The 72089-nt window shown below is 37.9% G+C and overlaps 5 protein-coding genes across 6 annotated transcripts in view; 2 read left to right on the forward strand and 3 right to left on the reverse strand.

Moving 5' to 3' along the window:
- Nucleotides 1-2464: 2464 nt before the first annotated feature.
- On the reverse strand, nt 2465-4130 carry LOC135671339 (dof zinc finger protein DOF5.1-like). The gene is made up of 2 exons (XM_065179381.1): nt 3826-4130; nt 2465-3714 (listed from the first exon to the last, which is right to left on the reverse strand). Exons 1-2 carry the CDS (start codon nt 3874-3876, stop codon nt 2737-2739), a joined length of 1029 nt encoding a protein of 342 aa, XP_065035453.1. The 5' UTR covers nt 3877-4130; the 3' UTR covers nt 2465-2736.
- A 1321-nt stretch (nt 4131-5451) lies between these two features.
- LOC135671437 (geranylgeranyl transferase type-1 subunit beta-like) lies at nt 5452-10029 on the forward strand. 2 transcript variants are annotated; one of them, XM_065179550.1, is made up of 11 exons: nt 5452-5720; nt 7221-7296; nt 7386-7444; nt 7555-7694; nt 8346-8401; nt 8490-8566; nt 8647-8692; nt 8886-9010; nt 9347-9414; nt 9499-9586; nt 9664-10029. In XM_065179550.1, exons 1-11 carry the CDS (start codon nt 5556-5558, stop codon nt 9817-9819), a joined length of 1056 nt encoding a protein of 351 aa, XP_065035622.1. In that variant the 5' UTR covers nt 5452-5555; the 3' UTR covers nt 9820-10029. The 2 variants fall into 2 exon arrangements, with proteins under 2 accessions (XP_065035622.1, XP_065035623.1); XM_065179551.1 differs by having other exon boundaries at nt 5475-5720; nt 9499-9619; nt 9726-10029.
- Nucleotides 10030-42592: 32563 nt separating this feature from the next.
- LOC135671358 (beta-glucuronosyltransferase GlcAT14B-like) lies at nt 42593-45602 on the reverse strand. Its single transcript, XM_065179419.1, has 4 exons — nt 44995-45602; nt 44683-44758; nt 44486-44601; nt 42593-43362 (listed from the first exon to the last, which is right to left on the reverse strand). The coding sequence occupies exons 1-4, from the start codon at nt 45515-45517 to the stop codon at nt 42848-42850; spliced, it is 1230 nt and encodes a 409-aa protein (XP_065035491.1). The 5' UTR covers nt 45518-45602; the 3' UTR covers nt 42593-42847.
- Nucleotides 45603-46139: 537 nt separating this feature from the next.
- On the reverse strand, nt 46140-51039 carry LOC135671383 (guanosine nucleotide diphosphate dissociation inhibitor At5g09550-like). Its single transcript, XM_065179470.1, has 13 exons — nt 50912-51039; nt 49995-50057; nt 49802-49885; nt 49556-49663; nt 49279-49451; nt 48293-48404; nt 47611-47691; nt 47469-47531; nt 47255-47356; nt 47057-47181; nt 46764-46974; nt 46606-46680; nt 46140-46378 (listed from the first exon to the last, which is right to left on the reverse strand). The coding sequence occupies exons 1-13, from the start codon at nt 50996-50998 to the stop codon at nt 46322-46324; spliced, it is 1341 nt and encodes a 446-aa protein (XP_065035542.1). The 5' UTR covers nt 50999-51039; the 3' UTR covers nt 46140-46321.
- Nucleotides 51040-70657: 19618 nt separating this feature from the next.
- Nucleotides 70658-72089, forward strand: part of LOC103999808 (uncharacterized) — a 2107-nt gene continuing 675 nt past the window's right edge. The window contains exons 1-2 of the mRNA XM_009421672.3: nt 70658-70787; nt 70992-72089. The exon at nt 70992-72089 is cut by the window's right edge and continues 675 nt beyond it. Coding sequence (XP_009419947.1) covers nt 71073-72089 — 1017 coding nt within the window. The 5' untranslated portion in view covers nt 70658-70787; nt 70992-71072. The remainder of the gene's footprint in view (nt 70788-70991) is intronic.

Raw genomic sequence — 72089 nt, forward strand, 5'->3', positions numbered from 1 at the left:
AATTCAAGACACTTAGATGGTGAAGGTGCCTTTGTGTTACATTTAGGTGATGATCTAGTCTTATAATAAAATCAATTAAGATCCATATGAATGAGATCTAATATATTTTTATACTTGTTGTTAGGATATCTAATATAAAATATCAGTGACCTAATGTAACCCTCCAATTTTTTCATCCAAATCGGATATAGCAATGTTGAAAATTAAGTTATATATACTCTTTGATTTAAATAAGTAGAGGAGAATAAACTATTAGCAAAATGACAACCTAAAGAATTAATAATAAAGTATAAATCAAAATAATGAATACTTTTACCTATCAATAAACATAGAGAATAAAAGCTCCCACTTGAGTTGGGAGTTTAATGCATCTCAAGTAGAAAGTGATCGTACTTAAATATTTTCTTCTTCAATTTTCTCTCGTATAAATCTTAAATAATTTTTTTTCTTCTCGATTTTTCTAGAATAAAAACTTCAATGATAGGCAAAATGTGTTTCTTTCGTTCCTCCTTGTATTAAAACTTTGAGATGATAAATTTTGAAGAGAACATTTTATTTTTCTCATGAGTTTCTATAGAAGAAAAACTTTAGAGTTTCACTCAAAACTATGAAAGTGTCACATAATTTAACTCATAAAAATCTTGATAATTTATCACAGCTCCACCCTTATCACTTATGAAAAAATAATCTTAGGATGCTTAGAATATGTATAGTACAATAAACCTTGACTTTAAGAGTTATTTTTATAACTTCGAATCATATTAAGGAATTGAGAACACTTCCCAACCTTAACTTGTAGAGCTCAATCACAAGTAAAAGAAAGAGGCCAAAGAGTTAGATTTCAAACAGTAGACATTAGGGTTTCTTCGGTTTACTCATAACCTCTCCCCTCATCTGGTCCCACAAAGACATCACCAGCCGGACCACCCGGTCCCACCACCATGCATGGATAGAAAGAGCACGTAGAATCATCGACATGATAAAGCTAAAGCTTCAGCGTTAAGGGTGGGGGTGGCGGGGTCGACGTCCAACTCATAAAGCTAAAGCTGCCTCCTCCTCTGTTCCTCTGACAAAGCAACAGCCCCCCCTCCTCTCTCTCTCTCTCTCTCTCTCTCTCTCTCTCTCTCTGTGAATGATATCACCAGGTCTCCAACGTGGCCATCACCTCTTCCATGTGCAGCCATATATCTGAACAAAGGATCACGTACGCATCCTCTATTCCGATTCCTCTTCCATCTCTGCTGTGCTTCCCGCTCCTTTCTTCCACTTGGCATCAACCTACCATTGTTCTAAGGACTAGCCCGGAAGACGAAAGAGTTCGTCTTGGTCTTTTTGACTCAATTTTGACTGTTTACAGATGTTTTCCTTTTTCTTTTTTCCTTGTCAGTTTCAGTGCTTATATGTTTCTGTGTCTGCTTCAACGACTGGCCTCGGTCTTCGGTTTCTTGTATGGATCTCGGAGAGTGAGGTATAGCCCTCTTTTGCTTTTATCTTCTTCATTTCCTTCATGCGTAGATATATGTCCGAGTGAGGGCTCGGATCGGATGTACATATTATGGAGAAGATGAAGAGAGGATAATTCAGCTGTTGATGAGATCCAACAACAAGCTGTGCAAAGTAAAGTGGTCGGCTGCTTCTCTGTCTGCTGTTGATGACTGTGGCTGTTCATGTGTTCGATCATGAGTGCACATGGACAGATTCTGTAGCTACCTAGCAGAAAGAGGACCAGTACTATATGTTGGATCAAAGAGGATATATATATATATATATATATACCGTGTCATCATGAACTTGAAACTACTTTATGCTTTTGATTACTTTCACTGTATGATTAGGTCAGATAATAATAGAAATTTTACTTCCTTTTAAGAACACATTACATACAATATATATAGTGCATTTGAAGAGCTACATGCATCAACTGTTGGTGTCATACTGTATATCAAACACCTACCAATATATGAGAAGATATCCATGCATGATGATGGCTTTAATCTGCAAGAGATCATAGCTAAAATTGCAGAAAACACTAGGTCTGGCAAGCAATGTAAAAGTTGGGCCAAAAATGTATTCAGATGAGAATTCAGAATTCTTAATGTTCTGAATGCTTAATGTTCATGAGCTTCTTTTACTATCAATCTCATGGAAGAATCAGCAGTGCAGGTGAAGAACTGATGAAGCAGACTTAAGTTCATTATATCACCTGAGTCACACCCTTCTCTTTCATCTGTTCACATCACTCGAATTGTAAATGAATTAGATTGTTGTTCTGTGTCAGGATTGTTAGATGACAAACACATCTACCATAGCTAGAATTGGCAGGAAGATTATAGCTAGTCCAACACAACTGAAGTGAAATTAATTATGGTCTGCATGTCAGATATACACATACATGCATGAACTCAAACACCAAGTTCTCTCTCTCTCTCTCTCTCTCTCTCTCTCTCTCTCTCTCTCTCTCTCTCTACACATATATATATATTACGGTGGGATACAATGAGAAGGGAATATGAAAAAGCTACATCTAAAATGTAAAACGAATAGGAGAAATCTACCTACCATTTTCTAATGATCTTGATCAGCATGTCGAACACGTCCACCATGCATTAGGAAAGTCTTGCCAGTGACCAATTTATGTTACTGATTCATTCCATCTTTAATTCTTCTCCAATTGATGAAGGTCATTCTTTCAAGTCTTCCAAGGAATGAGCCTAACAGAAGAAGCCATGGATCGAATTATAGGAACTTGTCTGTCAACGAGGAGCTGAAGCTAGAGAAGCCCGTTGCTGTTGCCCATCCACCATTACCACTGCCTCCTGCACTGCCACCCCATATGAGATCGTGCCTTGGAAGGCCAAGCTCTTGTGCGTTGTCGTCCATCTTAGTCGAAGCCAATTGCATGAGGAACCCCGAGCTGGGCACTCTGGTTGGAACTAGCGCCGCTAATGATCGCCCGTCACTGCCACTACCTTCTCCAATAAACGACGGATATAAGCTTTGAAATGGCGTCAGTGATGGCGTTCGTGGTGGCGGTGGCGGTGGAGGCTCCAACCCACCCATGATCGAAGGGAATTGCCGGATGTGCTGATGAAGCCTCAAGTTCTCCAGTCCAACACTGTGGCTGCCGGGCACCTGATACTCTACTGCATCAAAGGATTGGATCCCGTCGAATCCGAACCCTAGGTTCCGTGTTCTGCAGTCCGGCGGTGGGTAGAACGAGGACATAAGCGGCGACTGCTGTTGCTGCTGCAGGGTGATGCCGGATGTCGTTGCACCTGCTGCTATGGTCGACGAGGGTGAACGACTCTGGCGATAGGCGGCCGTGACTGCGTTCTTCGCGGAGCTGCTGCTACCGGACTTGGTCCTCTTGTTCCTCCGGCAGCCACCGCCGACGGGAACGTTACGGAGGGCCCCGCCACGCGTCCAGTAACGTCGACACGCCTTGCAGAAATGGCGGGGCTGCGATAGGGAGTAGTTGTTGAAGTAGCAGAACTTGGTGTTACTGGAGTCGCACCGAGGGCACCTGAGCGCTTGCTCCGGCTGGCCGATCTTTGCGAGCCGAGCGCGTTCCGCCATCGACCCTGGCCTGATCGAACCAACCATTCCGCCTTCACCGCGTGGTGCTCCCACCAGGCCATGTGGCGGTGGTGGTGGGAGCTGCGGAGCCTCATTTCTGCCACCACCGGTGCTGCTGCCCAGCTGAGGAGCATGTAGCTAAAGACACAAGCGTTACTAGTATATCCAGGAGGACATATGGAAAAGGCTGAGAATATTACTCTCCCTCGTATTATGCTTTGGGGATGTAAAGAGAGGATAAGGGCTCACCTGGTTCCAGTTAGGTGGATCTACATAAACAGGAACAGAAGGAAGAACCATGGTCGGCTGCTTTGAGCTCCTTTTGGAGTTTGCTTCTCTTTCCGCAAAAGGTTGATGGGGTTGAGAGGTGGTGGATAATCACATCCACTAGGGTTTGCAGAGAGAAGAGAGCAGCGAGATTGAAGTACAAGAAGAAAGGAAGGAGCCACACATTTCTCTCTTGTTGTGGCTTTCGTGTCTCGATTTCCTTGAATTGGTTGATTGGGGATGGTATATGGGATGGGATGCGACGGGATGGGAAGGGAAGCGAAGAAGGGGGGGGGAGGGGGGGGGGTGGGAAGAGAGAGAGAGAAAGAGAGAGAGAGAGAGAGAGAGAGAGAGAGAGAGACTTCGCCTTTAAGCTTCTTGGCCAAAGATTAGTTGTGTGGAGCTGTGGGGAGCTTTAGTGGCTGCTCCTGCATGGGAAAGGTGCGCCAGAATGCAATATGAGGGCTCCATGAAGGCCCATGGAAACCCTAACATCTAAACTTATTTTAGATAATAAAATAAATTGTTGTCTACAATTAAAGAATACTTTTAGAAAAATAATATTTTTAAATCATCTCTAATTTCAGAGGAAAAATAATGTCAAAACTAAAGGCTAGATGGACATTATATCATTCCTATATAAAAGTATATATATACATACATACATACATACACACATACATACATATATATATATATATATATATATATATATATATATATATATATATATATATATATATATATATAATTCACATGAGAAAGAAGTGAGTTTGTATATTATACATTTGGTTCAGATGAATTCAGTACAAAACACTGATCGCTTTGGACTTTCGAATGGAATTCTTAGGAAGAATGAATGTTCAGTTTGCTGTAGTGTTCCTCACCACTCAGTCTAAATAGCTACTGCTTTGTTGAACCAAACTACTTTGTATTATGACCGGCAGCTCGAGACAAACATATATGCAATGAATCTATCCATCAAACATGTCACAAAAGGCACACATGCCTTTAGTTAAATCTCCGAGTGCTTAGAATTGTAGGTCTAAGTGTTGAAGTCATTCTAAATTTCATAGAAAACGAAAAAGCTTCGGATGACCGAAGCTAAAAATACTCAAGTAAAACCATACAATAATAAGATGATACTGTTCGAGGGCACGTCCCGAAGAGAAGCAAATGGGAACTTGAGTTCCTCGATGGAGACCTGCATGAGACGTGGTGGAGATCATGTTGTTTATCCAATGGAATTATTCTTGATCTTGACCTTGTTCAACGTGTGTACCATGCATTTCTGAGGCTCTGTGTCATGTAAAACTATTATATATATATATATACATATCATTAAGTTAATAACCTAAAGTTGGCCCATAAAAAAGCTCACAATTGAAGCATTTGTCGTGACATTAGCAGGCCACTTAAGCTGGCCCATATAAGGCCCAAATATTAGCCCTTTACGCCATTGTAACAGTTGGGCAAGGCCCACAAGCAGGTCTTTTCGTAATTATACACTCATTTGGCAAAAGATTAAACGGGCCATATGACGGAGTGGCTCATCAAGGCCCATTCCGTAGGCCTTTGTAGTGGGTCCCGCGCCAAGCTTGGGGCATGACCACCGCCGCACCGGGGCTGGGTTTAAAGAACGGTCGGGCCGAGGGACGGAAGGCGAACGGTCTCGGTCGACTTCACTGCGGTCGGGGAGATTCGTCGCCGCGATGGATGCGTCGGCGAGCCTGAGGCTGGAGCGGGAGCGGCACCTGCTCTTTCTAGAGATGATGGCGTTGGGGCTGCCGAAGGAGTACGAGTCGCAGGAGGTCAACCGCCTCACCCTCGCCTACTTCGCAATCTCCGGCCTCAGCATCCTCGATTCCCTCGATCGGGTGGGTACTAACCTACATCCCCGCTCATTTTTCAGAGATCTGGGTATTGTCGACCTCTTGGCCTTCTTCTTTCATTGGATACCGTTCTGAGATCTTAGCATTTCACTAGAAGAAGAATTTTGGCTATGAAATCGGAGCATATCTCACATCAGTTATAATTTAGTTTGCGCGCAATTGTCGGATGGAAATTTCCAACATTTCCAATGAGTTTTCTTTTCGCGTAGTTGTTATTTGTTGATTTGACTTGAATTAGAACGAAATTATGAAGCTTTGATCTATACGTCAGTGCGACTTGGGATTACTGAAGCCAGTAATGTCAGAGTAAAAACATTGGTACTTGTTTCCTAGGATTGGTTGTGGCTTGAGATGATAGATAGTTACTATTTTTGATAGGTGAGATTTAGGTCGAACTATATTTGAAACTATATACTTGATAGTGGAATAGGAGAATCGTGTTTTGATGATATCTGAGCTCGGCCGCACAAATTAAACAAGTAGCTTTTTGTTGCGGAATGGTCACTCTGACAGGTCTATGCAATTTCAATCGACACAGCATGAGTCTTTGATATGTTATCAAAAAGGCTCTTTATTTATACATTTCCAGCCTAATACAGCAATTTCGATAGGTATCTCTCTCTCTCTCTCTCTCTCTCTCTCTCTCTCTCTCTCTCTATATGTATATATATATATATGTATATATATATGTATATATATGTATATATATATGTATATATATATATATATATATGTATGTATGTATGTACGAAAGTAAGATCTACACTATCTCAATTAAAATAAATTTTATACTATGAAAATCTCTTATATTTCAGTCAACTTGATGCATATACTACACTGAAAAAATGAGCTTTTGTTTCTGGGTTTATCATACATTATAGATCATATAAGCTGATCCTTGAAGCCTCTGTGGTCAATTTTTCAAGTGATAGGATTAAAGCTTCAATGCATTGGTCTAGCTCAACTCTCTAGTCACATACCTCTTGTAGTGACATTTCCTTCTTCCTAGTTATATGCATAACTGACTTATGAACAAGGCATCAACTGTCATTTGTGATCTTATTATTAACATCATCATCTGAGCTATCGAAATGAGGTATGTGTACACCACTGCATATAGGCTGTAAATCCAGTCCCGAGGAGAATGCTGTAAACGAGTGGGATGTAAATGAGGCTTTTCAAATAATTGGGTATCAGACATTCAGTTTTTGAGCTTAGATTCTTCTGATGTAGGTTGATCATTCTGAAGTGGCTCCCACATTTGACATTCAGTGCTATAACAAATTTAAGAAATGTTTTACCTGACATAGTGTTGGAAAAAAAATTAGATTATCATATAGTGTTAAGCTCATACCAAGGAATCTCGAGTTTTTGCATTGTGATTATGGCAACTATGCATGGGCCTTTTTGAAACTTTAATTTTATAGCATTCTTGATTCTATCTTTTTCAATGTTTGCTTATTCAAATAAGAAACTACGATTTAGGTTGACAAGGATCAAGTAGCCAATTGGGTTCTGTCCTTCCAAGCACATCCAAGAATGGTGGCTGACTTGGATAGTGGTAATTTTCTTAAAGGTGGCTTGCTATATGGATATCTTTGTTTCTTATTTATAGTGTATGCACCTTAACTCGAGCAATTACCAACTCAGGAGAATTTTACGGTTTTTGTGGATCTAGAACTTCACAGTTCTCCACCAGTATTTGTGAGGTATGAGCCCAACAAATAAGCTTCTATTTAACTTATGCTGGTAAACATGTCCCTATTTAATTTTTCTATCCCCAGATATGGTTATTTAGTTTTTCTTTATGTTTGAACAGGTTTCTAGACAGAATTGTAGTCACTTAGCAAGTACTTACTGTGCTCTAGCCATATTGAAGATGATCGGCTACAATTTGTCAAATATTAGTGCTGAATCAATTTTGATTTCAATGAGAAACCTTCAACAACCTGATGGAAGGTATATTTACAGTTCATCCTTTCTAGATTATAACTGAATTAGGTCATTTAACTAAATATAAGTATGGTTAGATGTTCAGAAGACCTTTTGTGGCCTTATCTTTGCCACGCGGAAGAACCAGGAAGATCAGTTTTGAGATTACATTTGCATGATTAGATGTATAATGTTTGTTTTTGCGGGCACAATCATATAAACATGTATGATTATGAATTTAAGGAAATTTCATTTTGAGGCAAAATTTTCTTGGTATACAATTAGACGCTTAGTGATTATGTAATTACTAGTGATTAATAGTGATTATGTAATTACGATTGTCATCGATTATGGGTATTCCTGTTTGATATGCATGTTATATGGAGAATTTTCTCATCATATTGGAATAAGCCTAGTACTTTCAGTAGTCCTTCACAACTAGGAGGAATTTTGATTTTCTGGAGGGCATAGTGATTTGTCAAATAGGGAATAGGCAAAGGAAGTACATTTTGGTTTAGTATTGGATTCTGTGTTGCAGTCTAAGGACAGCATTCCTTTCATCTGATGTTCATGGTGAGCTAGTGTTCAAATTGATACTCAAACTAAGCAATTAATATCAACAACTTTTCCCAACCTTCCCACAGAGAAGATTTTAAGAATTTATCCATTCTTTGACAGCTTTATGCCAATTCATTTTGGGGCAGAAACGGATCTCCGCTTTGTGTACTGTGCTGGTGAGCAATTTTGTTTTGCATCTTTATACATTCACTCTTTTTACCATTGACTGCTAATGTAATTTGGAATTGGGTTTATTTTTTTCAGCTGCCATCTGTTCTATGCTTAATAATTGGACTGGAATGGACAAAGAAAAGGCTAAGGATTATATAGTAAAGTGTCAGGTATGTAATGGGAAGGAACCTAAATTCTTAACCTAGGGTTCACATCATAAGTTTCCTAATCTTTAAGCTATTTCTGGCAGTCATATGATGGTGGCTTTGGTTTAGTACCAGGTTCAGAGTCTCATGGTAAGTATATCCATTGGCATTGCATGTTCTATATAAACCATCTTGATTTTATATTCCTATAAATTTACTTGATGGATGCTTCAATTCATTAGAGCGGATGGCTAGGTTTTATATTCTTATATTTAGGGTGTGCCAGTTAATGATGTTTACTGTTTTGGAAGCCCGATTACCCGTTATTCTTTTAGTGACACAGGTGGTGCAACTTATTGCGGAGTTGCAGCTCTCCAGCTAATGGGTTTTATTGGAGCAGATATCTGTTCTAAACAAGCACAGTCTGCAGTAATTGATGTGCCATTGCTGGTAGAGTGGAGCTTAAAGGTATGTTGCAATGTTAATATTATGGGATCCAATGAAAGGTTTGGTACTGTAGGTTACTAATCCTTTTATTCATATTAAGAGTACAAAAGCATTGCATTGATGACTAAATTTTACATTTTTTTAAGGATGTATATCACAAATTTTGGTTCTTCAAGCTGAATAGCTTGTAAGACTAATGATAAATTTAGCTTTTCATATACTTGTGGTTGGCATCAGAAATTGAGAAAGACTGTTGATCTACTACCCAATGAATTGTATTTGTTCACTTTGCTGTTTTGATTTTGATCATAGCAACTACAAAAATATTGACACTCGGAGATCTTTTATTCATTTCAGAGGCAATCATTTGATGGGGGCATTCAAGGTAGATGTAACAAGCCCAGTGACACATGTTATGCCTTTTGGTAAGAACAAGAAATGTCGAATTGTAAGCGAGCACATCAACTACTGTAGTATGTTTACCTACAGTTTGTGTTCGTCCAAATCAGGGTTGGCGGGGTACTGAAGATGCTAGGTGTTTACGAGTTCATCGATAAGGATGCGCTGCATGACTTCATACTTTCTTGCCAGTCCAAGGTGATGATGCTACTCTCCTGATGTTATTCTAAGGTAATTTTGCTGCTGCTGTTGATTCTTTCTTTGACTCTGAGCAGTACGGTGGCTTCACAAAGTTCCCAGAGAACATGCTGCCTGACCTGTATCATTCATACTATAGTTTTGCTGCATTGAGCTTGTTGGGGGAACCAGGACTTCGACCACTTTGTGTTGAACTGGGAATCACTGCTTCGGATGATGGGCATGGGAAATGAGGGTCTTCTCCTGAAGCTGTTCTTTAGTTGTTGAAGGTGATCTTTCAGTTGGAGATGGCAAAGGCTACATGCGTCACCTGTCGTTAGAATTGGATCATGTTCCAGTATTTAGGATGGAGAAAGACTCCTTCAACACTTTCATCCCATTTGCCTGAGTGGTAAACTTTTAAGTTTATGTTTTGTTTTAATCAAGGTTATCAATTTTGGATGTCGGATTTGTACATCGTAGAGGTTCAAATGATTTAATAATCCATAGTTCTAACTCTCTATATATAATTGTCTTATAATCGGTTTTCTAAAACTTTTCTTATCATTTTGTAATAAATATACATGTGAGCTTATTGCTCATAAATTTATTTTTTTCAAACAGAACTATGGGGTAATTTAGATAGAATTACTAGATTTTTTAACAGTTATATACATGAAAAATTAGATAAATTTCGATGAACGTAACAAAATTATTGAGTAATTTATATTCTGCAAGGCTAAAAATGCTGCTTCAAACAAGAGTTTAACTAATGATAGCATACTCATTAGATCTTTATAAATTAATCTTAATCTAATCTTTTTCATTCTCAACGTGAGATTAATCTGAGTGTTATAAAACCATTGATTGGTCTTTATTAAAATTAGATTGGGTTGTCGAGTAATTTTAGAGGTTAATTATATATTATCTCATATAGTTTGTCATCTTTAACATCCCGATCCATAGACTTAAAAAAATTATATTGACATCCATATAATTATGAAAGTAAAACATTTAATCTCATTTCTCTTCATGTCGTTGATTTTATCGACGGAAGATGCAACACGTGCTATCATGTGTAGTAATTACGTGGAAAAGAGATAAAAAGTAAATTTTAGCTATTGCTTTGGATTCTATAGTAATCAACGATGAAGTAGCCGGTGGTCCACCTAAAAGTCTCTCGAGGTACTTCTTGACGATGAAGAAGTCGACGATTTGTGCGAAGAAGATCTAGTGTGACTCGCGGAAGGGAGTTAAAGAGGAGATTTGGAAGTCAAAGGTGAGTTGTAGTTTGCGGTACTCAAAGTAGTACCATCGGAAGCACTCCTCGAGGTTGAGGGTTGTGTGGAAGTAGTGGGCATGGTAAAGAGGAGTGAGATCGAGGATTGAAGCTTCACCATTAGTGACAACTTCAGTGAGGTCATCATAGTCATCGCTAAACCAATCGTCCTCCACATCAATGTCCTCCTCCTTGAGGTGGAGGGAGTATGGATGGTCGCGGAAGATAGGGGTAACAATGGTGGAGACGAAGCGAAGACCTTACTCTTCGGCCCTTTATTAAAGCATCTATTGATTTTGGCCTTTTAATTGGTGAAATTATTCTTTTATCTCTCTTTTTTGTGTCATTCGTGTATGTGACAAGAAGTGTCGTATCTTTCGATGGTAAAGTTGATAACGTGAGGAGAAATAAGGTCAAATATTTCACTTTTATAACTATATGGATGTCAATGTAACTTTTTTAAATCTAGGGATCAAAATACTAAAGATACTAACTATATGAGATAATATGTAATTAGCCTATTTTTTAGGTTTATATAAATGCTACAAATTTAGCAATATCTTCTCTTTGGTAGTGAAGGAAAAATCTTATCAAAGATGAATTCCTTTAAGTAGCACTATTTAGTTAATTCAAGAAAAACTAATTTGACAAGAAAAGGATATAGAGTTTGAGTAGCAGTTAGCTTAAGATACTGCATGAAGTGTTAGCATAATTCTTAGGATTTAAAAGTTTAAAGGGCTCATTACATATTACCATGTAGATTTAGCCCTATTAGTATTGTGGTCTCCGTACTTAAAAATTTTTCTATAATTCTAAAAGTAAAACAAAGAATCCTATTTGTATCGACGAAAAACACAACACATGATATCACGTGTTGGATCAATACAAAAATCATGCGTAAAAAAGGTAATTTCAACATCCCTTCCATTTTCTAGCATTTGGGTTATTGAAATTATTTTTTGTCATTAAATCGTTGGAAACAAAATAAATATTAAAATTATCATTTTGCTTATCACTTTCATGTCGATCCAGTATGTGGTGTCATGTGTTATGTTTTTCGTCAATGCAGCTAATGACATTAGGACAAATGAGATTATTTATTTTATTTTCAAAACTATAGAGATTTTAATATAAATTTTTTAAGTACATTGACTACGATGCTAATAGTGTCATATCCTGAATTTTTTTTTTCACAAGATCACAACATCTTTCCACAAGTACATTCAGAGTCAAATAAATAAACATCATTTTATGAATAACTTATAAATATTTATTATAATTTATTTATTCATCAAATCATAAGTCAAAATTAGCCGTAGGTTTTATTGAAGAATATAGTGATATTAACTCGAAGAAACATCCAAGTGGCTCTACCTAATGGTTGAAGAAGGTATGCTCTCCATTAGAATATGGTCTAGTGCTAGTGAGAGGTTAGAAAATCAAAAACAAAAAATTTTAGCAACACTGAGAAGGAACATATATACGTCAATTGAAAAATGAATTCATGATCATAAGTCAATCATATCAGTAGCATATATCAAATACCTAACGAAGTACTCTCCTAACAATGGATTGAGAGGCTTTATCCTATCCAATCAGCTATCAGAGAGTTTCCAACTGGTGTTGCTATCATTAACGTATTACTGATTGTCGCAGGATTCTTATGCAATCTCATAACAAAATAAGGTGATATAAAAGAATACATAGAACCAAAATCTATAAGCATAGAAGCAAGCATACCACAAAGTGTGATTATACCTTAAATGATAGATCCCAAGGCTTCAACATCTTGATTGGTGAGTATATAGACCCTTACTTGACCTCTCTCTCTAATTACTAGTGTGGAGCTCGGCGTTGATGTTGCTTTCGTATGCAATTAGTCGACATGTGCCCCGATTGTTGATAAAAAAAATATACATGTTATCTCATGGGGCATGAGGTAAAAACATGATCAGTCTTCTCACATAAATAACATCTTATGACAACTTGATTATTATGAGTTCTTTCTTGTTGATGACCGAATTGTTTGCACTTGCCTTTCTTTGAGAGTTCAAAATGTTATCCTATTGAATATCAAATTTTGATGATGAAATCAATTGATGAGTTTATGGACTAGTATACTTTTGAGATAAGTGACGTAGGAAATACTTCGATCACGGACTCGAACCATCAAAAGATAAATTGTCGAAGTAGGAGAATTAGACATTATGCCGGGAAAAGTATCATGTCGAAAATTGGACATCGAGTTGGAGGATTGGTCGACGTGTCGAAGATTGGACTTCGTGTTATAAGTTCAGGCATCGTACCGGAAGGATCAGGTATTACGCCAAAAGATCGGATGCCGTTGGAAAGTCGATATGCTAATAGATCGAGCGATATGCCAAAGGAAAGGATGATGTTCCAAAGGTTTGAACGAAGTGCCGAAAGATTAGACAACATGCTAGAATGGTGTACAACATGCTAAAAGCTTCATAATTGTGTTGGATATATGGTTGGATTATTAAAGTCCTGATCAAAGTCTTTTTTGGGTCAAATTCAGTTGGTATTGAGTCAAAACTATGCCAACTTATTAAGGAACCCATTGGGCTTGAACTAGGGCTGAATTGGGTCCATCAGAAGGCTAAATCGGTGACCTAAAGTAGGCCTAGACGGTGGTACCGTCAGGCCCAAGCAATAGTACCACCTGAGTTAGTTGAAAAGTACTATTTATGCTTTTTCGACCATTGCTTGGGCCAAGCAATAGTACCACCTTAGTTAGTTGAAAAGAACTATTTATGCTTTTTCAATGGTTTCAACGGTAGTACCGCTCAGGCCAATGATAGTACTGCTAGAGCCTTAATTTGTGGCGCTATTATGATAGTAGTACTACCCGATGTTGGCGGTAGTTGTTAGGATCAATATAACACAAAGAGAGAGAGGGGGGGGGGGGGGGGGTGTGGGGCGTGAGTTAGTGCAATGATAAAAATTATGATTGCGATTCCAAATCTTTCTAAGTTGATAAAAATGTAATGAAAAAATCATATCGAGAAGATATCGACTTGAAGTAAATGAACAATGCAGAGTGTAGCTAAGTAATGAAAGTAAGCAGTATGGAAAGAACACATCGAATTTATAGTGGTTCAGTCATTATGACCTACGTCCACTTCTGATTCCTCCTCCGTCAAGGTCATCGACATCCACTAATGGTCTTCCTTCAATAGGCAAAGATTAATCACCTTCTTACAACACTTTCTCCTTTTTCGGGTTTAGGAGGTAACCCTTACAAACCTCACACATCACTTGAATAATCACAATGCTTAGAGAGGGAGGAAGATGACACTTAGCACTTTTACAACACTTTCACACTCCAACACTTCAAAATTTTGTTCATACTTTGCTGCCTCCTCATGCAGAAAAGAGTGAGGTATTTATAGGCCCCAATGGCTTCAAAATTGAAGCCAAAAAGTGTCTTATCCCAGGTTTCCGGGGTACTGGCAGTAACACCGTCGATATTGGGTAGTACCATCGTCTAGTCTAGCATACTACTCCCTGAGAGAGCCTTAGAGACTGGGCTCTAGTGGTACCACCACTTGGCAGAATTAACTACTGGCGATACCATCGCTCAGTTTGGGTGGTACCACCGCCTAAACCACCTGGGAGGCTGAGCCTCAAGCGGTTCCACCCTAGGCGGTGCCACCACCTGGCGTGGCTCCAAGTGGCCAAGTGGGCCTTCCATCCGGCCCAACTCAGCCCTGTTTTGGGCCTAATTGGCTCCTAACTGAGTTAGTGAGATTACCTCCCAATCCCAACTCAATCTAAGTTCTAACTATGATAATTAAGACATTAATTAAGTAATTTTTGTCTAGTATGTCAATTGTTCTTTCGACGAAGTCTCGACAAACTTCCGGTGAACTTTCGGCAAGCTTTTGGCAAACTCCTAATGAATTCTTGGTGAACTCCTAATGAACTCACAGCGAACTCCCGATGAACTCTCAACGAGCTCTCGATGAACTCTCAACGAGCTTCCGGCACATCGTCCGAATCTTTGATGTATCGTCTGATCTTTGACTCCGACCCAACATATGCTTTATCCCTTATTTATTATTATAGTTAATCCTATAACACTCTTTACAACATATGGATTAGATTAATAATTTATCAATTGATTTCATCATCAAAATTCGAGATTCAATAGTAGTACATCGGTACCTCGAAATTTTGGTGATTTGAATTTTTGGCTCTATTCTTGAAGTCTTTTTGGGTCTATAATACCTTACTTATTCTTACTTGATGGAGCATGAATTCTTGAGCACAAAAGTGTTGTAAACTCTCTCTTTGAGAAGTATTTGAGTCTTTTCCTCCTTGAGTTTAGAGGTAATTCTAAGTTGTAGTAGTTGAGAGATCTTGTAAAAGAGAGAGTGTGAAGGTTCTCTCCTAAGCCTGTTAAAAGGAGAAAAACTGTAACAAGGGTAGTTGATCTTAGCGTGTTGGAAACAAGATCAATAGTGAAAGCCGATGACTTTGAGGGAAGAGGAATCGGGAGTGGATGTAAGTTGAGAAGACCGAACCACTATAAATCGGTTTGCATCCTTTCTCTTGCCTTTGTTTTGTTATTGCTTACTAAGTTCATTCGCTACCCTTACTTGCACTTTTGGTTAAATGTATTTTTGATACAGATTTATCAACCTAACCTTAAAATCGTATAAAATTGTTACAACACTAATTCATCCCCTCCCTTAGTGCCATTACAGTCATAACAATTAGTATTAGAGCCTATTTCTTTTAATTGGATTAATACCAAAGAGAGATCTAATTGCTTTTTCAGGCAATCAAGAGATTCATTCCATCACTTGTCCTTTTATATTCAATTGGACGGACTATACCTATTAAAATACTAGAATAAGAAATTTTCTCCTTTCTATGAAATTTTGATTTATGGAATGTTATCGAGTTTGGCTTTCAAAAATATTCTAAATTGATGAATGAATGGAATGATTTTAAAAAACTAATGTTTCCCTTAAATGCTAAAACTATAAATGCTTTATTCTATGCTTTATACAAAAATGAGTTTAATTGAGTTTTTACTTGTGACACCGCACATGATATTTGGCACATACTCGAAGTTACTCATGAAGGCATAAATAGAGTAAAAGAATATAAGATTAATCTTTTGGTTCATAGTTATGAATTATTTAAAATGAAGCCAAGCGAATTCATTGGTGATATGTACACCTATTTTATGAATGTTATTAATGGGTTAAAAGCTCTTGATAAAAATTATACTAATATTAAATTAGTGAGTAAAATTTTAAGATCTCTTCTTAAAAGCTGGGATCCAAAGGTAATGACAATACAAGAAGCTAAAGACTTAAACAACTTTCCTCTTAAAAGAACTCATAGAATCTTTGATGACGTATGAAATGACTTGTAAAGCACATAATAAAGAAGAGGAAAACCTTCCTAAGAGAAGGAAAGATATTGCACTTAAATCCAAGAAAGACAACTTGAGCAAAAGCTCAAGTGATGATAATGATGACATAGCACTCCTTACCAAAAGATTCAAAAAGTTCATGAGGAGAAACAAAATAAATATTGCAAGATGAGAAGGTACGAATAAAAGTGAACTCAAGAAGGATGTAGTCATATGCTTTGAATGCAAAATGTCATAACACTTCAAAAGTGAGTGTCCGCTATTGAAAAAGAAATCAATCTAAAAGAAGAAGAAAGCACTCAAAGTAACGTGGGATGAATCAAGTGAGTCAGAAGTCGAAAAGCAAATCAATGAAGATGAAGTGGTAAACTATGACTTGATGGCCTTTAACAATGAGGTATTTGACTCTCTTGAATTATCTTTACCTTATGATGAATTAATTGATGCATTTCATGATTTATATGATAAACTTAAAAAGATTAGTAAAAAATATAATTTGCTAAAAAATGATCATGTCTCTCTCTCTCTAATGAATTTGATGAATTAAAAAATAAGTATGATAACTATATGTCAACATCTTGCACTAAATATGAAGATATGTTCCTATAACAAATAATAGAAAATTTTAAAATTAAAAACAAGTCATTGAATATGATTCTTACTAATCAAGGTTGTACATCAAGAAAAGAAAGAATTGGCCTCAAGAGTAGTAACACTCATCAAAAGCCAATAAAATTTATAAAAGGACCCACATTGCACATTCCTCCAAAAGTTAAATATAATTTTTGTAAAAAATTTGATCACTATGCTTATATATGCTCTCTTAGAAAATATAATTCTCATAAATTAGTTTGGGTTCCTAAAGGAACTATAAGTGATTTGATGCCAAAAGTAAAGAAAGGGAAGTTTCACTGGATTGCATCTCCATCGATAAGCCCTCTTTTGAACTGCTCCCATGAAGGAACTCCGTGGTAAGTTTCATACCAATCATACTACTGGATTGCATCTCCATCGAGTTGGATTGAGGCTACTTCTACCTTGGATTCTTCTGGGGTTCTGTGCAAACGAAAACTTTTTTCCGCCCTAGAGATCCAACCAATCGGATCTCCATCTTCCCATCTCAAAAATTCTACCTTCATATGTGAGTAGTTTATGTCACAATCTTGGGGCCCTTTTCCTGTATTTTCAAATATGTACAATGTAGAACTTGAGTCTCTATCTTGTTGAAATTTGCTGAGGCTCTCTAGTAGGCTCTTTTTGAAATAATTAAGTATTTCTTGTAGTCGATTCTCGATTCTGATTTCCAATGCTTCTATTTGTGCTTTCACTGAGTTATCGGTAGTCATTGCGTAAGACTACAAATCTGTAATCTCAACTCCTGTTTTTGGTGTCGAGACTAGGGCATCAATCACTACCATATTCAGTGCTGCTGTTGTGACACAGTCGGTGGCAGCACTATCAGAATGAAGGGTTGCTGTGAGGATGTGGGGATGTAGCTGTGGATATTGCGTGGGAGGCAGCGATGCTTGTTGCAGTCGCTGCGTGGAGGGATCGTTGCCGCTGAGGGCTGAGAGGCAACGATGGTGGTGCGGTTGGGGGCTCGCCGCTGTGGTGGCTGCGATGGCGTGGATAGAAGGCAGCGTTGCTCTATCTTTATCGCACTACGGAAGGAGGCATTGGTGACACCTAGGGATCACGTAAGGTTGAGGAAACGGCAGTGGCTGCGGCGGTCGTGGTTGCCTTGTTTTGATCATCGCAAGGAGGGATGGTCGAGCAACTACGACCCAAGGGGAGGCAGTGATGGTGGCACGGTTGGGGCAGCGTCACCGATGGTAGAAGCAACGAGGGGGTGGTCCGTTGGCTGTGAAGTAGCAGTCGTGGCTCTTCTCACTTGAGCGAGATGGGGCAGCGAGGAGGCGAAGGTCATTGGCCGGGGAGTAGCAGCAGCGGTGGTCGAGCTATCGGGAAGCAGCGGCGGTGGTGGAGAAGGAGTTGCCTTGCAGCGGCGGTGGGGAAGAAGGGAAGCAGGGGTGCAGCGAGCTGAAGCAGGGGCGGCGGTGCTGGAGGTAGCGGTGGTGGCACGATTAGGAGCAGTGTCACTAATGATCGCCGAGGAGGGGAGGTCGAGCGGTTGTGGTTGCGACCCAAGGGGAGGTGGGCAGTGGTGGAGAAGGAGGCAGCGGTGGTGGTGTGGCTAGGAGCAACGACGGGCGAGCAGTGGACTCTGGCCGAGAAGCGGGGCGGAGTCGGTCGCTGGCTGGAGAGCAATGGCGATGGGTGGGCTGGCCAGAAGCAGGGGACGCAGGTGTGCATGGCTATGACTTCTTCTTCCTCTCTTCATTTCCTTTTTTTTTTTTTAATGATAGCAACGACAATATTGTAGCGAGAATGCCAAGGATCACCGCTCTGATACCAAATGATAAGACCCTAAAGTCTTATCATCAAAGAAAGAAGAGAAAATAGAATGATCACTTCGAGGGGATCGACCTCCTTGATCGCTTCAAGAGGATTGACCTCCTTGATCGCTTCGAGGGGATCGACCTCCTAGGGTTTTGTCTATAGACTAGAATAATATTTCATTGATTGATTGATTATTGAAAAAAAAGGGTTACATCACTATTTATAGAGTTCCACCTAGGGTCCACTAAGACATGGACTCTTAATAATAAATAAATATTAAATAAACCTCTACCCAACTCTAACTGAACTAAATAGACTCAATAAATATATTCAAAAGCTAATAAAATAAAAGGGTCCTAACAGTGAATCGATCTCATTATTGTGATCTCATCACGATTTGATTCTCATTGCACATATCCATGGATATCACAATATATTTATGCTTCAAGCAATATAAAGTGAAAAAATATCATAATAATAATAAGCAAAAAGATTATGTGTCATGTTACACGTGTCATCACTCACGTGATTGGCTTGAAGGGCACCTATGACTAGCAATCTCCCACTTGACCTAAAGTCAATCACATGTGTCTGATCCCCATCAGACGCTTATAACACTTAAAGACAATCTAAGACAATGGTTTTGTTAGTAGAACTACAATGTTATCTTTGGATGAAACTCTTTCCATTATCATATCTCTTCAAGTGGCTATCTCTCTGATCAGGTGGAACCTCCTCAAGCTGTATCATATACACATCCTCATCGAGGTTGCCATTGAGGAACATGATTTTCACATCCATTTGTCGAATCTCATAGTCATAGTGTGCTGCAATAGTCAATAGAATTCAGATGGATTTTAGCATGGTTACGAGTGAGAAGGTTTCGTCATAATCAACACCTTACCTTTGATGATACCCCTTGGCCACTAGCCTTGCTTTATAGATCTCTACCTTTCCATCTACTTTGATCTTCTTCTTGAAGATCCATTTGCAACCAATGGGTACAATACCCTTGGGTGCATAAACTTGGTTTCAAACCTTGTTAGAGTACATGGAATCTATCTCAGAATTCATAGACTATTGCCACTTTCTGGAGTCTATACTCATAATAGCCTCCTCGCAGGTCTAAGTTTCAATATCCTCAACATCATCTTCTCTAATATGTCTCATATATCTCTCAGGAGGATGAGATACTCTGTCGGACCTACGTAAAGTCGGAACTTGTATGCTATGTACCTGAATGGACTTGGGCTATGGAATGATGCTTGAGTTAAGTTCTCTAACCTTGCTCAACTCTATCATGCTACCACTGTCTCTACTAAGAATGTGTTTCTTCTTAAAGAACTTAGCTTCGACTTTACGTAAAGTCAGAATTTGCAACCAATGGGTACAATACCCTCGGGTGCATAAACTTGGTTCCAAATCTTGTTCGAGTATATGAAATCTATCTCAGAATTCATAGATTATTGTCATTTTCTGGAGTCTATACTCATAATAGCCTCCTCGTAGGTCTAGGTCTAAGTTTCAATATCCTCAACATCATCTTCTCTAATATGTCCCACATATCTCTCAAAAGGATGGGATACTCTATCGGATCTACGTAAAGTCGGAACTTGTGTGCTATGTACTTGAACGGACTTGGGCTATGGAATGGTGCTTGAGCTAAGTTCTCTAACCTTGCTCAACTCTATCATGCTACCATTGTCTCCACCAAGAATATGTTTCTTCTTAAAGAATACTGCTCTCTTGGCTACAAAGACTTTTTGGTCCTTTGGGTGACAGATGATAGGACCGAAATCAGCACTAAGTGAGGGGGTGGTGATTCAAAACTTCGTATGATAAAATCGTATCGGAAACATTTTTAAACTTAAAACATTTGTAAGAGTAGTAATACGGATGTAAAGCAATTGCAAAATAAATAAACAAGTAGAGAAAGGGAGGCACACCAATCTTATAGTGATTTGGTCATTGTGACTTACATCTACTCCCGATTCCTCTTCACTCGAGGCCATCGACTTCCACTACAAATCTTCTTTCAATGGGCGAAGATCAACTACCCTTATAACTCTTTCTCCTTTTCACGGGCTCAAGAGGGAACCTTTACACCTCTCTCTTTTTGACCCCACTTCTCCCTTAGAAACCTTCTAATTCTAGGAGGAAGTGACTCACTAACTTTAGAGAGATTATAACCCTTTTTTTCTCAAGTATATTTTTCCCATTTTCTACTCAATTTCATGCTCATCCAGGTAGAAATATATGGTGTATTTATATACCTCAAATGATTTAAAAAAATGGAGCAAAAAAGGTCTCATCTCGGGTTTTTCGGGTCCTAGCGGTATCATCGCTTATGCTGGGTGGTACTACCACCTACAACACTGACACTATGTAGTACCACCGCCCATACTGACAGTATCGCCGCCTGACACAATCTGGGAGATTATGTTTGGGCAGTACCATCGCCCAGTCTGTCGGTACCACCGCTTGATAATCTGGAAAAGTGTGCTCTTGACTTTTCCAGCTCATAGGTGGTTCCACCTAATCTTGGGTGATCGAATGAGCCTTCCACTTGGCCCAAAATAGTCCTAACTCAGGCCCAATAGGTCCCTAATTGAGTTGGTATGGTTATACCCCAAAACTGACTCAATTAGACTCTAAACCAACTCGATCTATACATAATCAATTACAAGCATGAATTATATGTTATCCAACATGTCATTGGTTCATCCGACGCTTCGTCCGATCCTTCGGCACATCATTCTCTCCTTCGGCATATTGCCCAATCGGCATGTTAACTCCCGCAACTTTCGATCTCCTTGGCACAATGTTCAATCCTTCGGCCCGATGCTCGAACTCATGGCATGAAGACCTTTTGCCGGTATGTCGATTGATCCTCCGGCTTGACATCCAATCTCTTGACATGTTCACTCCGGCCCAACATCCGATTCTTCATGCTTTAATCGATTTGCCTTTTCTAATCGAAGTTGGTCCTACGTCACTTAAAATACAGATTAAATCATAAACTTATCGATTGATTTCATCATCAAAATATGAGATTCAACAATCTCCCCCTTTTTTATGATGACAACCAATTGATGACAAAGTTTAAACTAAACTGCCCCTATCAACATGTCATATTTAAATAAGGTTGAATTTTAGAAAATAATAACCGTTGACTTTCACATCATTGCATGCATCATAAAATCATAAGTATTGCATGTATCATAAAATCATGAGTATTGTATGCATCATTCCAAATCATAAATATTTCAAATCATTATGGTATCAAAATATCAAAGTACATTATATCCTACAATGCATAATCATCATAACTTCTCATTATATGTATCATAATATCATGAGTATTTTTATATATAATTTCATATCATCATCATAACTTCTTCTTATATGCATCATCATAATATCATGAGTATTTTTATGCATAATTTCATATCATCATCATAACTTATTCATGTATAATCATGATCAAAGTATATCACATCATGCATGATCATCATAACATCTCCCCCTTTCTCATCAACAAAAAGGAGAAAAGTGCAACTAGCAAGTTTTTGAAAAAGAATGTAAGCTAGAAAATTAGCAAGTTTTACATCACTTTAGAACATGCAAGCTAGTAAATTTTAGAGATATGAAAGTTGGCAAAATTTTTATATTTTCTTGAAATGTGTAACTTAGCAAAATTTGCTTTTCTTTTGAGTTGAGCAAGCTAGCAATTTTTTCCTTTCTTTGTAAGTTATGAATTTTTGTAAGTTTACAAGTTTTTGCTTCTTCTTGAATTGTGCAAGCTAGCAAAATCTTTCTCCCCCTTTGTCATTATCAAAAAGAAAGGAAGGTTATAATAGTGCAAAACTTTTCCCTTTACATCATTTTTCAAATCATCATATGAAATATATCAAGAAAAAATTAACTTGGTGATGAGATATACAATTCATGAATACAAATTTCAAGTTATGAATATCAAGACACAAATTATGATTCTTTTGGATAAATCAAATAGTGAAAAGATGAATCATAGTAAATGATCTTGATTCATAAAAGATTTCAAGTTATAATTCCGGGGAATCAAAAGAAAAATCATCATTCATTTATATAATACTCCTCTTTAGTAAATAACAAAAAGGAAACATAGGAGAATAAAAGATCTATCAAGATCATTATTCATATATTAAAAAAATCTCAAGTTATAATTGAGAAATCAAAAGAAACATAAGAGATAAAATACCAATGATACCAATCATGATTCTTTTGGATAGTAAATAGCAAAAAGAAACATAGAGAATAAAATATCTTGATTCAACTTCTCTTTACTAAAGAAACGTAGGAGATCAAATAAGATATTTTGATAAAAAAAATCTCAAGTATCAAATGGGAGGTTTGGATAGCACTCATTAAATTTAAATCATCAAATTATCAAAATCACTTTCAAGAGATTCAAAATGGCATAAATAGGTTTATCAATCTCTTATTTTGAAAAATCGATAAGATAGAGAAATTTTCAAAAACAAGCATTCCCGTGTTTCAATTTATGTGATTTATTTCATTTAAGCATGCCTTTGTCTTTTATGCTAAATAAAAACATGCATCATTCTTTAAAACTGAAAAAATAAATTTCATCATAAAAATCATCAAGATCAATAAACCATAAATCACAAAAATCATCATTACTTCAAATCATCATGCATAATTAAATCATTAAATCATCAAGCATGATTTTATTAAACATAAAGTATTTTAAAAATCATTTTGTTTTGGCTAGTGAGCTTTGTAAAGTGTGTTGGATCTCCGATCATAAGCCTTGAGCATCCACTATCAAAATTTTATTTTTGCTCCTAGCTTTCGATTATAGATATTTCTACACAAAAGGTTGGTTTGTTTTAGGTACCCATTAAACTTTGGGTCCGTCATGTTTTGATTTATCACTCTTAGCTTTTGGCATTAAGTCATTCATGGCTCCTTTAGGAACCCAAACCAATTTATGTGAGCCATACTTTTTGAATGGACATTTATATGCAAAATGATCATGTCTACTATAAAAATTATATGCAAAATGATCATGTCTACTATCCAAATATAACATTTTTACAACAAATGTTACATTTATATGCAAGCTGATTCCTTCTTTCCTACGAACATGACTTTTATTGGCAAGAATCATGTTTAAATATTTGCTACAAATTTTAAATTTATCTAACATTTATTGTAAAAATAAAATTTCCTTTTCAAGTGAGTATTACTCTTCGCAAGGAACATGCAATTATCATGGTCATTTTTTAATACTTTAAATCCACTAGCAAAAGAAGCATGATCCTTTTTTAATAACTTATATTTTTTACCAACTAGTTTAAATTCATCATACAAAGCATTGAATGCATCAAATAATTCATTGTAAGGTAAAGGCATTTCGGTTGAGTCATTTACCTCGTCGTCGAGAGCCATCAAAGAGAAGTTTGGCACTTATCTTTATCGTTTTGCTCCTCATCTTCAAATGGACTCATTTCGTCCCAAGTCACTTAAGTGCTTTCTTCTTTGGCAGCTTTTTTTTTTTTAAGTTCGTTTTTATTCTTTGATTCTTGTTTTAAAAACTTTTTAAGCTTTATTGTTAAGAGTTCAAAGTCATCATCACTTAAACTTTCACTCGAATGGTCTTTATTTATTATAAGTGTTAAATCCTTCCTGTTCTTTGGAAGGTTATTCTCCAAGTTTATCATGTGCTATATAGGTCATTTCCTAGGTCATTAAAGACCTAATAAGTTCTTTAAGCGAAAAGTTATTTAGGTCATTTGCCTCTGTATTGTAGCTACTTTCGAATCCTAATATTTAGAAAGAGATCATAAAACTTTATTAACAAGTTCAAGATTCAAAAAACATTTACTAAGAGCTTTTAAACCATTGACGATATCCATAAAACAGGTGTACATGTCAACAATGGTTTCGCTTGACTTCATTCGAAACAGTTCAAAATTATGCATCAAAATATTTATCTTAGACTCTTTAACTCTATTCGTGACTTCATGAGTTACTTCTAGTGTGTGCCAAATCTCATACGCAGTTTTGCATAAAGAAATACGATTAAACTCATTTTTATTCAAAGCACAAAATAAAATATTCATAGCTCTAGTATTCAAAGAAAGAATTTTTTTTCTCCAAATCATTACATTCGTTCATTTGATTAGAAGACTTTTAAAAATTATTTTCAATGATATTCCATAAAAAAAATTCATAGAAAGCAAGAAAACTCTTATTCGAGTTTTCCAATACGTATAGTTCGTCCCATTGAACATAGGAGGACGAACGATAGAAAGACCCTCTTGATTGCCAGTAAAAGTCATTTCTCTTGGGTGTTAAACCAAACGAGAAAAATCTTTGCTCTAATACCAACTGATAGGATCGAAATCGACACTAAGAGGAGGGGTGAATTAGTGCTTCTAGGAAAATGACATCAATTCAAAACTTCATACGATAAAACCGTATCAGAAAGATATTTAGACTTAAAATGTTTGTAAGAGTAGTAATGAGTAGGTAAAGCAGTTGCAAAATAAGTAAACAAGTAGAGAAAGGAAGGCACACCAATCTTATAGTGGTTCAATCATTGTAACATACATCCACTCTCGGTTCCTCCTCACTCGAGGCCACCGGCTTCCACTACTGATCTTCTTTCAAAGGGCAAACATCAACTACCCTTACAATTCTTTCTCCATTTTATAGGCTTAGGAGAGAATCTTTACACCTCTCTCTTTTAGACCTCACTCATCTCTTAGAAACCTTCTAACTTTAAGAGGAAGAGACTCACTAACTCTAGGGAGATTATAACCATTTTTTTCTCAAGTATATTTTTCCCCTTTTCTACTCAATTTCGTGCTCATCCAAGTAGAAATATCTTGGGTATTTATAAACCCCAAATGACTTAAAAAATAGAGCCAAAAAAGGTCTCATCCCAGGTTTCTTGGGTCCTAGCAGTACCATCGCCTATGCTGGGCAGTACTATCACCTACAACATTGACATTGGGTGGTACCACCGCTTAGACTAGTGATACCACCACTTGACACAGTCTGGGAGATTATGTTTGGGTGGTACCACTACATAGACTGAAGGTACCACCACCTGACACAGTTTGGGAGATTGTCTATGCGGTACCACCACCTGACAACTTGAAAAGTATGCTCTTGACTTTTCCAGCTCATAGGTGGTTCCACCTAATCTTGGGTGACTGAATGGGCCTTCCACTTGGCCTAACACAGTCCTAACTCAGGCCCAATGGGCCCCTAATTGAGTTAACATGGTTACATCCTAAAACTGACTCAATTATACTCAAGTAACTCGATCTAGACATAATCAATTACAAGCGTGAATCCTATGTTGTCCGACATGTCATTGGTTCATCTGGCGCTTCATCCGATCCTTTGGTGTATCATCCTCTCCTTCGGCGTATTATCCAATCGGCATGTTGACCCACTTAACTTTCGATCTCCTTGGCGCAATGTGCGATCCTTCAGCCCGATGCCTGAACTCATGGCACAAAGACCTTTTGCCGGTACATCGACCGATCCTTTGGCTCGACGTCCAATCTCCTGATATGTTCACTCTGACCCAACGTCTGATTCTTCCTTCTTTAATCGATTTGCCTTTTCTGATCAAAGTTAGTCCTACGTCGCTTAAAACGCAGATTAGATCGTAAACTCATCAAATGATTTCATCATCAAAATCAGATATTCAACAATAGAAATAATACCCACAAGTTTCCTTGGGGTATCCCACGAACTTGCATCGTTTCGTCTTGGATTTCAACTTGTTAGGGTTGTATCTCTTAATGTGAGTAGGACATACCCAAATCTTAATAACCTTAAGATCAGACTTCTTCCTTTTCTATATCTCATATGGAGTAGACGCTCCTGACTTAGTTAAAATTTTGTTCATAAGGTAAGCTGCGGTTTCTAGGGCGTTTCCTTAGAATGAGATGGGTAGGTCCGTGAAACTCATCATGAACCGTACAATGTCTAACAATGTGTGATTCCTCCTCTCGGATACACTATTGAGCTGAGGTATATAAGGAGGTGTCCATTAGGACAGAATCTCAAAGTCCTTGAGGAATTGGTTGAACTCTGTACTCAAGTACTCACCTCATCGATTTCATCGAAGAGTCTTGATACTCTTTCCAATTTGGTTCTCTACTTCATTCTTATACTCCCTAAATTTCTTGAAGGCCTTGGACTTGTACTTCATCAAGTACATATGTCCATACATTAAGAAATCATTAATAAAAGTAATGAAGTAGGAGTAACCACCTATGACATGAGTTGACATGGGACTACATACATCACTATCTATGAGTTCCAGCAACTCAGTGTCTGTCTCTCCAATTCCACTAAATGGAGAGTTGGTTAGTTTTCCATGAAGGTAAGGCTCGCAAGTTGCATATGACTCATAGTCGAATGAATCTAGGTATCCATCCTTTAGTAACTTTTGAATCCTTCCCTCATGGATATACCCTAGCCTATAATGTCATAGGTATGCATTGTTCACCTCATCTTGTTTCCTATTAGACTCACATTCATGATATATGAAGTAGTGTTAAGCATAAACAAGTCATCATGCAATATTCCTTTTGTGATAATTTATCATCTAATAATATTGAACAACCATTGTTCTCAAAACTAATTTATATTCACTAACTATCAAATATGAAATGGAAATAATATTTTTGATAATAGAATGAACAAAATAGTATGCATCCAATGCAATAATAGCTCTACCAGGTAGATGTAGGATGACCTCACCAACAACTACTATAACAACTTTTGCTCCATTGCCCATCTTGAGGTTCATTTCGCCTCTCACCAATCTCCTAGGCCTTGTTAGAACCTACAATGAATTGCATATGTGATAAGCATTGCTGATATCCAATACACATGTTATCATAAGATTCTGACAAATAAAACTGATCATGAATGTACTTGAAGCTTCTCCAAGCTTTTGTTTCATCCTCTCTACAAAGTACTCTTTGCAGTTCCTCTTCTAGTGCTCATCTTTGTCGTAGTAGAAGTATTAGCCTTTGTCTTTTGTTGGGTTTTTCTTAGCAACCTTTACTTTACTCGGTCTGCCTTTGCCCTTGCCTTTCTTAAGGGATTTTTCTATCTTTCTTTTCTTTTTGGTCTCACTAGCATAGAGAATTAGCTTCTCCTTCTTGATAGTGCTCTCTGCCTCCTTCAACATATTGAGGAGCTTAGGGAGAGTCACCTCAAGCTTGTTCATATTAAAATTCATTATGAACTAAGAAAATGAATCTGGTAGGGACTGAAGCACAATGTCCACACACAGGTCATCCTCTAGGACCATTCCTAGACCTGTGAGTTTCTCCATCCACTCAATCATCTTTAGGATATAGTTCTAAACCGGTGTTCCCTCAGTCATCCTAGCACGGAAGAGACTCTTGGATATCTCATATTGCTGAGTCTTTCCCTGTTCCTCAAACAATTTATGGAGATATAGGAGAATGAATCTGGCATCCATATTTTCATACTGTCTCTGTAACTCAGGAGTCATGGAGCCCAACATGTAACACTAAGCAAGAATGGAGTCATCTATGTACTTCACGTAATGAGTGATATCATCATCGCTTGCCCCTTCCTCGAGTGTAGGCATTATTGTATCAAAGAGATGCGTGATTTTCTCCGTCATAAAAACGATTCTCAGGTTGTGGAGTCAATCCATATAATTTGGACCAATGAGGCAGTTTACACCAAGTATGCCACGTAAGAGATTTAAAAGTGATATTTTTTTCTGAAAATAAAGATACAGCAGAAATAAATAACATGAAGATTTTATAAAAATAAATAATTAAGATAAGGACTTCTATCTTAATCTACTCTCGCTATTTTCTCGCGAAACACACAACTCCCTCTGGTATGTGAATTGGAGACCCTCAACGAATCTCTAGTGGGGATCGGGATCCAATCGACGTCTTAACGTAACCTCGAGGGACTCGACTAATCACGCTAAGCCCGTAAAGTTAGGTAACTCTTGCCAATCACAATTCTTTGTGATTTTCATCCTATTCGGCCTCCGAACCACCATGGCCTCGAGGGACTCGACCAACCATGATGTTCGATTAAGTCATCACTATCGTTACAAGATGAGTCTAATTCGATGATATGCTCTCGAGGGACTCAACTAAGCATACCATGTCCTTAGGTCACCGGTAACATCTCTATGTCGTAAGCAAGATATCGAATCGTGATATAGATGAGCCTCGAGGGACTCGACCAACTCAACCTATGTCGAAAATCGATTCTTACCTATAACAATGGAAGGCTACATAGGTCAATATAATTACCTCATGTTTACCGACTTAATATTATCGAGAGAGCGGATTTTGATTTGGTCTCCTATGACGTCTCACACACACACACACACACACACACACACACACACACACATATATATATATATATATATATATATATATATATATATATATATATATATATATATATATATATATATATATATATATATATATATATATATATATATATATATATATATATATATATATATATATATATATATATATATATATATATATATATATATATATATATATATACATCGCATGTAAATATATATACATATCTAGTGGGTGCATAAGCAATTATACATCACATGAGCAATCACATCAAATGATCATGGACCATAGCCTAATGTGATCAGGCCTGAGCTAGTGGACATATGATCATACAAATATTTTCAATCACTCACATCATGATTTATGTGTACATTGGCGCATCTCCATGCCCTATGATCGTCCATCTCGTCCTTGTCGGTTCCGTCGGTATCTCAGCATATCTCCATATGTCACGATTGTTCGTCTCAGCCTTGTGGGTCCCACTATCGCCTCCACGCTCCAATTATGCCTCTTCATGTAATTACAATATAATCATAGGCATGCAGGCCCGATAATAAATGAGAAAAAATAAAGACTCGCAGGCCTCAATAATAATAATAATAATGATCACATCACATGGTCCATAATCATCCATCCATATCATACATCACATGTACATATCATTATATAAGACTACTAGATAAATAATAATAGTTAATTAAACATTTTAATTAACTAATATTTTTTTAAAATTCGAGACAATAGAATTTTCTAACTTATGAAGGGTATTTAGGTAATTTGAATAGAGAAGACAAACCTTGGAATTTCTAAAATTCTAAGGGGTAAAACTATCATTTTCTCCCATGAAGCCCTAATCCCCCTTCCTCCTTTGTAGCGGCGGCGGCTTGCACGTGGGTGCTGTGCCCGCGGGCAACCTAGCTCGCCCATGGGCGATGTGCCACCTGCTTATGAGCAAGCGCAGCACCTACGTGACGGCCTGCTTGTGGGTGCCCTGCACGCAGGCACCGTTGGCCGTCGGCCACTTTTGCGAGGGCAATAATAGTTGTTGCACTTTCTCGCCGTTGCGTCAATAATTTTGACGTCAAAAGCTTTTCTAAAACACAACACACGTAGTTCAAAATCAATCTTTCGTATAAACAACATGACTTTGATACCATTATAGGAAAATTTAAGGATAACATCACATGCATAGTGGAATAACATAAAATAAAAAATCCTAAATTTTTCAAAAAGGTGTTCATCGTCGTGTGAAGATTGGTGTGCAAAAATCCACAAAATTGAAAACCATGTATGAGATAGTTGTGTTACCTAGAGAGATTATATATCTCGAAATTCCTGTAAATCTATGGAAGAGGATGAAGGAGGTCAAGCGCCCTCCTCTCTAACGATGATCCACATTATAGGGGTTACGAAGACGCTTCTCAAATCGCTGCCCAAATCTCTATACCTGTTGGCTTAGGAGGAGAAAGGGAGATGAGAATATGATGTGGCAGCTAAAAAGCCTAGCCTATGGCCCTTTAGTTCCCTCCTATTTATAGAGGTCCCCTATCAACTTAACCCTAATGGATCCTGCCCTATTGGGTATTTGATCTCTATCTAATTACCCAAGCATCTTAGATTAGTGGGTCTCTACACAATAATATCTTATTAGCTCTTATTAGATCTCATCTATGGGATCCAATAATTTAAGGGCTTAATAAATATTCAATAAGATAGGAGCTCCAACGAATCTCTCATATCTGAACCTCTACTCATCGCAACACCTATCATATGTGTATGACCCTCTAGGCCGAATATCGAGCTGGCCATGAGTCATATATGTCAGAACTTCTTCTAGCTCGGTGAATTATTTACATAATAATTCACTCGACTCATCGACTACGGACGTGCTAGGCCACTACATCGCAGTCCCCAAACGATATAGAGGAATCCAATCCTTTAGACTTATCTATCCTCAGTTACCATGTACCTATAATCTTTCATCCATCTAATATCCTAAAGACCGTATACCGGACATGGTACTATTAGGCCCATACGATTTCTCCTCGAGTATCACTCTAATCGAATTCTTTTAGAGAACTTTTTCTCTCTCAATTCAAATGACTTTGGCCAAGGATTTATTTGAGCAAGAACATATGAGATATTCCTCTCATGATGTCGAGAGCGGATGATCCTCTATCGATACTCAATAGCCCTCGTAAGGTTGGCTGCCACTCCCAATGATCGACTGTACTATATTTGAAACTTCTAAACCTATAAGTCTAGTATCAAAGAGTGGAGTACTCATATAAGAAATCCTTAGTGTCTCAAGTCTAAGGACCAGGTATACCATTAGGACGACGAAATCATTATCTGACAATGAGGTATCATCAACCATCCAACATTCCGTGAGCAGATCAATCAATGAACTCATTCTCCTATGAGCGCCTACACTGTAGCTAGTGTCCCCACACGAGCAATTATGAGACCAACCACCTCTATCACATGGACAGGTATACAACACACTAGTCTGTCTAGTTGTCTCGATGTCCTTCTCGATTAACCTATAATCAAGATTATTTAGGGTATGTATTTAAAGGTAAATTGGTCTAATTATCATGATCTCATCATGATCTGATCCTTATTGCACAAATCTATGGACATCATAATATATTTATGCATCAAGCAATATAAAGTGAAAAAATATCATAATAATAATAATAAGTAAAAAGACTATGTGTCATGTCATATGTGCCATCACTCACGTGATTGGCTTATAGGACACCTATGACTAGCATACTCAAGGCACGTTGTCTCACGAGACATGAGCTAGAAACATGATTAGTCTTCTCACATAAATAATATCTTATGACAACTTGATTATTGGAAGCTCTTGCCTGTTGATGACCGAACTATCTGCACTTGCCTTTCTTTGAGGGTTCATAATATGATCCTATTGAATCCCGAATTTTGATGAGTTTATAGACTAATATGCTTTTGAGATAAGTGACGCAGGAAATACTTTGATCACAAACTCGAACCATTAAAAAGCAAATTGTCGAAGTAAGAGAATCAAACGTTGTGTCAGGAAAAGTATCATGTCAAAAATTGGATGTCGAGCTAGAGGATTGGTCAACATGCCAAAAATTGGACTTTGTGTTATAAGTTTGGCCATCATACCAGAAATATCGGGTATTACGCCAAAAGATCGGATATCGTGGGAAAGTCGACATGCCGATAGATCGGACAATATACCAAAGGAAAGGACGATATGCTAGAGGTTCAGACGAAGTGTCAAAAGATCTGACGATATGCTAGAATGGCGTACAATGTGCTGAAAGCTTCATAATTGTACTGGATATGTGGTTGGATTGTTAAAGTCTTGATCGAGGTCTTTTTGGGTCAAATTGAGTTGGTATTGGGTCAAAACCATGCCCGAAGCATTCTGTTGATACGTCGACCAATCCTCCGGCTCGACATCCAATCTTCTGACATTTTTTCCTCCGGCTCAATATGATTCTTTCTGCTTTAATTATCTCTCCCTGATCGAAGCATCCTACATCACTCAAAACACAGATTAAATCATAAACAATTATCAATTAGTTTCATCATCAAAATACGAGATTCAACAATCTCCCCCTTTTTTATGATGACAATCAATTGATGACGGAGTTAAAACAAACTCTCGGAGTTTAAACAAACTCCCCCTATCAATATGCCATATTGATAGAACCTTGAATTCAACTGAATTAAAGTCCTTGCAAATATTCATCATGAATATTTGTAACACGTCATCATGCATAACATGATCATACTTCTCCCCCTTTGTCATCAACAAAAAGGAGAAGTATAACTTTCAAATGTTTGGAAATACAAGTTCAACTCATTGCATAATAAACATAATCTCCATTTTTATCATCATGCAAGCTAGCAAAAATTTAGCAAGTGCTACATCATGTTAGAACATACAAGCTATTAAGTTTTATCTATGCAAGGTAGTAAGATAGCATATTCTACAACATACAAGCTAGCAAAATTTATCATCATTTTTGAAAATGTAAGCTAGCAATTTTCTGTCACTTTATAATATGCATAATCACCAAATCATCATTAATTTTAAAGATGTGCATGATTGCAAATTTTGCAAGTTTGTATTTTTGCTTCTTAAGATAGGCAAACTAGTGATTTTTAAGATAGCAAGCTCTTTCTTCTCTTTTGAGAAGTGTCATTTTTGCTTCCTTTGCAAAGTGCAAGCTAACAAAATTTTATATTATTTTATAACACACAAGCTAGCAATTTGACAAGTGTTACTTCTCTTTGAAGTATGAAGGCTAGCAAGTTTTTGAAGAATAATGTAAGATAACAAGCTAGCAAGATACAATGTTTTACATGAAGCAAGCTACATGAAGTATGTTTGCATCTTCTTTTTAGATGTGCAAGCAAGCAAGCAATTTTTTGCATCTTCTTGACTTGTGCAAGCTAGCTAGTAAGCTAGCTATCTCCCCCTTTGTCATTGTAAAAAAGAAGGGCAGAATATAATTTTGTATCTCTTTTTCCCTTTACAATAATTTTCAAATCATGACAAATGATGAATAACAAAGATGAAAAATTAAGTTATGAATATCAAAACATTTTTTTATCAGGAATATTTTATCATTGCATGCATCATTATCATAAGTTGAAGTACTGCATGCATGATACCAAATCATCATTCATAATTACATCAATGTTTCAATCATTATTTCAATATACTTATGCATCATTATAGTTTCAATTTACAACATGTATAATTTTAAAACTTTACATATCATCCTTACTCTATGCATGATGCTAAAAATAAATCAATCATCATGTCATACATGATACTCATAAACTAATAAATTTATATCATTTTAGAGCATCAAAACAATATCATGAGTATTTCATGCATTCATATCATCAATGTTTCTATCATTATTTCAATAATAAAAAATGGAAGATATTAATATCAAATCATGAATGCCACAAGACATGATTTATTTCATCAAATCTCTTCTTTTTATAAATAGCAAAAAAAAACATAAGATAGAGATGTTTTATTTTAAGTTATTGGTTTCATACAAGTATGCATTTATCTTTTTATCAAACAAAAATATGCATCATTTTTAAAACCGAAAAAGCCACTTTCATTATGGTAAAAATCGATAATCCCTAAATCGTAAGAATCATCATGCATAATTTCGAAAGATAAACTAATTAAGCATGATCTCAAATCATCATTACATTATTTCATCGAGATTTCATAAGTCATAAAACATTTTATTGTATAGGAGATCATTAAGATGGGAGAAAAAGATTTCAATTCATGCATAAGAAATCTTATGATTCATATAGAAATATCCTCTTTAGTAAAATATCAAGGAAAATCATAGGAGTACAAAGAAGAGATCTTGAAAAAAAAATCTCAAGTAATTCCAAGAAATCAAGATAAAGCTTATTCAAATTCAAATCGTCAAATCAAAATCATTTTTAAGATATTCAAAAAGAAACATAGATTCATTAATCTCTCCTTTTTGAAAAATTGATAAAGTAGAAAAAATTTTCAAGGAGAAAGCTTTTTTCTTTTTAGTGATTCAATTCGTAAGATTGATTTCATAGAAGCATGCTTTTTTCATTTATGCCAAATAAAAACATGCATCATTCGTTAACACCAAAAAAGAACTTTCAAAAGATTGCAAAAATTATCATGCAAAAGTCCAAAATATAAACTCGTTAAGCATGCTTTCAAATCATCATTATATTTTCATTAAGACATCAAGCATAGTTTCGTTGAACATAATGTTGAAAAATTCTTAAAGATATTTAAACTTATTTAGTTTCTATTTGTGTGATTGACTTTATATTAGCATGCCCAAATATTTGTTCTTATGTCAAAACCATGCATCAACGTTTAAAACGGAAAGATAAAAAAAATCATCAAGATCAAAAAGTGTAACACATAATTCCAAAACATATGATTCCAAATCATTACTTCAAGTCCTCATGCATAAAAATCATAAAGCATGATACAAACATTTATTTTCAAAACATTCATCATGATAAGGCATACAAGCCAAAGAAATTAATAAACATAAAGCATATTCATCAATCATGGTTTCACTGGGCATAAGACATTTTTAAACAAAATTGAAAATCATCAAGATATACATTATTTCTTCTTGAAAAACATATATAGGATTATTATTAGATTTAAATCTAACATTTTATTTCTTTATCATAAAATATATAATTTTAATTATCATTTTCAAAATTACTAGCATAATAAGCATGATCCTATTTTATTTTTATATTTTTATTACATCATTAAACATGTAATTTGTAAGAAAAATAATTAAAAATAACTCATTAAAAGCATCATGTAATTTTGAAATAAATTAAAGGAGTTTTGTTTACCTCGTTGTCAAATGTCGTTAAGGCCTAGTTTGTCATCTCGCCTTTGTTTTTCTCCTCGTCTTCTCCTCGTCTTTGGATGAGCTTGATTCGTCCCAATTTGTGTTCTTTTTAAGTTTATTTTTATTTTTTGATTGTTGTTTCATGAACTTTTTAAATTTCATGAGAAGTTCAAGTTCACCATCACTTGAGCTTATGCTCTAGTGGTCTTCAATTATTCTAAGTCCAAAATCTTTCTTCTTTGGAATATAGTTCTCAAGTTCTTCATATGCATTGCACATCATTTCATAGGTTATTAGAGACCCGATAAGTTCCTCGATCAAAAAGGTATTCAAATTTTTTGATTCTTGAATAGCCATCATTTTCGAATCTCAATTTTTAGAAAGCGATCATAAAATCTTGTTAACGAGTTCAAAATTAGAAAGGCATTTGCCAAGAGCATTTAAACCATTGATGACATCCATAAAACGGGTGTACATGTCAACAATGATTTCACTCGGCTTCATTCGAAATAGTTCAAAATCGTACATTAAAAGATTGACCTTCGAAACTTTTAATCTACTAGTGCCTTCGTGAGTGGTTTCAAGAATGTGCTAAATGTCGAAAGCTGTTTCGCAAGTAGAAATCCGATTAAACTCGTTTTTGTCTAAGGCATAAAATAGAGCGTTCATAGCTCTAGTATTTAAAGAAAAAATCTTCTTCTCCAAATCATTCCATTCGTTCATTGGTTTAGAAAATTTTTGAAAATTATTTTCAACAATACTCCATAGATTTAAATCCAAAGAAAGCAAGAAAACTCTCATTCGAGTTTTCTAATATGTGTAGTCCATCCCATTGAATAAGGGAGGACGAATGAGAGAGTGACACTCTTGAAAGCCGAAAAGAGTCATTTCTCTTGGGTGTTAAACCAAATGAGAAATACGAGGCTATGATACCAATTGTTAGGAAAAAAATCAGGCACTAAGAGGGGGGTGAATTAGTACAACAGTAAAAATTACGTTGGTTCAAAACTTCGTTGCGATTAAATCCGTTTCCGATAAAAACCCATTTCGTAAAGGTATTAACTTTGAAAGCATACGAAAGAGCATAGTAGATGTAAAGCAAGTAAAGTGGTTTGCAGTAAAATAAATTGCATAAGAGAAATGCAAACCAGATTTTTATAGTGGTTCGATCGTTGTGACCTACATCCACTTCATCGATTCCTCTTCCGTCGAGGCCACCAGCATCCACTGTCGGTCTTTTTTCAATGGGCGAAGACCAACTACCCTTTTACACCCCTCTTCTCCTTTTCACAGGTTGATGAGACAACCTTTTACAACCCTCTTTTACAAGGTATCCCTCTCACACCTCCCTTAGAACTCTCTCTAAGCTTTGGGATGAGGGAACTCAAATTTCTAATGTTTACAACTTTAGAATTATAAGGTTTTGCTCAATATTTCTTGCTTATCCATGTAGGAATAGCTGGGGTATTTATAGGCCTCAAATGGATTCAAATTTGGAGCCCAAAATTTAAACCCCCGAAATTTTAAGGTACGGGCGGTACCACCGCCTAACATAGTCTCAAAGACTATGTCACAATAGTTTCACCTGTTTGGTCACTATTTGGGCCTTTCTCTTGGCCCAACACAACCCAAACTTGGCTTAACTGTCCCCTAATTGGGTTGACCCAATTCTAATCCTAATTATATGCTAACTACGAATTTTAAGACATTTACTAAGCTAAACAAAGTCTGTAAGTCTAGGTTTCTTCTAGCGATCTTCCGGTGAACTTCTGACGATCTCTCGATAATGTTCCAGCGAACTCCCAGCAAGCTCCTGGACTTCATGATTATCTTCTTAGTGAGTTCCGACGAGCTTCTTTGGCAGCTCCGGGACTTCTCGGTCAATTTCGACAGAACTTCCGACGAACTCTCGAACTCCCAACGAAATTATGTTCTTGACTCCAGGACTTCATTTTGCTTTATACCTTGCTATCGTAGTTAATCCTGCACACATAAAAACACATTTCGATCTAGACAATTATTACTAAGCATGAATCATGTTGTCCGGCATGTCATTGGTCCATCGACGCTTCATCCGATCCTTCGGCGCATCGTCCTCTCTTATAGCCTATTGCCTAATCGGCCAGTTGACCTCCGTAACTTCGATATCCTTGGCGCAATATCCGCTCTTCTTGGCCTGATGCCCGAATCCATGTCCCGAAGCCTTCTGTCGATACGTCGACTGATCCTCCGGCTCGACATCCAATCTTCTGACATTTTTTCCTCTGGCTCAACATGATTCTTCCTGCTTTAATTGTCTCTCCCTAATCGAAGCATCCTACGTCACTTAAAACGTAGATTAAATCATAAACAATTATCAATTGGTTTCATCATCAAAATACGAGATTCAATAATAAATAGCAAAGCAGAAATGCAAACCATTTTATAGTGGTTCGGTCGTCGTGACCTACATCCACTCCACCGATTCCTCTTTCGTCGAGGCCACCGGCATCCACTAACGATTTTCTTTCGATCGAGTGAAAATCAACTACCCTTTTACACCTTCTCATTTTCACAAGTTTAGGAGACAACCTTTACACTCCTCTTTTACAAAGTTTCCCTCACACATCTCCCTTAGAACTCTCTCTAAGCTTTAGGAGGAGGGAACTCAACTTTTTAATAAGGTTTACAATTTTAGCATCATAGAGTTTTGCTTAATTTTCTTGCTACTCCATGCAGGAATAGCTGGGGTATTTATAGACCCCAAATGACTTCAAAACTTGGAATCAAAATTCAAATCCCCGAGATTTCAGGGTACGGGCAGTACTTGACAGTTTCTTGGAGATTGTGTTTGGGCAATACCACTACCTAACAGTCTCTCAAAGATTGTGCCATGACGGTTCTACCTGTTGGGTCACTATTTTGGCCTTCCACTTTGTCCAACATAACCCAAAGTTAGGCCTAATTGGCTCTTAATTGAGTTACTCTAAGTAGACTCTAAACTAACTCGATCCAAACATAATCAATTACAAGCAACATGACAAACATATCAATTGATTTTATTATCAAAATCTGAGATTCAACATAAAAAATCTGAGATTCAATTAGGCCTAACAGTTTCTTGGAGATTGTGTTTGGGCAGTACCACTACCTGATAGTCTCTCGAAGATTATGCCACGACGGTTCTACTTGTTAGGTCACTATTTTGGCCTTCCACTTGGTCCAACAAAGCCCAAAGTTAGGCCTAGTTGGCTCTTAATTGAGTTGGTCTAAGTAGACTCTAAACTAATTCGATCCAGACATAATCAATTACAAGCGACATAACAAACACATCAATTGATTTCATCATCAAAATATGAGATTCAACATCAAAAATCTGAGATTCAACTAGGCTTGACAGTTTCTTAGAGATTGTGTTTGGGCAGTACCACTACATGATAGTCTCTCGAAGACTGTGCCACGACGGTTCTACCTGTTGGGTCATTATTTTGGCTTTCCACTTGCTCCAACATAGCCCAAAGTTAGGCTTAGTTGGCTCTTAATTGAGTTGGTCTAAGTAGACTCTAAACTAACTCGATCTAGACATAATCAATTATAAGTGACATGACAAACACATCAATTGATTTCATCATCAAAATCTGAGATTCAACATAAAAAATCTGAGATTCAACTAGGCCTGATAGTTTCTTGGAGATTGTGTTTGGGCAGGAAGACTGTGTCACGACAGTTCTACCTATTGGGTCACTATTTTGGCCTTCCACTTGGTCCAACATAGTTTAAAGTTAGGCCTAGTTGGCTCTTAATTGAGTTGGTCTAAGTAGACTCTAAACTAACTCGATCCAAACATAATCAATTACAAGCAATTGATTTCATTATCAAAATCTGATATTCAACATCAAAAATAGGTGGTCCCAAAATATTATTTCCACCTTATGTAGCTCTAGCCAAAATATTTAAACTGAAATTAATAATAATATACTCATCAAACCCTTATAAGTCAATCTTAGTCTTGCCCACTTCCGATATGGGATTAATCGAGGTGTTACAATTTCTCCCACTCAAGGCTTAACGTCCTCGTCAAGGCCCAGCATAGCCCAAATCAAAACCTAGTATAATGCATGTGTTTTGTAGCCCAATGGTGGCTCCACATCATGATGAATCTTTTGACTCTATCCACGGAGAGCCCTTTCCTACTCAAGCCCCCTCACCATGCCTAAATATAATGTTTGCTCTAATACCATAAAATGATGTCATATCTTGAATTTTTTTTTCACAGGATCATAACATCTTCCCACGAAGTATATGCAAAGCCAAATAAATAAATATCACTTTATTAATAACTTATAAATATTTATTATAATTTATTTATTCATCGAATCATAAATCAAAAGTAGCCCTAGGCTTTGTTAAATAACACAGTGACATTAACTCAAAGAAACATCCAAGTAGCTTTACCTAGCAATATTAGAATCGGGTCTAGTTCTAGTGGGAGGCTATTCTAAAAATCAAAAATAAAAAAAATTCAACAAAACTAAATAGGAACTCCTATAAGTTAATTAAAAAAATAAATATATGATCATAATTTAATTATCCGATTGGTGTATATCAAATGCCTGAAAGAGCACTCCCCTAATAGCAAATTAAGATGCTAAATCCTACGATGAGTTTGTATTCTCCTAACAGCGGATGGAGACAAACTCATATCGCACTCCTAACAACTGATGAAATTGTGTCCCTCACTTGTCAAAGTGGGAATACATTCCTCCCAATGGCTGGAGAAACCGTCCAACCTCCATGTTTGGCGACTCGTTAATCCATAAAGAGAATCGTCCTACTTGTCCTCGGTAGGGAAATAATATCATCTCATACTAGTCATATCTATATCGAGATGAAATAATATATTAAAAAAAATTAAACATCATTAATGTCAAATAATACTAATTAGCCCTCAATTGAGTTGAACCCTAATTCAATCGATCAAATTGAATACGATTTAACTAAACACTAGCTGAACCAATCTTTAATCCTCATTTAACTAGTCTAGAACCACTAGACTAATATAATTTAGATTAGATTATGTTCAATTTAGTTTAAATAGACTTGAATAAGTCAAACCAATTTAGAATTATCACAAATCGATTTAAACTAATCAAGTTCGGTTTGGTTCAATCAACGTTTAGACTCAAATCCAACTACTGCATAATACTCGGCTAGGTTGGGCAGCCCATGTACTGGTCATATGCACTACACATGACTGTACATACACTATATCAGGCTAGGCCAACTCATGACTCATGGGCTAGTTATGTGCATCGCACATTACTACCCACGTTGGGCTAGGCTAAGCTAGCCTACGAGCTAGAGCCTGACTTACGGGTTGGGCCTACCTTGTTGGCTAGGCTTGACGTATTGACTAGGCCTAGCTTATGGGTTGTGGCCTGACCTACGGGTTGGGCTTGGCTTATTCGCTAAGTCTTGTTTATTAGTTGGGCCTAGCATACTTGTTGGACTTGGCCTACTAGTTAGGCTTGCCTGTTGGTTGGGTTTAGCCTATTGATTGAGCTTAACCGGTAGGTTATTTTAACCCAAATCCTAACTAATTTTTTTTAATTTTGAATTGTAATATTATGGAACTATTATCAAACAAATAAATTCATTAATAATAAGTCATTAAAATATAACAACAGATTAAAAGATAAAATTAAAAGATAAATAACAATACGAGAAAATAACATTCTTAATTCAAATAAAAAAAATCAGATGTCATATATTGAATGCATATGATACAAATAATTTTAATATATTCTAATTCAAAATATAATAACCTTAAAAAGGATCAAAGAATATCTTTAAAGGATTAAGAAATATTTTTAAACTATTTATGACATATTTTAATCCAAATAAGATTAAAAAATAAAATGTAATACGAGAAAATAATATTCGTAATTCAAATATAAAAATTGGATATCATGTATTCAATACATATGATATAAATAATTTCAATATGAATAAATCCAAAAATAAAAACCTTAAAAGAGATCACAGAATATCTTTAAAACTTCAAATAACATATTTTAATCTAGTAATAAAATTTTGACATATAAAAGATTAAGAAATATTTTTGAACTACTTATAACATATTTTAATCCTAAAAATAAAATTCCAATATTTAAAAGAATCAAGGAGAAAAAAAAAACTTTTATTTTTGAAGAAATATTTGAAACCTACCTCTCATTAATATGACTCATAAAGAAAGAAGAGATAAATCCCTCCTCTTAAATAGGAGGAGGTGAGAAATTTTTTTAATTTTCGTATTTATTTAATATAAATTTTTATTTAATATACTAACAAATATGACATTAATAATTATTTTCTTAATCACAATAGCAAACAAGAAAATAAAATAAATTTCTAAATTAAAGATTTGATCACAAATAGGGTGCAAGTATAATTAGCCGAATCGCAAGCCTACACCAGTGAAATCATATACCAATTTGTCTTGGTTACACCATTTCAGAATGACTAATAGAAATAATATCGACATGCAGTCGTTTGCAATATTACAGATGTCAGATAACAAGAAAGAGAATCACATGCAATGATGGACAAGTGAGCATTCATTCTTGCCATGATTACTAACTCATTAACTTATCTTAATAAACTAATTAAAAATGTTTAACCTTTATGCTAATAGTAGTATACCTCATCTACTACTCGTATAAGTTTATTTAAATCTTCAACATTCACTTTTGATGTGATGAAAGACGTTATAATTATGTCGTTCCTAAAGACGAATAATTAGCACTAGGAGAAACTCAACAAGATTAGGTTACAGAAATCTGTTCTTCTTTCACCATCGTCAAGAGACAAACAAATAGCATCAACGAAAAAACTCAGCAAGGGAGCAAGCAATACTTACATTCCAGAACAATCGCCAATTTGAAGACCTTGCAATCAGCAGTTGTTTACCAGCTAAACCGACACCTTTGGATCCTGCAATATTTATTCAAAAGAAGGCTTTTAGTTCCACATACAAATCGACTTTCGTGATACTCGGAATACCAATAACATAGATCTCAAGCAATTACAGGATATACACACAAAGAATGATTGCGTGTTCCCGAAAGCTTCAGAGGAGAGAATAGGACATGTATTGATTTAATCATAAGCAAATTGTACATCAAAATGTTCACCAAAGTGTCGAGGATCAGATATCCGATAGATACACAATCTTTACCACGAAAGAGGACTAACTATAAACCATCAACATCAAAACAGCAGATGTTTTCTGTGCCTTTCCAGTTTACAAAATACCTACAACAAGAGCTGCCTTGTGATCTGTGAATGTGTCCAGCTACAAGATTGGTGTGTGACATTGTTGAGTTATATACATTGCCTAGGCCTGAAATCATCGGGATCCAGAAGCTTCACCAACAACATCTCCAGCCTTCTGGAATTTACTGTCGGCTGTATGACGCTGGGTCTTCCACGGACAGAACAAGGATCGGTGCCAAACTCAGGATTTGCCAAGCACCATTTACCTGGGGTAAATCGACCTGCGGATCTCTGCAACAACTCGTCATCAATCCTGTCAAGAACAGGATCCTCCCTAGAAAAAGAGTGTGCAAAAGGGGCTCCGCTCTCTGCCATCAGATTGAAATGCTCTGATGTCAGATTCATTGGGTGCAAACGTGGTGGATCGTCCCACATCATGAAACGCAAATCGTCATTGATCGTGGTATTCTGAAAATCTTGGGAGTTGCATATCACGGTATGGAAGTAACTCTCCGAGGATGACAAGAAATTTGTATAGTACATGAGTAACGTCCTGGGGAGATTATCCCATCCCCAGATGCAAAATTCAAGAAAAGGCCGTGCAAGGATCACCCATGAGGAGCCTAAGATCAAATACAAGCAATTGAAAGTAATTCAACAAAAAATAAATTAACAGAAGAATGCAGCATATAAGTATATATAAGAAGGCAACAAATAACTGAAACTCATTTTTGTAGTCATTGTAGAGCATCATACCACAACTCGGTAACAAGGGAAAATAGTGACCTCATAATATTGGTTGTTATAAATACAATTGATACATATAGAGGACTATAAAAAAAAGGAACAAAAAAAGAATATCCATAGAAAACATGAAGAATCCTCAAGAAATTCATTGGAAACAAGTTATCTTCACATCAAACAGGTAACTTGATCACTAGAATTCGTTGTCAAAAGACGATTATGTTCACAAACTACAACTAACAACTAAGACACTGTCTATGGACACTGAACAATGAAGCGCATAGCCGAGTTCATGTTTGAACTTAATTATAGCAAGATGGAAGCTGTGCAATTGCATCAAGCAATTTTTAAAATGAACCAAAGAAATACAACTATTTCATTGTGTGGAAGATACAGCTTTCCTCAGAACTTTCTTGTGAGGAAGGATTATTCATGAAAAAGTAAAAAAGGTGAGACACAAATCAATGGGTTTAATATTATTAGGATGTGCGAGAAAGAAGATTCACATGTAATCCCCTCTACGGAAATCTGCATGCACACACTTCTTATTCAACCCCCTTTACCGAGGAAAATCCTCATTTTGGCTTCACTTGCTACGCTGTCTTTGATTTGTCAATATACATTGAGATGGACTAGCTATACTTGAATGATATCAAAGAACCATTCGGTACAAATTGAAGAAATTATAGAGATCTTCAGTTTCAGGTCAAAGACTCCACTATTGAACTGCAAACTTAACACTGGAATAGGATAAAACTAACTCAATAAATGCCAAACCATGGATGTGAAAACTTGCCGTAACTAAAACAAATTGCTGGTTAATGGTCAATGATGCAGGAAAATAGGAAATCAGGGCACATTTAATATACCAAATGAAATAAAATAGTAGTAAGGCAGAACAAATATTCTACATTGGAGGCTGCACATAACATCTCGACAATAGTATATAAAACAAGTAACCCTGTCAGATGGAAAATGGTTGGAAAAATGGGTAACAAGTACCTGCAAATATTTTGAAAGCAGAAGGCATGCTCCTCTTTTCTTTAGCCCAAAATATGTCTGTTCTACTTGGCTTGTAAAACCCTGGATCTACGATGATAGGTCTTGCCCTCTCATACCTGCATGCACCGTATCAACAACAACTACAATGTCGAACTCCCTAAAGTGAAACACGCACAACCATATATGTATGTTCTTACTCTCTCCAGCCAATATCGCTTGTGTGCTTAATGAAGTTGAAATCCCTTGGCAAGTATGAAAAAACATGAAGAATATCTGCATATACAATAGAAAAAGGAGGCAGTAAGTAAAGAATTTAGACATGAAAGCCATTGATGGAAACATTCGAGATATTTATTTTGGATCAAGTTCCTGTCTTTTATCTTCTGAAGCCCAAAGATAATAATTTGGGCATCGAGACCAACTAGACCTTGCCAAAATTACGACCTCATCAAAGAAAGGAAGGCATATCAAAGGAAGTTTTTTCCTTTTAGAATAGAGAGGAAAAATACCATCTTGGGGCATCAGAGGGTAATCCGCGGCGCTAAGATTGATGAACCAGCTCCAATCCTCGAACTCCCTCAACAGAATGGCCACCGCATGGAGGGTACAAGCAATCATGGTCGGCCCCTTCTGCGACACCGGATCTGCGTCCTCTACCATTCGAACATTGCCGAACTGGACAAAGGTGGCTTCCGACGCGGCGTACGTCGCCAGATCGGCCCGCTCCTCGGGCGGCGCAGTGCGGTCGAGGTGCAGGAGGTAGAAGTTCCACGGGTGGTACGCGGCCTGGAGGAGCCGCTTGAGCCGGCGACCGTCGCCTTGAGTTCCGGAGATCAAGTAGGCCAGGCGCGGGGGCTTCGGCGGTCGAAGGGCGCCAGAGGCTCGGCCGAGATCGGAGGGATTGTGGGGTTTGAGGGGGCCGAGGGCTCCAATGAGTAGGAGAAAGAGCGCAAGGAGAGGGATCACGAGCAGGAGCACCACCCACTTGGGATTGATCGGGAATCTGTCGACGACGCCATGGGGCTTCCTCATCGTCTTCCAGGAGGATTAAACTTAGGGTTCCGACATAGGCACCGGCCGATCCGGTCGGCGGTGGTGCAAAGGGGCGTACTACTTTTGGAAAGCAACGGATCAAAGTTAAATAAAGAAACTTTTGCATATAAGCCCATTATTTATGATGAATTACAAGTTTACATTCATTTTCTTATCATTATCCATATATATATATATATATATATATATATATATATATATATATATATAAACATAATTATAGTAAAAAAATTATATAAGGTGTTTATTTTGAATATTGCAATTTTAAGGGACGTTTACAATAAAGTCCCTACTTGTGGTGAAATTAAACAATGGGAACTTTTCAGAGTTCTCCATTTAAACATGCCAAAAAAAAAAAAAGAATCACCAGAAATTGGTTTCTTTATGAGATTAAATGGATTTTTTTTTCCCATGGAAAAAACCTTTATTGGATGTGTTGTCTAAAAAGTTCATGCAAAAGCTAAAGAAATTATATTGTGTGCTATACAGGCAGTGTTCTTTTTCTTATATGACAGATAAAGCTTCGATATCCTGCACAAGAGAAGGCTGCATTAGTTTGAGATCCTTGGAGTCTCAATTGACCTCCATGGATGCACAGAACTTAATGGAAAAGATTGGGGCCATCCATGATTCAAATATTTTCGGGTAAATAAATTAGTTTATGCAAATGCGTTAGAGCAGAAATCTGAGTAATGTAATTTCCTACTGTGGAACAAATAATGCAAACAAGATGAAATAGTGAGGCTATGATTTCTTCAAGGGGCATCCATGGAGAGGAATAAACTAAGCATCATCTGCAGCAGCACTGGCAGCATTCAGATCCACAGTCAGATCAGGTTCCTGTGCCATGAAGAAGCCAACAAATTGGTTAGTTGTATAGTTCTATTAATGTTTCTGGTGCTACTGCAGGTTCTCAGTGTAGCCTAATGAAAACCGAGGATGACATGTTTGTATCTATTACAACAGTTTAATGCCAGTAATCTAGCGTTCTCTAAAACTTGTCATGTGTATCCTTTTGCAGCTTGTGTTAGTAACCTTAAAACTCATCCTAAAGAGTTGGAAGTTACCTTTCCAGTTATCTTTCTGTACATGGAGATGACATCTTCCACGGTTGTCTCAAAGTGTGTGGTGGCGTCATAGCTCTGCAAAAGAGGGACCATGATTTATAAGTTCCATACAAGAGTCTTTCTGCGAGATACATAGTAAACTATGAAACGTTACGTACAGTGGATATGAAGCAACTGTCCTCTTCATGGTTGTTTGTAGGTTCATATCTATCATAAGTATCGAAAAAGGTCTCATTTACTGGTCCAAGCAAATCGATGCCAGGCTTCAGTTCTGTCTCAGGATGATCGGTTTCAGCCTCAGTGGAAACAAAAGCGATATATTTCCCTTTCGGAGCAACGTTGTGTGTGTAAGAGCAGCAAAACACATACCTGTAATCAGCAGGAGAGTTAGAATCTACACCTGGAAGTAAATGATGCAGAGATAAAAACAAGGAAGTTGAGAAAAACATACATGTCTGATCTACGTCCAAGTTGTTTCTGGGGCAGAATAATCTGCACCGACTGTGAGTCGTTGGTATTTGGGATTGGATGACTCATTATACATATAGCACGAGCTACTTTACCAACCTTTTTTACCTGTTACACATATTCTGAATTAGAGGCCAAGGGTTCACTATGTGCAAAATGACAGATAGAGATCCGCACTCACTTTACTTGGCAAGTAAGAAGGATCACAGACTACTTTTTTGCATTTAGCAGTCTCCCCCTCGGATGTCACACCATAAGCTTTTCCATTTTCATCAAACTCAACCTGTCTTGCAGGACACAGAACATCATCATATGTTGTTTGGTTCTTTCAGAATCCAATCAACCATGCGCACGGTGATTAGCTAACTTCAAAAAAACACATGAAAGTTTGTCACCTTGCATTCTGGCTTGTTAAGCATGTAGGTGCCACCATAAACTGCACTCAGACGAGCGAATCCCTGTAAACAAAGGCTTGTCATAGATCAGCTTATTTGGAATCATCATGAAAAACTGCCATGGTGAGAGATGAAGACAGACCTGAGGAAGCTCTCCCAAACCATAAAGAGGATATATATAAGGAGAACCTCCTTGAAAGCGTGCCAATGATTCCGCATACAGCTGTTCAAAATAAGTGTGATGATGAGAAAGTACAGTTTCAGTAGAAAGACAAGTTCATACGTTGACTCACTTCATTAAGGTCAGTTTCAGTAGAAAGACAAGTTGTGGATAAAAATTGAACAGTCCATCATACTTGGAGTCATTTCCTTAAGGTTATGTGAGTTTGCAATCTATTCTTGTGCATTGCTACCATATAACGTGAGCGTGAAAATGCCTCAGGAATCCATTTCTTCGTAACCTTTTGCTTAAGTTGGTAGATAGAAAGATGTGAATTGTATTAATTGGCCATTTTCTTGAGTTCGATGATAAAAACAAATGATTCCAATAATGGATACAGAGAAAATGATCAAAATAGATGAAAATGCAAGGGTGTGTGCCAAGACCCAGGAACGAAAAAGAAACAAACACATGAATATTTAGATCAGTAGTCTCACAGCTCCAAGAGGATGTAATTTGGAGTAGACTGGCATGAGATGAGCAGGAGCAATAGATTCACAAAAGACCATGACCAAAGAGCTTGAATATATAATCATATGTCCGCGCCAGCAAAACAGAAACTGAGACTTTATTTTTCAGGTGCAGTAAGAAACAATGCTTTTACCTTCATTCTTTTTACAGTATCAATTGCAGGCTCATCCAAGTAGCTATCATCTCTATGAAGTGCCAATGCATGCCCGATAAAGTCAATCGTGTTGTCATCCAGTCCATATTTGCTACACCAAAGAATGCAATCTTAATATGTCAAATAATGCAATCTTAATATGTCAAATCTATTTAACTTTGATTCTTTATATACTTAAAGAGTTGAATAAGTAGCCCCTATAGAGAAAACGGAGCCTGTTACATGCATTTCCTTTGTTGACAAGATTAATATGCGCTAGAAATCTTTCTTGTCTTCCAAATAAGAGGATGTCCCATCCCCATAAGATGTAGTGATTCATAGTTGTTATACTTGAAGCACTGTCCATCTGCTATGAAGATGAAAATGCATAAATTCCATTCTAAATGCATTTTTCTCTCATGTTTATCATATCAAATAGTAACATTATATTTTTAGTGAGGTATCAGTCTAAGACAGTGGCACTACTATGCAACTCTGTTGATATAATATTTCTAAATAATGGAAAAAAAATTACCATTGCTAACATGCCTAAGTTCAAATCAAGAGCAATATGTGTGAAGTTAAATCTACAACAATAATAAGCTCCATTCTCTATATCTCATACTTTCTTCTACATATTAGGCTCTAAACATACTGTTCATGAATAAAACTCGAAAGTGTCTCTAGTTATTTTAAGCTTCCTTCTCTTGTTCAAACTAAAGTTGTGTATATTTTTTATAAAATAACTATCTCACCCAAGCATGAAAATGCTCTCCAAAAACATGTATATCTGCGAAGGTTATGTAACAAACACTAGCATCGATTGATCATCAAGATGGCCAACTGCAGCATGCTTAAGATTATATATAAAAGCTGATATAGAAAAATTGTAACTTAGCATATGAAATAGTTATGAAATCAGATTAAGTGTGATCCAAGCAAGTTTGTCGAAAAAGGACTTGGAATAACAAAAATTAGATGCCTACGAAATGACTTCTCTGCTAGTAACTTTATGCAAATCCATTCCTTCATGAGACTTTGGCTCATTCTCTTCATAATCTTGCACATAAATGAAAAACTTCCTGGCACGGCGTTTTTCAAAAAGTCCCATCAGTGTAGATTTCAGTGCTTCAACATCAGTTGCCGGCACTTTGTAAATCTGGTAGAACAGCAGCAGAAGCATGAGAATTTCGAACTGGATCATTATTGCCAGATACAGATAACAAGAAGAAGAGTAGGCAGATCACAGTTCAGGTTTGGCACCTTCCCCTTGTTGTACACAAAGCTACCATCGACTGCTTTGAAGTTCAAATACTTGGTAACACTGGTGTGGATGAGAACACGAACCAAACCACCATTTGCCATCATAAACTGCAAGTTTTAATGATTCTAACTTGTCTATGATATACTCATTTATGAGAGATCACTTATTATCCCATTTTTATAAGACTAGAAAAATACCAATCAAATAACAGCTGTACCATTACAGTTCAAAAAACTACACCACACCTTGGGGACCATGTCAACATTGTATTCCTTGCTTGGGCCCAAATGTTCTGGAGGCTTGTCAGTGCCCTTGAATCGCTTCCAGAGCTATTTGATCAGAAAAATGCAAGAAAATGCACAGGTGATACTCAGTGCCAAGAAAAGAACGATGATAGTTGGATGATATTAACTAAAAACGAAATGCTTTGGCAAAAACCTGAATGAGATTAAGAGATGTTGACTCCCCACCATAATAGTCATTCCTGTCCATATGAAGAACCTGTCTCAGAATTTAAAACCATTTAAGTATTAGTGAATTAGACCAATTAGTATATACCTTGCATGTGTACTTTAAATTAATATTCATTGCATAACATTTGAAGTAAATAACAAATGTATCAATAACACAATATTTGGTTCCAAACACATGAATGGAAAACATCCCAAAAACCACTAATGATGTGATTCCTGAAAGGAAGAACAAGAAACCACCAGTTTAGCTTAATAACGAAACAGCAAAAACACCGAAGGCAAAAGAGATTGGAACTAGGTTCCTGATTTCGAGAAATCCAGATGCTAATTCTAGAATGTGGGAAGGTATTGTCCAAAGTTTCACCAATAGATTTACATCGTAAAAGAACACTTCTCCTTGGTCTTACAATTCTCTACAGTGACAACAGGGTTTCAGTAATATCAGCAAAAAAATACATTACAGATACGTTAAAATGAATTCATATGGTAATTGTCGGAAGCAACATTCTCAGAATTTGGTATTTACTGGAACTTCCCTATCTAGTTAAGAGATCTAGAACTTCAGGCAAAGAGTACAGATAGAAATAGCAGGTCAGTTAACAAAATGATCTCCTCCTTTTATTTGTAAACTGGCATCATCAACAACCTAGGAAGGCAAATTTCCAAGAGTAGTCATCTAGCAGATATCAGGAGTATCCACAGATCAAGAACCCCCCCAACCCAACAACAGCAAAACCAGAAGTTGAATCAGCGAGTCCCAAAATTTTAGATCTCAACGATGTTCACAGACCAAACAGAGCGAATCTAACTTCTGAATCAGAAGTAATCGAAGCCACAGAAGCTAGTAATTCTTGATCAGGAAAATAGAAGGAGTGGAAAGACCTTGAGACCATCGACAGAGAGGAGGCCGCTGAGGATGCATTCTTTAAGGCCCGTGCCGAGGACGATGACGTCGTATTCCTCATCCATTCTTCGCAGAGAGCGAGAGAGAACGGCAGAGACCTAAAAAGAAAGCAGGGGCGAAGAGGGACTTCGAGGGTGGAATTAAAGGGGTAGCAGGCGGAGAGAGAGAGAGAGAGAGAGAGAGAGAGAGAGCAGGTCTTTAGGCGGGAACCCATGGCGGGAATGCCGTTAAGACCGTTACGATGTGCACCATCCACCAAGCGACACGTCTCCCTCGGTTCTTGATCGTCCGATCAGCGGACGCTATATTTAAAGCAACAGAGACGAAATAGGTTTGCAAGATCCACATACAACGACGATGTCAACTTGATTCATACAATCATCAATGACATCAATCTTTTTCTCCTGTTTCAACCAAAAATAAATCTTTATCGATCTTTCTTTAATTGATTTTACGGTTAAAATTGATGTATATAACACATATATAGTTGAATTATTTTTATTATTTAATAATTTGAGAAACTGCAGGTTGTACACTTTGATGGTTAAAGTTAATTTGCATGTGAATGATTGATGCTAAAATTCATCTTTTTTTTTTATTTTAAGGAAGAGGAGGATCTTTTTGGCATCTTATCAATTCCTTTCGAAACTTATTATTATCGTATAAAAATTTATGTGGATAAAGTTTTCTCGTAGATGAAGGAATTAGTCACTTAAATAAAATCATTTAGGTCAGCTGATCTATATGCACTGTTGTGCTCGATGATCATGATTAGAGTTGTATTAGTACTTGTTAATATAATTTAATTTTACTATTTAGAAAAAAATTATTTTTATTTTTATTTTCTCTTTTCTAAATTTTCTGGATGAAGGAGTCCTATATAAAATATACTACTCTTTGTTAATGTGCTTTAATTTTATGTATTTCCCACATTTGTTATCTTGCCACATGAGGGTGTTAATCTACTTGAATCCTATAAAACTTACCACATAAAAATAAGAAAACAAATTACTTGTAATAAGATATATCTGCATGGTGATGCACAAGAACATAAAGGCACTTTGTAATTTTTTTTATAGCAGATTTTGATACCACCTAAAGAGAGTTCGAATCCAATTACGTCAACTTTCGCACTTGTCGCAAATAGATGTATTGAGAAAACTAGGAATTCAATTGTATACCCTATAAAAATATATCGAGGACATACTCGATAAAAACTTTATTGATACTTAAGTTAATAATGGATTTGGAAGGCTTAGAATGTAGTAAAATTTAAGAATTTTCCTTTTTATTTCAAGGATATACTTATATGGGTTTTCTGACTATTATTGAGTGGTAGGATCGTCCGTGGAATCATACATAATTAGTTGTCTTCTCGATCAAATAGGCTATCATGTCAGTGTCGAGTCACCTTCTGTATCGATCCTTGAATGATATTGATCCAACTTACAAATGATGTGATGTGTCATCAGATTTTCTATGTTTCATATCTCCGTATGATACAAGGAACGCAAGGAGATACCAAGATGACATGATCCAATAGGGTTGAAAGACCAGAGATTTATTTGAACTGATGTCCTGTTGGTGAAAGCCCCTCCGCTTGATGTTGTTGATTGCAGATTCCTGTTCTAAGAGTTGTGCTGCAACATAGAGTTCTTGGCAAATATATGCCAGTGTTGTGTGTACTGATGTTGCAGTCAGAAGGAAAAGGTTGTCTTGCTGTTCTGTGATTGCTGCAGAAGTAATGGCTTTGACAAAGCTGTAATTGCTGTACAATGGACCTGCTGAAACCACTAGAGAACAAAAATGGCAGAGACTTACGAAGAAGATTTTGAGAGGCCTCAGTCCAGCAAAAAGCAGATTTGAAGGAGTAATTTGCAGTACAGATGCAGTCTCATGATTCATGGGTGAAGGAGAAGGAGAAGGTGGGGTATCTGTGTTGAGGCCAAGCATCATGCATGTCCTACGCTTTAGAACTGGTCCCTGCCGACAACAATAATTTAGATTCGAGATCACAACCACGGTTTGATTGAGATCTCAACTCAACAAAAGATCGATGATGCATATATGAGTGCTCCACTTTTACGATATCCCAAGTATCATGAATAAGTGGGAGTGATTTTGTAGTTATTTTTTCGTCAATTAGGACTTCACACCACATTGATGTGAATTCAGTATGTCACATCGGTATATCCTATCAAAAGCTAATGGATGTCGTCTTTCTATGATAAAATCGTAAGTCTTAATTATTTAAAATATCTATTGTTTGTTATTGTTCCTTTCATCCTATATTGGTTGGTGAGCTCAATCTGCTTTTTCTTGAGGATATTTTAAGGTCAATGATTCAGTGGAATGGAAGTGTTGTTGCTCCTTGTAAGATTGCACTTTTACACTTGCTCTCATCTGGCAATGGCACAATCCACTTGATGAAACAAGTAAAAAGACTGCAATTATTAGCTTTGTAGGATTACAGATCAAGTTCCCCACAGGTGGGTAAGATCTACTACTTCTCAGCAGCCTGCCCGTCTTAGTCCAACTCACCATGAGTGATAAGTCTCTTCAGAGTTCAGTAAAAATAAATAGTTTACTCATTCCACATATTTCTCTAATTTTACTACCACATCTTTGATATAAGGTGTATACTAATTAGCTAGCTCTTGTGGATTATAAATAATATGTTTTAGGGATGATCATTTGTACATGAAATATAATGATATACCTAAATTATCATTATTATAGTATTTGATAAGTTAATATTTTATCATCGTGAATATAAAAGCTTACGAATCGATTATTCGTTTTGGGTGAGTTCACATAGTTTTGCCCTTTTAGATATTTATAATTCATTGATTTTCTTATTTCTTAATTAATATAGAACTAAATGTCTTTATTAAATAGGGGAGTACTCATTACGCTCATTCTAGTGTTATTATGATAAATCAACATTTTATAGTTATTGACAATATTTTATCGTTAGAAGAAGGGTCAGCTTCCTTACTAGGAGGCACTAATAAGGATATTTAATCCCATATTGATTGAGAAATAAGGGAATCAAGGGCTTATAAGACTCTAATATCACCTTTATCTTTTTTGGGGCTCATCCCTAAAGGATAAAACTATGTAAGTTTACCCAAAAATGAATAATTCTTTATGAGTCTTTGCACCAATAATAATAAAATTTTGACTTATCAACCGTTATAAACTAGACTCATATATTATGGTTTGAGGATCCAAATTCTCATTTAATAAATTTTAAAGATGTGTGCACTAATTTAATTGATAAAAAAAATTTACTATTGATAATATGATCTTAAAATCACATCTAGTCTTCATAATTTTATTATAAAAAAAACATAATGAGCTTCCCAAATTCAACTGACAAAGGTCTAAACTTTATTTGTGATCAGAATTTGGTTGTCTGTTGTTATTGAAGTGGTTGTAAGATTTCCACAAAATTTGACTGACTTGAGAGTAAGTGCATAACTCTAAGCTTCGTCTCATTTTTCAAAACAATATATTTAAAAAATATAAGTATATTCATTTCACTAAATTATCATATCTTTCGTCATATTTAATCAAAATTAAGTACACTGAGACTCCTATCAATATGGACTTAAAAAGATTATTTTAAAGATTTAAATTATAATATTCCCTTTTAGAATTCTGAAAAGAGTGCCTCCAGTGATAAGGTGGATAATGCTAAACACCAGTATTGAATCAAAGGAACTTATTTCCTTGTTGTATAATCCCAATCAATGATCCAATTTGCATAAGATTCTGAAAAAGGACATGTAATACCACTTGCTGTTGGATAGGTGAAATGTTGGTTAAGGGAAAGACTGATAATTGATAAGTAGATGAGATTTCCCTAACTGTTTGAGGAAATCTCTGTAGTCTGTTGAGGAAAATCCTCTAACCTGTTGAGGAAACTTCTCCGAAGGGGATATGTTAATAATAATCAACTTCTTCTTCTACACTTGTTTATCTATTTATTATCTAACATGGTATGGTATCTATTTATTATCTAACATGGTATGGTATCATAGCAGTTCCTCCTTGGCGACAGCAGTATCGTCGTGTGTTAGCCAAGCGACCACAGTAACACGCTGCCTCAAGCGAAGTCATTGAAGAAGCACAAGACACGGATTCAGAGCCAGTGCTAACGAGCACCGTCTTGGCTCTACTCATCCACTTCTTCTCTTCCTTCATCGCCGGTCTTGCTTTCTTCGCCGGCCTTGCTCCCTCTCCTATTTGCTACCTACAGCAGACACTCTCCGTCGCCATCACACAAGGAGGAAAACATTCTCTCACTGCCTCCTCAATAGCGGTGAACGACGAACAGCGATGTCTTCCTCGCTTCCCGACCAGCAACAGTCGCAACTGCTGCATCTTCCTCTACCGCAGCAGCTTTCGCTACCGCTTCCCTCTACACAATGGCGCCTCCTTAACGACGGTGTTCTCCTCCTCAATAGCGACGAACGACGAATGGCGGTATCTTCCTCGCTTAGTCTTCCTTGCTTAACGACGGCTGCCGCGTCTTCCTCCTTCGTTGTCGCTGGCCGCTTCCCGGCCAGCAGCAGCCGCAACTGCTGCATCTTCCTTCCTCTAACACAGCAACTTTCGCTGCCGCTTTCCTCTATACATCTAATTGTTGCAGATTTCTCTCACTGTAGTTTCCTTGAGTACCGCTGCAGATTTTCACAGCCATTTCTCGGCGAATCGTAGTCTTGAGTACCGCTGCAGTTTTCGCGGCCATCTTCCGGCGAACTGTAGCCTCTACAATCTGCTGCAACAAGCAGCAATCCACAGCAGCGAACCGCGGTCTTGAGTATCACTGCAGTTTTCGCGGCCATCTTCCGGCGAACTGCAGCCTCTACAATCTGCTGCAGCAAGCAGCAATCCACAGCAGCGAACCGTAGTCTTGAGTACCGCTGTAGTTTTTGCGGCCATCTTCCGGCGAACTACAGCCTCTACAATCTGCTGCAGCAAGCAGCAATCCACAGCAGCTACCGGCAGCTTTGGGCACTGTTGTAGATTGCCCAATCTGCTGCAGTAATCTATAGCAGCAGCCCCCTCCCTCATTCTCCACCTTGTGTGACCTGAGTATCACACAAGGTTCATTGCATCTCTTCTACAAAAAAAAAAAAATGTCTTCGTTCACTTCTTCTGATGTTTCAGTTCCTGTAGGGACTCTCACTTCTTGTTCTTCTACAGGGCTTATCTCCATCAATGTTGCCACGTTGATTCCCCTTTAAGTTATCAAAGGTAGCAACTATGCGTCCTGGCGAGCTCAATTTTTTAATCTTTTATTTGGATACGACTTGTTAGGTTACATTGATGGCTCTTTCAGTTGTCCTCCGGTCATGCTCAACATCCTCGGCGATCCCAGTCCAGTACCCAATCCAGCTCACAAACTGTGGCTACGTCAAGATCATCTCATCCTCCAAGCTATTCAAGCTTCAGTTGCTGGATCCGTTGCTCCCTTAATATCTTCATGTGTGACAACTGCCGATGCATGGTCTACACTGCAAACCACCCTGGCAAATCATTCGCGTACTCGCAAGCTCAGTCTTCTATCCAAGCTTATGGTGACAAAACAAGAGGAAAGTACTGTTGAATCTCAGATTTTGATGATGAAGTCAATTGTCATTTGTTGTCTAATCTATGTGTTGAGATAAGTGTGCAGGATTATCTATGATGAAAGTTAGACAAGCAGCAGGAGTTGCGCCGGAGTCAAGTTCATGATCACTTTGGAAGTTCGAGAGTTCGACGGAAGTTCGGACGGTCGTCGGAGGTTCTGCGAGAATAGATCCGAGAAGTCCAGAAGCTTGCCAAGCGAAGCTCGTCGGAACTTGCCAAGTAGATCGTCGCAAAGTCCAGGAGTTTGCCGGAAGTCCGCAGGAGCATCACCGAGGGTTCATCGGATGATCGACGGAAGTTCGCCAGAAACTCGCCGGAAGAAGCGATTGACGCACCGAAGCAAAGCTGCAGAAATTGTCTTAGATTTAATCGTAGTTAGCACGTTGATTAAGTTGGAAAATGGGAGGTGATCCCTTTGGCTTAATCTTGGGGCAATTGGGCCCCTGAAAGACTGAAATTGGGCCGAATGGAACTAACCATTCGGACCCTGATTGCACCAGGAGGTGCAACCGCCTAGGCCAGGAGGTGGCACCGCCTGGGCTAAGCCTCCCAGCGAGACTGGGTGGTGCAACCTCCCCAGCCGAGAGGTGGCACCGCCTGAGCTCAGTCTTCGAGCGAGACTGGGCGGTGCAACCTCCCTGACAAAGAGGTGGCACCGCCTGAGCTCAGTCTTCGAGCAAGACTGGGCGGTGCAACCTCCCTGACAGAGAGGTGGCACCGCCTGAGCTCGGTCTTCGAGCTCTACCAGGCGGTGCAACCTCTCCAGTCAAGAGGTGCAACCGCTTGATCCCGGAATTCCGGGATTTGATCGTTTTGAGCTCGAAATTTGAATTGGGTTGGGGCCTATAAATACCCCACCCATTCAGCACTGAAAAGATACAGACCTACACCGAAATCTTGATCTTTTCTGTGATTCTAAGAGCTCAAAAGTGTTGTAAAGCCTTTAAGTCTCCTCCTTCTGTTCTTCAAGTTCTTGAGTTGTAAAGTGAGGAGAGAAAGGTCTGTAAAGGTTGTCTCCTGAGCCTGTCAAAAGGAGAGAAACTGTAAAAGGGCAGTTGGCCTTCGCCTATTGAAGGAAGGCCTCTAATTGATGTCGGTGACCTCGTCGGTGGAGGAAGCCAAAAGTGGAGTAGGTCAAGACTGACCGAACCACTCTAAATCTCTGGTTTGCGTTTATTTTGAGCACTTTATCATTACTGCAAACCTCCTTCATAACTACTACTTTCTGCGCTTTTACGAACAAGTTTTAAGTGCTGTTCTTTCAGAATCTGCATTCAGACGTAAATCGATGTTTTCGTACATTACAGTTTACGTTTACGTTTTGATTTTGCAAAACTGTCTTCTGCGTCTTCACGAACAAGTTTCTAAGTGCTGATCTTTCCAAATCTGTTTTCAGACGTAAACCAGTGTTTTCGTGCGATATTTACATTGCAGTTTACGTTTACGCCTTGATTCTGCAAAACTGTCTTCTGCGCTTTTACGAACGAGTTTCTAAGTTCAGATCCCTTTGAAACTGCGTCTAGACGTAAAATTGCGTTTAGACGTAAAATTGTCCAAACTGTGTTTAGACGTTTTAGACGTAAACTGAGTTTAAACGTAAATCTGAGTTTAGACGTAAATCTGCGTTTAGACGTAAATCTGCGTTTAGACGTAAAACTGCGTTTTAGACGTAAACTGAGTTTGGACGTAAATCTGCGTTTAGACGTAAATCTGCGTTTAGACGTAAATCTGCGTTTAGACGTAAAAATGCGTTTAGACGCAAACTGCATTTAAACGTAAATTGTGTTTAGACGTAAACTACGTTTAGACGTAAACTGCACGTAATCATAAGTTATCTTAGAGTCGGCTTTTGCTTCAAAACTGATTTTTATCGAACGAACGCAGCTTTTGTTTTTAATCGCAAAAAGATTTCCGCTGCACTAATTCACCCCCCCCCCCTCTTAGTGCTCTCGATCCTAACAATTGGTATCAGAGCAAGGTTAACTCTCTAACGGATTAAAACCCAAAGAGAAATGGCATATGCCGGAAACCAAGAGGGGCATTCTATTACTCGTCCACCCATGTTCAGTGGGACGGACTACACCTACTGGAAGACCCGAATGAGGATCTTTCTTATTTCTATGGATTTTGAACTGTGGAACCTTGTCGAAAACGGCTTTTCAAAGTCTTCTCTTCCAATGATCGATTGGAATGAATTGGAGAAGAAGGCTTTCGCTCTTAATGCAAAGGCTTTGAATGCCTTATTTTGTGCACTTGACAAAAACGAGTTCAACCGTGTTTCAACTTGTGAAACTGCATTTGATATTTGGCACACACTCGAAGTGACCCATGAGGGCACAAGTAGAGTAAAGGAGTCAAAAATCAATTTGCTGTTACATTCTTTCGAACTTTTTCGGATGAAACCGAGTGAAACCATTGGCGACATGTTTACCCGTTTCACGGATGTCGTTAACAGTCTAAAAGGACTCGGAAAGAGCTTTTCGGATTTTGAGCTTGTTAATAAGATACTAAGATCCCTTCCTAAGAGTTGGGATCCTAAAGTCACGGCTATTCAAGAGGCAAAAGATCTGCGAAATTTCCCTCTTGAAGAATTAATCGGGTCATTAATGACCTACGAAATGACTTGTAAAGCTCATGAAGAGCAAGAAGACATCCTTCCAAAGAACAGGAAGGATATGGCACTCAAAACTTCTGAAGATCACTTGAGAGAAAACTCAAGTGATGAGGACTGTGACGACGACTTGGCACTTCTAACTAGAAAATTTAAAAAATTCATTAAAAGAAACAAGTTTAAGAATGATACTAAAAATAAACTTGAACCCAAGAAGGATCAAGTTATTTGCTATGAGTGCAAAAAGCCGGGACACTACAAGAGTGATTGTCCCCAAGCCAAAAAGAGAACAACAAAGAAGAAAGCACTCAAAGCAACATGGGATGATTCGAGCGCATCTGAGGAAGAGGAGTCCAACACCGAGCAAGTTTCTCATTACGCCTTAATGGCTATCGGAGAGGAGGTAACGAATTCATTAAATGCTGATTTATCTTTTGATGAATTATTAAATGCTTTCAATGACTTATTTGACGAATACAAGAGTATCAGTAGAAAATATAAATTGCTGAAAAAGGTGCATGATAGTCTTACTTGTGAGTTTGACAAGTTAAAAGTTGAAAGTCATGATAGTTTAAATTCATGTACCAAATGTCATGATTTAAAAACTTTCCAAAAAGAAAACCTGCTACTCAAGGATACCTTGAAGAAATTCGAGGTTGGTAGCAAGTCATTGAACATGATCCTTACAAATAAGGGTCACGTTCCCAAAAGAAGTGGAATTGGATTCGTGAGAAGTTCTCACCAAAATCCAACCACCTTCATAAAAGGCTCCATCTTACATGTTCAACATCAAAACAAATGCAACTTTTGTTGCAAATTTGGACACAAGATACATTGTTGTCCATTCAAGAAAATAAGTCCAAACAAATTGATTTGGGTTCCTAAAGGAACCATGACAAATTCTATGCAACATGATAGAAAATATAGATCTATTTGTGAGGCACCCAAAAGCAAATGGGTACCTAAAAATTATCCTTTCTTGTAGAAACCCACACCATCCCAAGCTAGGAGCAAGAGATGGTATCTTGATAGTGGATGCTCAAGGCATATGACCGGAGATCCATCTCAATTCTCTAAGCTCTCTAGCATAGATGAAGGCTATGTTACCTTCGGAGACAACAACAAGGGTAAAATCATTGGCAAAGGAACCATAGGTAACAAATCCAACTTTTTTATTGAAGATGTCTTGTTAGTTGATGGTTTAAAACATAACCTCTTGAGCATTAGTCAATTATGTGATAAAGGATACATTGTCAAATTCGAATCCAATGCTTGTATCATTGAAAAACCCCATAAAAACATGTCTATGATTGCATTAAAACAAAATAACGTATACACTATTGACATCAATGACTTGTGTAATGAAATGTGTTTTTCAGTTTTAAATGAAGATGCTTGGCTATGGCATAGAAGATTAGGTCATGCTAGCATGAAACTAATCACTCAAATATCATCTAAAGAACTTGTAAGAGGAATTCCTCATATCAAGTTCATCAAAGATAATGTATGTGATGCTTGCCAATTAGGTAAACAGATTAAGGGTAGTTTCAAGACTAAAAATCAAATAAGCACCTCTAGGCCCTTACAATTGATCCATATGGACATGTTTGGACCAATCTCTTCATCAAGTCTAGGAGGTAGCAAATATGCCTTTGTCATTGTTGATGACTATAGCAGATATACATGGACCTACTTCTTAAAACAAAAAAATGAATGCTTTAGATATTTTACCAAGTTTTGTAAACTTGTTCAAAATGAGAAGGGTTCTATGATTTCGTCAATAAGAAGCGATCATGGTGGAGAATTTCAAAACCACGATTTCCAAGAATTCTGTGAACTCAATGGATATAACCATAATTTCTCTACTCCAAGAAATCCTCAACAAAATGGGGTAGTAGAAAGAAAAAATCAAAATCTACAAGAAATGGCAAGAACCATGTTGAATGAACACAGCCTACCCAAATACTTTTGGGCCGAAGCCGTAAACACTGCATGCTATATTTTGAATAGAGTACTAGTAAGACCCTTACTCACCAAAACTCCTTATGAGTTATGGAATAACAAAAAACCCAATGTTTCATATTTTAAAGTCTTTGGGTGTAAGTGTTTTATCTTAAATGAAAAGGATAACTTAGGAAAATTTGATGCTAAATCCGATGAAGGAATCTTTCTTGGTTATTCTTCGGTTTCTAAAGCTTTTCGTATCTTCAATAAAAGAACTTTAATTATTGAAGAATCCATTCATGTTGTTTTTAATGAGATTTCCGAAATTAAGAAAAATGATCTTGATGATGATGTTAATTTTGATTCCTTAAACTTAAATGAAACCCCTTCTCCAACTAGCAACTTGAATGCATCCACTTCCGAAATATCCGTACCCAAGGATTGGAAGTATGTAGATGCTCATCCTAAGGAGCTAATATTAGGAGACACATCAAAGGGGGTTCAAACACGATCTTCTTTTAAAAAATTTTGTGCCAACGCCGCCTTTCTCTCCCAAATTGAACCCAAATGCGTTGATGAAGCCATGAAAGATGATTCATGGATTATCGCAATGCAAGATGAATTGAATCAGTTTGAGAGAAATGAGGTGTGGACGCTTGTTCCTAGGCCAAATGACCATTTAGTAATTGGTACTAAATGGGTTTTTAGAAACAAGCAAGATGAAAATGGTATCGTGGTTAGAAACAAGGCTAGATTAGTGGCCAAAGGTTTCAACCAAGAAGAAGGTATCGATTACGAAGAAACCTTCGCACCTGTGGCTCGATTGGAAGCCATAAGGATGCTCCTTGCCTACGCTAGTAGTAATAATTTTAAGTTATTTCAAATGGATGTTAAAAGCGCTTTTTTAAATGGCTTTATTTCCGAAGAAGTTTATGTTGAACAACCTCCTGGATTTGAAAATAATAGCCTCCCTAATCATGTGTTCAGATTAACTAAAGCTCTCTATGGTTTAAAACAAGCCCCAAGGGCTTGGTATGAGAGACTTAGTTCTTTTCTTATCAAAAATAACTTCACAAAAGGCAAGGTTGATACTACATTATTTATCAAGAATTTTGAAAATAATTTTCTTATTGTTCAGATTTATGTTGATGATATTATCTTTGGCTCTACAAATGAATCTCTTTGTGAATCTTTTGCTAAAACTATGAGTCTTGAATTCGAAATGAGCTTAATGGGAGAATTAACATTCTTCTTAGGTTTACAAATCAAACAACTAAGCAATGGCATCTTTATTAGTCAAACTAAATATGCCATGAGCGTATTAAAAAGGTTCAATATGAACAACTCAAAGGCTAGTAACACTCCTATGAGCACCTCCACTAAGTTAGAAATTGATGAAAGTGGAGAAAGCTTTGATCAAAAAACTTATAGGGGTATGATAGAAAGTTTACTTTACCTCACTGCAACCAGACCAGACATCATGTTCAGTGTAGGACTTTGTGCTAGATTTCAATCAAATCCTAAGATATCTCATCTCAAAGCAGTTAAAAGAATATTTAGATATCTTAATGGTACCACAAATCTAGGATTATGGTACCCAAAATCAGAGAATTTTGAGTTAATTGCTTATGCTGATGCAGACTTTGCTGGTTGTAGATTAGATAGAAAAAGCACATCAGGATCATGTCAATTCTTAGGACATGCCCTTGTTTCCTGGTCATCAAAGAAACAAAACTCGGTTGCACTATCAACAACCGAAGCTGAATATATTGCAGCAAGTGCATGCTGTGCACAAGTTGTATGGATGAAAAACACTTTAGAAGATTACAAAGTTAATCTTAAAGATATTCCCATTAAATGTGATAACACGAGTGCAATTTGTTTAACCAAGAATCCTATACAACATTCAAGAACAAAACATATTGATATTAGACATCACTTTATACGAGATCATGTCACTAATCATGACGTAACCATAGAATTCATTGACACTAAACATCAACTAGCTGACATTTTTACGAAACCTCTAAGTGAAGAACAATTTGATTTCATAAGAAGAGAATTAGGAATGTTGATATGTCCGAATAGATAAACTTGCTAAAATTATTTTTCGGACTATATTGCATCACTTGATTGCCATGTTTCTATGTGAAAATCTGCAACAAAATCTTGTCCGAATGCATCTTATTTATTCGAATGCTATAAAACAGATTTTCTCGTACACTTTCATGAATAAATTTGATGAAGTGATATGTATGTACTCCAAAATTCCTCTATAAGCTTTTAAAGCAATCTTTATAAAGGGGGAAGAAGTTTTTAAAGCAATCTACGTAAAATTCCTCTATAAGCTTGCTAATATTTATTTTCCTGGTATCATAATTACTATGCTTTTTGTTGATGACAAAGGGGGAGAAATATATGAATTGATAAACACTGCTATGATTATGCCATCCTTGCATCATCAAGAAATATATGAACATATGAACATGTGCTGAAGTTTGCATTATGCCCTAAATTGATCATGTGAAGAAAATGCAAAACTTGCTAGAATACTTCAAATGTGTGCATCATGTAATAGTGTTTCACAGCTTTATATGATAATGTTTAAACTACATGATGAATAGTTATAAACACAATCATACAAACTTGTTGATGTATGTCAAGCCTTGACATCATCTTTGAAGAGATACATCATGATGAGTATCATGATGGGAGTATTGATAAGTTTAACTGATCTAACTTATCAATACGTCACTTGAATTCTTAGGTCTTGAATTCAAGATTGACTTATCTCAACTATGGCATATAGACAGGGGGAGTTAAGGATAACTCAATTATCAATTGATTGTCATCATCAAAAAGGGGGAGATTGTTGAATCTCGGATTTTGATGATGAAGTCAATTGTCATTTGTTGTCTAATCTATGTGTTAAGATAAGTGTGCAGGATTATCAACAATGAAAGTTAGACAAGCAGCAGGAGTTGCGCCGGAGTCAAGTTCATGATCACTTTGGAAGTTCGAGAGTTCGACGGAAGTTCGGACGGTCGTCGGAGGTTCTGCGAGAACAGATCCGAGAAGTCTAGAAGCTTGCCAAGCGAAGCTCGTCGGAACTTGCTAAGTGGATCGTCGCAAAGTCCAGGAGTTTGCCGGAAGTCCGCAGGAGCATCACCGAGGGTTCATCGGATGATCGATGGAAGTTCGTCGGAAACTCGCCGGAAGAAGCGATTGACGCACCGAAGCAAAGCTGCAGAAATTGTCTTAGATTTAATCGTAGTTAGCACGTTGATTAAGTTGGAAAATGGGAGGTGATCCCTTTGGCTTAATCTTGGGGCAATTGGGCCCCTGAAAGACTAAAATTGGGCCGAATGGAACTAACCATTCGGACCCTGATTGCACCAGGAGGTGCAACCGCCTAGGCCAGGAGGTGGCATCGCCTGGGCTAAGCCTCCCAGCGAGACTGGGCGGTGCAACCTCCCCAGCCGGGAGGTGGCACCGCCTGAGCTCAGTCTTCGAGCAAGACTGGGCGGTGCAACCTCCCTGACAGAGAGGTGGCACCGCTTGAGCTCAGTCTTCGAGCAAGACTGGGCGGTGCAACCTCCCTGACAGAGAGGTGGCACCGCCTGAGCTCAGTCTTCGAGCAAGACTGGGCGGTGCAACCTCCCTGACAGAGAGGTGGCACCGCCTGAGCTCGGTCTTCGAGCTCTGCCAGGCGGTGCAACCTCTCCAGTCAAGAGGTGCAACCGCCTGATCCCGGAATTCCGGGATTTGATCGTTTTGAGCTCGAAATTTGAATTGGGTTGGGGCCTATAAATACCCCACCCATTCAGCACTGAAAAGATACAGACCTACACCGAAATCTTGATCTTTTCTGTGATTCTAAGAGCTCAAAAGTGTTGTAAAGCCTTTAAGTCTCCTCCTTCTGTTCTTCAAGTTCTTGAGTTGTAAAGTGAGGAGAGAAAGGTCTGTAAAGGTTGTCTCCTGAGCCTGTCAAAAGGAGAGAAACTGTAAAAGGGTAGTTGGCCTTCGCCTATTGAAGGAAGGCCTCTAGTTGACGTCGGTGACCTCATCGGTGGAGGAAGCCAAAAGTGGAGTAGGTCAAGACTGACCGAACCACTCTAAATCTCTGGTTTGCGTTTATTTTGAGCACTTTATCATTACTGCAAACCTCCTTCATAACTACTACTTTCTGCGCTTTTACGAACAAGTTCTAAGTGCTGTTCTTTCAGAATCTGCATTCAGACGTAAATCGGTGTTTTCGTACATTACAGTTTACGTTTACGTTTTGATTCTGCAAAACTGTCTTCTGCGTCTTCACGAACAAGTTTCTAAGTGCTGATCTTTCCAAATATGTTTTCAGACGTAAACCAGTGTTTTCGTGCGATATTTACATTGCAGTTTACGTTTACGCCTTGATTCTGCAAAACTGTCTTCTGCGCTTTTACGAACGAGTTTCTAAGTTCAGATCCCTTTGAAACTGCGTCTAGACGTAAAATTGCGTTTAGACGTAAAACTGTCCAAACTGTGTTTAGACGTTTTAGACGTAAACTGAGTTTAGACGTAAATCTGAGTTTAGACGTAAATCTGCGTTTAGACGTAAATCTGCGTTTAGACGTAAAACTGCGTTTTAGACGTAAACTGAGTTTGGATGTAAATCTGCGTTTAGACGTAAATCTGCGTTTAGACGCAAACTGCATTTAAACGTAAATTGTGTTTAGACGTAGACTACGTTTAGACGTAAACTGCACTTAATCATAAGTTATCTTAGAGTCGGCTTTTGCTTCAAAACTGATTTTTATCGAACGAACGCAGCTTTTGTTTTTAATCGCAAAAAGATTTCCGCTGCACTAATTCACCCCCCCCCCCTCTTAGTGCTCTCGATCCTAACAAGTACTATCTCTGATTATCTACAACATATCAAGGTTATCATTGATGACTTGGCCTTGATAGGTCATTCCCTATGTGACGAAGAGGTTGTCATTCATACCCTCAATGGTCTCGACACTGACTACAAGGAATTGGCTCCTGCAATTCAAGCGCGCGACTCATTAGTCTCTTTTGAAGATCTCTACGATAAGCTGACTGACTACGAGATATACTTGAAGCGTGCGGACAAACTGCCTGGATCAACTATCACAGCTCAAGTCAGTCACAAGTCTAAACGGAAGAGCACTCGGTACTCGCTGAACATCACCCAAGGTTTGGCTAATGCGCCTCTTGATTCTGTTAGTTCCATGCAACACCCCTCCTATCCTCCTAGTCATCACTTCTCGCAAAGTGGCAACTCCAGCCATCATCCGTCTTGGCGTCCTACCCTACCGACCCGTTTGAAGCTCGGTAACTGTTAGGTAGGGCAAACGACCCGTCTTTGATGGCTTGGTAGGGCAGGATGCCAAGACGGATGATGGCTGGAGTTACCACTTTGCGAGAAGTGATGACTAGGAGGATAGGAGGGGTGTTGCATGGAACTCACAGAATCAAGAGGCGCATTAGCCAAACCTTGGGTGATGTTCGGCAAGTACCGAGTGCTCTTCCGTTTAGACTTGTGACTGACTTGAGCTGTGACAGTTGATCCAGGCAGTTTGTCCGCACGCTTTAAGTACATCTCATAGTCAGTCAGCTTATCATAGAGATCTTCAAAAGAGACTGGCGAGTCGCACGCCAGAATTGCAGCAGCCAATTCCTTGTAGTTGGTGTCGAGACCATTGAGGGTATGAATGACAACCTCTTCGTCACATAGGGAATGACCTATCAAGGCCAAGTCATCAATGATAACCATGATATGTTGTAGATAATCAGAGATAGTACTTCCCTCTTATTTTGTCACCATAAGCTTGGATAAAAGACTGAGCTTGCGAGTACGCGAATGATTTGCCAAGGTGGTTTGTAGTGTAGACCATGCATCGGCAGCTATCACACATGAAGATATCAAGGGAGCAACGAATCCAGCAATTGAAGCTTGAATAGCTTGGAGGATGAGACGATCTTGACGTAGCCACAGTTTGTAAGCTGGATTGGGTACTGGACTGGGATCGCCGGGGATGTTGAGCATGGCCGGAGGACAACTGAAAGAGCCATCAATGTAACCTAACAAGTCGTATCCAAATAAAAGATTAGAAAAATTGAGCTCGCTAGGACGCATAGTTGCCACCCTTTGATAACTTAAAGGGGATCAGCGTGGTAGCATTGATGGAGATAAGCCATGTAAGCCCTATAGAAGAACAAGAAGTGGGAGTCCCAATAGGAACTGAAACATCAGAAGAAGTGAACGAAGTCATTTTTTTCTTTTGTTTTTTTGTTTTGTTTTTGTTTTTTGTAGAAGAGATGCAGCGAACCTTGTGTGATACTCAGGTCACACAAGGTGGAGAATGAGGGAGGGGGCTACTGCTATAGATTGCTGTAGCAGATTGGGCAATCTACAACAGTGCCCAAAGTTACCGGCAGCTGTTGTGGATTGTTGCTTGCTGCAGTAGATTGTAGAGGCTGCAATTCGCCGGAAGATGGCCGCAAAAACTGCAGTGGTACTCAAGACTACGGTTTGCTGCTGTGGATTGCTGCTTGCTGCAGCAGATTGTAGAGGCTGCAGTTCGCCGGAAGATGGTCGCGAAAACTGCAGCGGTACTTAAGACTACGGTTCGTCGGGAAATGGCTACGAAAATCTACAACGGTACTCAAGGAAACTGCAGTGAGAGAAATCTGCAGGAATTAGATGTATAGAGGAAAGCGACAGTGAAAGCTGCTGTGGTAGAGGAAGGAAGATGCAGCGGTTGCGGCTGCTGCTGGCCGGGAAACGGCTGCGACAGCGAAGGAGGAAGACACGGCAGTCGTCATTAAGCAAGGAAGACCGAGCGAGGAAGACACCGTCATTCGCCGTTCGTCGCTATTGAGGAGGAGGACACCGCCGTTAAGGAGGCGCCGTTGTGTAGAGGGAAGCGATAGCGAAAGCTGCTACGGTAGAGGAAGATGTAACATTTGCGATTGCTGTTGGCCGGGAAGCGAGGAAGACACCGCTGTTCGCCGTTCACTGCTATTGAGGAGGCAGTGAGAGAATGTTTTCCTCCTTGCGTGATGGCGACGGAGAGTGTCTGTTGTAGGCAGCAAATAGGAGGGGAGCAAGGCCGGCGAAGAAAGCAAGACCGACGATGAAGGAAGAGAAGAAGTGGATGAGCAGAGCCAAAATGGTGCTCGTTAGCACTGGCTCTAAATCCGTGTCTTGTGCTTCTTCAATGACTCCGCTTGAGGCAGTGTGTTACTGTGGCCGCTTGGCTAACACACGGCGATACTGCTGTCGCCAAGGAGGAACTGCTCTGATACCATGTTAGATAAAAAATAGATAAACAAGTGTAGAAGAAGTTGATTGTTATTAACATATCCCCCTTCCTTTTATACAGGTTAGAAGGGAGAAGTTTCCTCAAGGTTAGAGAATTTCCCTCAATAGAGTAGAGAGATTTCTTCAAACAGTTAGGAAAATCCTATAACCTGTTGAGGAAACTTCTCCCTTCTAACTGGTATAAAAGGAAGGGGGATATGTTAATAACAATCAACTTCTTCTACACTTGTTTATCTATTTTTTATCTTAACAATAATGACCAATTATTTTAGTAAATTTCTGTGTCTATCTTAATCATATTTCTCATTGCAAGTATGCATCATTTCGTATTGTTGCCTTAGCTGTTTGCATACTTACATATGATCAATTTGCTAATTCCAAAGAAATTATCTACTTGAAAAATATAGAAATAATTTTACTTGTTTAATCTGTGGATATGTAAGCTTATGATTTTTCACTCTATCACAGTGCCTTAATCATACCACATGACACTCATTGGATAATCATATACTAAAATAAATAAAAATAAAAAAATAGTAGATCAGGAATAAATCAAAATTCAATTTGATTTATAGCCCAATAATATAGAAAAATAATATACAGTAAAAGGAAAATATCTGCACCAGCACAATATCTGACGTCCTTTATGTAATCCCCTAAATAATCTAAATTTGGAATAAATTTGAATTTAATTAAAAATAATCTTTTTATTATCAATTAGGATATATTACATTTTCTTTCTTAATGGTTTTTTATGAGATGATAGTCTAGGAGAGGGAGTTTATTAAACTCTAAAATTTAGGAAACAAATGCAAATATTAATCACAAAAATTCTTAATGGATTTCTAGGAGAGATAGATTCTTTGACTCTCTCTTTCTTTATATATATATATATATATATATATATATATTATCATAGTTATGTTCTTCAACCCTTTTAGATTTTGTTATTAACTCTGACATAAAAAAGAATATCATCTATGTTTTTGTACACAATAGCCACTCACTGTAGCAGTTGGTTGTCTAGTCTATGGTCATTGACCAATAGAGGTCGTCGCTCTCAATAGTCTTGTCGTCGATAGTAAATTATCAATGATAGTCCACTGATCAAATATTGCCAACATGTCATCCCCGACTCTACCTATCTTGCATCATCGCTCGTACGTAGGTGATAAGACGAACGAGATAAGAAAATAAATTGATAACACAGATTGATTGTTTAAGCATCATACAAACAAAATTGAATATAATATTTGTACAAGTAAAGGGTGTTTATAAATAAAATAGATTTGATATACTTTTATGATGTAATATATTTAATTTCAAAACAACAACGTCTAATACAAATTGTAAACATAAATTTTTAATCATGCTACAATTATATAAAAAATTTAATGCTAAGAACTAAAATAAAATAATAATGGATCAAGATCAAGATTACGTTTTTTTTTTTTTTTTCAGTCATTCATAAGATTATTATAAGTGATGGAATAGAGACTAAGAGAGATTAAAAATAGATCTCGTATCGTATTTAATTCATCGATTTATAGGTGAACGTAGAAAATAAATGAAAATTAATTAAAAGTGTCCCTCTCATCAAAGTTATTTTCTTAAAAATTCTATCCTAAATTAATATTATAATATAAAAATAATTATATTAATAACATATTTTATCTAATTAAATATGATTATATAATCTAACATTTTAGTCACTCTCATTAACTTAATAACTTCTTGACATAGTCTAATATGAGGAGGGAGGTTCTCTTCGCACGAAGTAAAGTAAAAAAGAAGAAGAGACCAAATCAACTCCATCCTTGGACATAAAATACTGTTCAAACTTTGAATGCAAAGGCGATCCATCGCTAGTGTGATTCGTCATATCATATCATGGATGTGAACCGTGTTTCATATATTCCTATCATGCTTATATTATACATATAAGGTATTATTTAATTAAAATTATAATAAAATTATTATTATTTAAACATTAATGAGGTACGTGTCTTCATAGGGAATCAAAGTCTCATAATCTATCCACCTTATCATATACGAATCGGATCAGGATCGGATACATTGACAAACTGACAACTCACCACATTGCCGTCACCGTCAACTAACGTCATAACCCGGCCTCATCCGGTGGAGACCCCGACCCAACCCCGGCTTTTTTTAACGGACCCGTCACCGTTTCGGCCTCTTCTCTCTCTCTCTCTCTCTCTCTCTCTCATCAGCCACACCACGAATGCAGGCGCCGACCGCTGCGGAAGCGTCGAGGTTGCTCTCTTCTTCCACGATTCAAACCCTCTCCTTCTCCCTCGAGCTCCGAAAGGTAACCCCTGAAGCAGATCCCTCCAATTTGCTCCCGTCCCCTCTCTCGAGCGGTTTTGATGCTTTATTCGTAAAAATCTCGACTTTTTCCCCTTGTTCTTGGGCATTCTTGTTTTGGTGAGAGGAAGTGGTTGGAGTTGGGAAAAGGATTTGATTTGGTTTATTAGAGATTTGATGGTGGGATTTATGGAACTGAGCTGTAAAGGACCGTCTATGGGATGTTCCGTGGATCTCCAACCCTAGATAGGACTGGAAGAGGCGAGGAGGTGAGTGGGCGGAGGAAGAGATGGAGAGGAGCGAGCGAGACCACGCCATGGGAGACTCCATCCTCACCACCCTGACTATGGAGAACCCCCATCCCCCCTCCACCGTCCTCTCCATGGACCCCGCCGGGCCGCCGCCGGCGACGGTCCCCGCCCACAATGACTGCGACCACGAGATCTCCAACATCCAGCGGCGACAGCAGTCCGTCCTCTCCTGCCCGCCCGACATCAATCTCCCGCTCTTGGTCGACCAGTCGTCTCCGCAGCAGCCCTGGGACCCTGACCCTATGGACATACTGGACGTCGGCCTGGGTCCCCAGATCTACGACCATGATGCCGTTCTCAACCTCCCCAAGGTGGGTGGCACCGGCGGCGCCGCCGGGGCCCGTAAGTGCGCCAAGAGAGGGGACAGCATATGGGGCGCGTGGTTTTTCTTCACTTACTACTTCAAGCCCGTGCTGGCGGAGAAGTCCAAGGGCAAGGTCGTCGTCCGCGACGCAGAACTCGACAAGTCCGACCTCCGCCTCGATGTCTTCCTCGTCCAGCACGACATGGAGAACATGTACATGTGGGTCTTCAAGGAGCGGCCGGAGAACGCGTTGGGGAAGATGCAGCTGCGGAGTTACATGAACGGCCACTCGCGCCAAGGGGAACCTCAGTTCCCTTTCAGCGTTGACAAGGGATTCGTGCGATCCCACCGGATGCAGAGGAAGCAGTACAGGGGGCTTTCCAACCCCCAGTGCGTCCATGGGATCGAAGTGGTTCGGTCGCCAAACCTCTCGGTGATAACAGAGGCCGACCGCAAAAAGTGGGCCGAGCTCACCGGCAGGAACTTGAACTTCTCGATCCCAGCCGAGGCTAGCGATTTCGAGTCATGGAGGAACCTCCCAAGCACGGATTTTGAGCTCGAGAGACCTCCCCCTCCTCCTCTCAAGACTGCAGCGCATCCCAATTCGAGGAAGGTGCTAAATGGTTCGGGTCTTAACCTCTCCACCCAGCCATCGAATCATGCAGGTGGAGATTGCATGGACCTTTCACCG

The sequence above is a fragment of the Musa acuminata genome, unplaced genomic scaffold (genome assembly GCF_036884655.1).
Source record: "Musa acuminata AAA Group cultivar baxijiao unplaced genomic scaffold, Cavendish_Baxijiao_AAA HiC_scaffold_1139, whole genome shotgun sequence".
NCBI lineage: Eukaryota > Viridiplantae > Streptophyta > Magnoliopsida > Zingiberales > Musaceae > Musa > Musa acuminata.

Bases quoted from the DNA above. Each gene is read 5' to 3' on its own strand.
- LOC135671339 (XM_065179381.1), bottom strand. From the start codon at position 3,876: ATGGTTCTTCCTTCTGTTCCTGTTTATGTAGATCCACCTAACTGGAAC. The intron at 3,715-3,825 runs GTGAGCCCTTAT...TTGTGTCTTTAG, and splicing joins ATCCACCTAACTGGAACCAG to CTACATGCTCCTCAGCTGGG.
- LOC135671437 (XM_065179550.1), top strand. From the start codon at position 5,556: ATGGATGCGTCGGCGAGCCTGAGGCTGGAGCGGGAGCGGCACCTGCTC. The intron at 8,567-8,646 runs GTATGTAATGGG...TATTTCTGGCAG, and splicing joins ATTATATAGTAAAGTGTCAG to TCATATGATGGTGGCTTTGG. The intron at 8,693-8,885 runs GTAAGTATATCC...TTAGTGACACAG, and splicing joins ACCAGGTTCAGAGTCTCATG to GTGGTGCAACTTATTGCGGA.
- LOC135671358 (XM_065179419.1), bottom strand. From the start codon at position 45,517: ATGAGGAAGCCCCATGGCGTCGTCGACAGATTCCCGATCAATCCCAAG. The intron at 44,759-44,994 runs GTATTTTTCCTC...TTGTATATGCAG, and splicing joins CCCTCTGATGCCCCAAGATG to ATATTCTTCATGTTTTTTCA. The intron at 44,602-44,682 runs GTAAGAACATAC...CGGTGCATGCAG, and splicing joins AGCGATATTGGCTGGAGAGA to GTATGAGAGGGCAAGACCTA.
- LOC135671383 (XM_065179470.1), bottom strand. From the start codon at position 50,998: ATGGATGAGGAATACGACGTCATCGTCCTCGGCACGGGCCTTAAAGAA. The intron at 49,452-49,555 runs GTGCCAAACCTG...CTGTTCTACCAG, and splicing joins TTGTGTACAACAAGGGGAAG to ATTTACAAAGTGCCGGCAAC. The intron at 47,692-48,292 runs GTAAAAGCATTG...TATTTTGAACAG, and splicing joins ATACTGTAAAAAGAATGAAG to CTGTATGCGGAATCATTGGC.